At 44.4% G+C, this 72,089-nt stretch overlaps 1 protein-coding gene across 1 annotated transcript; it reads left to right on the top strand.

Annotated features, from left to right (window-relative positions):
• Positions 1 to 34,768: 34,768 nt before the first annotated feature.
• On the top strand, positions 34,769 to 68,744 carry LOC100673538 (kinesin-like protein KIF6). Its single transcript, XM_064294507.1, has 8 exons — positions 34,769 to 34,844; positions 44,753 to 44,837; positions 46,544 to 46,679; positions 53,691 to 53,788; positions 59,117 to 59,120; positions 65,963 to 65,996; positions 66,520 to 66,628; positions 68,258 to 68,744. Exons 1-8 carry the CDS (start codon positions 34,769 to 34,771, stop codon positions 68,742 to 68,744), a joined length of 1,029 nt encoding a protein of 342 aa, XP_064150577.1.
• Positions 68,745 to 72,089: the final 3,345 nt, after the last annotated feature.

The raw sequence follows: 72,089 nt of genomic DNA, 5'->3' as shown, positions 1-72,089 counted from the left end.
CTATGCACAACAGAACGAAACACTGCCCGGTCCTGCACCATCCCCACAATCATTGTTATGCTTGAGCCCATTGTTGCAGCCATTGTGTCAGTCCACCTCATTGTGGGTCTTCCTCTTTTCCCCTGACCCCGTATTTTGCCAAGCATGATGCCCTTCTCCAGAGACTGATCCCTCCTGACAACATGTCCAAACTATGTAAGATGCAGTCTCGCCATCCTTGCTTCTAAGGAGTATTCTGGTTGTACTTCTTCCAAGACAGATTTATTCGTGCTTCTGGCAGCCCATGGTATATTCAATATTCTTTGCCAACACCACAATTCAAAGGCATCAATTCTTCTTCGGTCTTCTTTATTCATTGTCCAGCTTTCATGTGCATATCATGCGATTGAAAATACCATGGCTTGGGTCAGGCGCACCTTAGTCTTCAAGGTGACATCTTTGCTCTTCAACACTTTAAAGAGGTCCTTTGTGGCAGATTTACCCAGTGCAGTGCGTCTTTTGATTTCTTGACTGCTGCTTCCATGGCTGTTGATTGTGGATCCAAGTAAAATGAAATCCTTCGCAACTTCAACCTTTTCTCCATTTATCACGATGTTACTCATTGGTCCAGTTGTGAGGATTTTTGTTTTCTTTATGTTGAGGTGCAATCATACTGAAGGCTGTGGTCTTTAATCTTCATTAGCAAGTGCTTCAAGTCCTCTTCACTTTCAGCAACCAAGGTTGTGTCATCTGCATAACGCAGGTTGTTAATGAGTCTTCCTCCAATCCCGATGCCCCGTTCTTCTTCATATAGTCCAGCTTCTCAGATTATTTGCTCAGCATACAGATTGAATAAGTATGGTGAAAGAATACAATCCTGGTGCACACCTTTCCTGACTTTAAACCAATCAGTATGCCCTTGTTCTGTCTCTGTCCGAACAAGTGCCTCTTGATTTATGTAAAGGTTCCTCATGAGCACAATTAAGTGTTCTGTAATTCCCATTCTAACAAATACTGTAGGAGACCCAAAATCCATTAATCCATTGCCTTCGAGTCAATTCCAACTCATAGTGACCCTATAGGACAGAGTAGAAATGCCTCATAGGGTTTCCACGGTACGGCTGGTGGGTTCGAACTGCTGGCTTTTTGTTAGCAGCTGAGCTCTTAACCACTGCATCACCAGGGCTCCCACTATTATAAAAACATATGAAAATGTTTTCACACAGAAAGAAACAATCTTTGGGCTGAGGGCTGGGGACCATAGTCTCTGGGAACATCTAGCTCAACTGGCATAACATAGTCTATAAAGAAAATGTTCATCATCTGACTGTGCTGAGTAGCGTCCAGGGGCCTGCAGGCGGCCATCTAAGATACATCTACTGGTCCCATTCTGGCTAGAGCAAAGAAGAATGAAGAAAACCAAAGACACAAGGGAAAAGATTACTCCAAAGGGCTAAGGGACTACAACTACTACAACCTCCACCAGACTGAGCCCAGAAAAACTAGATGGTGCCCAGTTACCACCACCAACTGCTCTGGAAGGGATCACAATAGAGGGTCCCAGGCAGAACCAGAGAAAAATGTATGTCATGGATGGAATTGTGTCCCCAAAAAATGCGTGTATCAATTTGGCTAGGCCATGATTCCTGGTGGTGTGTGATTGTCCACCATTTTGTCATCTGTTGTGATTTGCCTATGTGTTGTAAATCCTATCACTATGATGCTGGTTAGATGAATTAGCTGCAGTTATGTTGATGAGATCTGCAAGATTGCTTTGTGTGTCTTAAGACAATCACTTTTGAGATATGGAGGAAAGAAGTGAGCACAGAAACTTGGGGACCTCATACCACAAAGAAACAAGAGCCAGGAGAATAGTGTGTCCTTTGGACCCGGGATCCCTGCTCTGAGAAGCTCCTCAACCAGGGGAAGATTGATGACAAAGACCTTCCTCCGGAGCCGACAGATAGAGAAAGCCTTCCCCTGGAGGTGACACCCTGAATTTGGCCTTGTAGCCTACTAGACTGTGAGAGAATAAATTTCTCTTTGTTAAAGCCATCCACTTGTGGTACTTCAGTTGTAGCATCACTAGATGACTAAGGCAATGTAGAACAAAATTCAAATTCACATACAAAGAAAAAAAGATCAGGCTTGCTGGTTTGACAGATGATGGAGAAACCCTGAGAGTATGGCCCCTGGACATCCTTTTAACTCAGTATTGAAGTCAGTCCTGAGGTTTGCCCTTCAGCCAAAGATCAGATGGGTCTGTAGGGCCAAGAATAACACAAGTGAAGAACATGATTTGTAGTTCAATCATGTACAAGACCAACAGGCACACCAGCCCAAAAGAAAAGACAAGAACACAGGAAGGAACGGGAAAACTGAACTAATGGAAACAGGGAACCCAGGGTAGAGAAAGGGAGAGTGTTGACACATCGTAGGGCTGGCAACCAATGTCACAAAATAAGTCGTGTGTTAACTGCTTGACAAGAAACTAATTTGCTCTGTAAACTTTCACCTAAAGTACAAAAAAAAAGAAAGAAACAGACCTCAAAGGGATTAAGTAGCTTATCTAGATCATAGGTAGTAGTGGTAATGCCAATTCAACTCCTCCCAAAGCCCATGTTCTTTCCGTTATTCCAGGCCCAGATTCCCTCCACAATTCCTTCTGTCATTTTCCACTGCCCCTCCTGCTGCGTTGGCCTGCACTGCTCTTCAGTCGTCTTTGAAGGCCAACACCCTTCTCTGGCTTCCCACTCCCACCACTATTTCCCTGGGTTCCTGCTGGGCTTCCCTCGGGCTCAGCCCTCTTTTGCTCTCTTGGGTGGTCCTAAGTTGCACTCCCACATCCCTACAGTAGGTGACTGCAAGGACAGAGCACAAGAACCCTCACAGAACAAATGGAGAGCCTGGCCCATTGCAGCAGAAACAAGCCACAGGTACATGTGGCACACAAAATTACTTTTGAACCTAGAAGCTGAAACCATTTCCACCTATTCTGTCTTTTATTTACAAACTTGTTGACATGTTTCTTCTAATCTCCAGCCTCTTCAGATGGAAGTCAATACCCACCTCACGAAGCACCCACTCTGAGTAAGGCGATTATTTTACAGGCAAGCTGGCAGTTTCACCTGCCTTGAGCCTTAATTGGAGCATGTTTCTTTCCATTGACTTTTTTATGCACTAGCTGATTTAAAATTAAGTGAGTAGAATCAGATTTTATCTTGGAGTGACAAAGTTTATTATTTATATCAAAGAGCAGTGTAAAACTCACTGTTTTCATGTTTTAATCCAAGTTTTACATACTTTGCGGAATCAAATATCTTAGTGCTTGAGGTTTATTTTATACCCCATAAACGTGACTGATCATGAGGATGGTGCAAGACAGGGCAGTGTTCTGTTCCATTGTGCATGGGGTCGCCATGAGTCTGGGGCCAACTCAACGACAGATAGCAACAACAAAAGGAACCTTGCTTCCTGTCTTCACAGTCAGTGAGGGGTCCCTACTTGGCCCTTGTCTTAGTTATCTAGTGCTGCTGTAACAGAAATACCACAAGTGGATGGCTTTAACAAACAAATTTGTTCTCTCACAGTTTAGGAGGCTCAAAGTCCAAATTCAGGGCCCCAGCTCCAGGGAAAGGCTTTCTCTCTCTGTCGGCTCTGGGGGAAAGTCCTTGTCATCAATCTTCCCCTGGTTTAGGAGCTTCTCAGCACAGGAACCCTGGGTTCAAAGGACACACTCCACTCCTGGCTCTTCTTGCCTGGTGATAACGAGTTCCCTCTCCTCTCTGCTCGCTTTTGTTTTTTATATCTCAAAAGAGGTTGACTCAAGATACAACCTAATCCTGTAGATAGTGTCCTACCTCATTAACGTAACTGCCTGTAATGCTGCCTCATTAACATCATAGAGGTTAAGATTTACAACACATAGGAAAATTATATCAGATAACAATATGGAGGACAACCACACAATATTGGGAATCATGGCCTAGCCAAGTTTACACACATTTTTGAGGGACACAGTTCAATCCATAACCGTCCCCCAGTGCAAGGAGGGAGACGCTGGGGAGAGGTGGTATATACCTGTCCCACACACATCAGAGCAAAGGAGCCTCAAATATACCAACACCCCAGGAGTGTCCCCGGTGCTACCTCTGGGGCTGTATGAATGGAAGTCAGAGGCTACGCTGCCCTCACCCCAGATAACATTCCTGGCAACCAGAGTACATCTTCAAATGGAAAACTGATTGTAATCTACAGCTACTCCTCCAGGGCAGGTCTTGAATGCTGGTTATATTCCTCCCTTGCCGAGATAAGAACTTCCAAGCATCTTAAGTAACATCTTTTGAATGGATGCCAACACAATCATAAGACCTCAGCTCCCTGAGATGTTTAGTATTAAAGAATTCATCCTGGTTCCTGAGCTGAAAATTTTCTTTATACTTACCACTTCCATCTTCACATGTGTTTGGGCTTTTAACAAATGCGCTTATTTACTTAATTCTGTGAATATGCTTATGGAATATTATCACATAGTGGAATAGTGATATCGATAAGCTCCTTAGCTTAATTAAGCGTATACAATAGCCAAATGCCTAAGCTTCAGACAGAATGTGCTAATCTTGTGCGATTATGATGATTACTTTGGTAGCGGGAATGAATATTCCTTTGGAAAAGAAATCAGGTCTCCCAGACGTGGTATAATTTGGTCATTTTTTTAAATAAATGAGAGCATTCCCCAAAATGTGATCATTGTACACTGTACTGGTGATAAGAGAGGAGCTGTCTTGAAAGCCCAGGCTACTGTCTGGTGTTTTCATCCCGAGTTGAAATGCTCATCAATTACTAGGCATATCCTCTTCTAGAAGATAGTACCAAGACAACGGGGAGGTCTTGTAAAACCCCCCACGGGGGAAAATCAAGTGAAGGTGCAATCATGTTTTTCCTTGAAATTATTTTGTTGTTACTGTTTTAGAGTGTGCTGCTAGGATTGAACAGTGTTATCAGAAAAGATGTTTGGCACACTAAAGGGAAAAAAGAATCTTGAATTCTGGAGAACTGAAATGTCATTTTGGAATGAGAGTTTTCAGAACATTTGCCCAGCGTTTAGACCATTCCTGGTCTCCTGCTCTGTGCTCCATCGATGGACCTTTCTTTTTGGGAACGCAGGGAAAGACCTGTCTCTCCCTGATCCAAGAACGAATCATATATATATATATATATATATATATATATATATATATATATATATATATACATATATACATAAATTTCTCAGGGGCCTCTCCCCACCCAGACCCATGGAAATGCCTTAGATTTCTGCTGCTGTCCTGGGCTCCCTGAGTCTCTGTCCTCCACCCTCATCCCTTCCTAAGCAGGCTACTGGGCAATAGCAGAGCTCTGACAAATAACCCGACACTGAAATACTCCTTATCTCCCCACACCTCTCTCTGAGGCATGGGTTATAAATATTTTAGGTCAGTATACATGATACATGAGTGGCCGATACTCAGGCACAATTTTCAGTATGCTACAGGAACATCACATGTTCCTCTCAAGGAAGCATATCACAGTGGGTTTTTCAATTTTAATTTCTACTTATAAATATATACAAATGTACTTTTACATAAACTGTAAGTTATACATGCTTATCAAAGCACAGTTTCTTTCACTTTGTTTTTACATCTTGCTTTGTTTCCTCCTCCCCTACCCAATTCATCCTCCACCCCATTTCCATCCTCAGGTAACTCTTCTTAACAGCTGTGCAGGTAGACTTTTACATCACCTCCAAGCTCATATGATCATATACATACATGTGTGTTCACACACACCACACACGCACATACGCATCCGCACACACTCATACACATGGGGCTTTCGTCATTGAACACAGGACCATTTTGTCCTTTTTTCTCCATTCTTTTCTTTACTTCCTTTTTCTCCCTTCCTGCCTTCTGTTGAATTGTTACAATTTTGATATTCCCTCTCGCCTTCACCCCCTGTCTTTTTTTCTGATCTCCTACTGATTTTACTGCTATAGTATGTATCTTTATTCTTTTAGAGTAAAAAGTAGCTATAATGATGTATGTGTTTATTCCAAATGTCTCCTCTTCCTAACAACATCCAAGGCCACAGCTTGTTTTAACTCCCCATTGAACATCCCTATGCTCCTCCGTCTTGTTGTTGCTTCAAGTTTTACCTTTCACACACACACACAGAATTTTTATAGTCAATTGTAAAATATTTTTACTTAAATATTTTATTCATTTTCATGCTTACCATCATTTCTTTTACTCCACACTTGTCTCTGTGTTTTTTCCTTGCTCATGATTATTGTAATGATTTACTCATATATAAACTCCTTGCCGTCGAGCCTGCTCCAACTCATAGTGACCCTATAAGACAGAGTAGAACTTTTCCATAGGGTTTCCAAGGAGCAGCTGGTAGATTTGAACTGCTGACTTTTTTGTTTAGCAGCCTGAGCTCTTAACCACTGTGCCATCAGGGCTCCTCTTACTCTTATATAAACCAAAAACCAAACCTGTTGCCGTCAAGTCGATTCCAACTCATAGCAACCTTATAGGACAGTGTAGACCTGCCCCATGGAGTTTCCAAGGACTGCTGGTGGATTTAAACTGCTGACCTTTTGTTTAGCAGCCATAGCACTTAACCACTACACTACCAGGGTCTATAGTTCTGACTATATGCCAGGTACTCTTTTAAGGACTTTACATATATGACCTAATTTGATCTTCACAACAGATACTCTTATTATCCACATTTTACAGATAAGGAAACTGAGGCATACTGAAATTCAGTAACTTGCCCAAGGTAGCACAGTTAGTGGCCTAGCTGGAATGCAAACCCAGGCATCCTGGCTCCAGAGTCCATGCACTTAGCTCCATGCTTGGCTGCCTCTTGCTTGAATCCTGTTGGAAAGGGAGGGTCTGTGAGTGGCAAATGCTCTCGGTTCTCTTATGACTGAAAATGCCTTTATTGTGCCCTCATCCATGAATGATAGGTTGACTGTGTATAAAATTCCAGTTGACAGTTATTTCTCCTCGTTGTCTCCTGGCACCCATTGTTGTCTTTGAGGAGTGGGCGGTAGTTGAAATGTTGTACCTCTGGAGGTCTCCTGGAAGCTGTTAATAGTGGCTCTTCGTGGCTGAAGTTCTACACTTTTGCTATGATATGTCAAGGGATGTATTTATTTTTATTTATCCACCTCAGTACTCGGAGTGCACTTTCAACCCAAGGGCTTATGACTTTCTTCAATTCTGGAAAATCTTAGCTACTGTCTCTTCAAATACTGCTTCTTCACCACTGTCTCTCTTCCCTTCTCCTAGAACTCTTATTAGACAAATGATGAAGCCTCTCAGTCTCTTCTCCATGACCTTTAACTGCTCTTTCCCATTTTTTTTCTTTTTTCTTCCTGTTCAGGATGTTTTTCCATGCTATTTCCCAATTCACTAAATCACATTTAAAATGTGCCCAGTCTAGGGTTTTTTCTATTATTTTTTTGTTTTAATGACTCAGTTTTTCATCTCAAAATTTCTTTCCTACCTACCTATTCTTATTTTATTTATACTTATTCATTTCAGAATTTCTTCTTTTTTAAAGTAAACTTATGCCTTTACTAATCTCTTTGAGTATTCTCAGTATATTCATTTTAAAGTCTTTGTCTTGGGAGTATAGACGGGTGCAGCCATCGTGGAGAGCAGCACTCACAGTAAGCATACAGATCTGCTGAGACCCAGCAGAGGGATTTTCTCACAGGCTTATAAGGGGACATGTTCAAGGATGTTCATCGCAGCACAGTTTGTATTCTTGGGAGTGGTAGGCAATTCATTTGTTCACCCCTTCAGGAAATGGAAGTAAAATGTTGAGGTGCACACTATGGAACGTACATAATGTTAAAAACTGTGAACCAGATGCACATACAGCAAAATGGGCCAATGTCAAAAACATAGTACCAATAAGTAAGGAACAGAGTAAGATCTGTAGCACAATACTATTTGCCTAACTTTGCATACAAAACTTTGACACAAAATGCATAAGAACACAGAGAAATAAAAAGATATTCCTCAAACCCATTGGGATGGTTGCCTACTGGGGGAGGAGGGGAATAAGCACAGGGCATGGGCAAAGGGATATTAAAAAATACATACATACATACATACGAGAGAGGCTTTGCAAAGACTGGTGAAGATAGTATGCCCTGAACTGAACTCTAAGGTTAACTCAACCTTCTGCACTTCTGCATCAGTAAATGTCTTTATCTGCCTGTCTGTGAAATTACTTTGACCTATAATGATTTTGTGCTCCTACTGTTGATTTTGTAACTATCTTTTTTAACATAAAATTTTTTCATCTGTCTTGGCATTTTGGTGGGCAGGCCCATTTTTAATGAAACACATCCTCTCTCTCTCTCCCCCCGTGTGTGTGTGTGTGTGTGTGTGTGTGTGTGTGCTGATCTCTGTCTGGCAGACCCTCCAACCCCCAATCCAGAACCAGATCTAGTAAAGACAACTTGGAGTGGGGATGTGGTGGGACCAGTCATAGAGTCAGCGTTCAGCTTGGCTTTGCAACTGCAGAGAGCTGAGTTTGCCCCTTTCTCCTCCTTGCACTTGCTACAGGACAGGGACTGCAGCCCTGGAACAATATATAGCAGTACCTCTTTCTTACTCTCCTTTCATTCTCTGGTTCTGTAGTAGGGAGTTTTCACCCCAACCTGTAGCTTCAAACTAGGAACCTGGCTCTTGTCCTCCATTTTTCATAGTGCACTTTTTGTCACCTTCCTGCTTCTAGACCCAGAGCCCTGCGAGCTGAAGGCTTCAGCTCCGCTAACCATTTTGCATTTCTGTCCCACTTATGATCTTAGAAATATGCCTTGTAATCTAATCCAGCAATGTCTTTTTTTTTCCCCTTGTCTCAGGCTAATGGAGTCTCTGGTTTATGTGGTCCTTTTGTCTCTTGGGCTAATATTTTCCTTGTGTCTTTGCTGTTCTTCATTCTCCTTTGCTCCATGTGGGTTAGTACCAATTGATGCATCTTAAATGGCTGCTCACAAGCTTTTAAGAGCCCAGATGCCACTCACCAAAGTGGGATGAAGAACATTTTTTTAATAAACTTTGTTATGCCAGTTGGCCTAGATGTCCCCCCAAAACCATGGTTCCCAGACCCCAGCCCCAGCTGCTCTGTCCCTTGAAATGTTTGGTTGTGTTCAGGAAGCTCTGTAGCTTTTGGTTTAGTCCACTGCTGTTGACTTCCCCTGTACTGTGTGTTGTTCTTCCCTTCACCTAAGATGTTTCTTGTCTACTATCTAGTTAGTGAATTCATCTCTCCCTCCCTCCCCACCCTCGTAACCATCAAAGAATATTTCTTTCTGTGTTTAAACCTTTTCTTGAGTTCTTATACTAGTGGTCTCATACAATATTTGTCCTTTTGTGACTGACTAATTTCACTCAGCATAATGCCCTGCAGATTCATCCATGTTGTGAGATGTTTCTCAGATTCATCACTGTTCTTCATCATTGCATAGTATTCCATTGTGTGAATATACCATAATTTGTTTATCCATTCGTCTGTTGATGGGCATCTAGGTTGTTTCTATCTTTTTGCTATTGTGAACAGTGTTGCAGTGAACATCAGTGTGCATGTGTCTATTCGTCTGATGGCTCTTATTTCTCTAGGATATATTCCAGGGAGTGGGATTGCTGGATCATATGGTAGTTCTATTTCTAGCTTTTTAAGGAAGTGCCAAGTCTATTTCTAAAGTGTTTGTACCATTTTATGTTCCCACCAGCAGTGTGTAAGTATTCCAGTCTCTCTTCAACCTCTCCAATATTCATTATTTTGTGTTTTTTGGATTAGTGCCAGCCTTGTTGGAGTGAGATGGTATCTCATTGTAGTTTTGATTTGCATTTCTCTAAGCACCAATGTCTTCTTGATATTCTCATTTTTATTTTATCCATCATTGTTACGTTTTTAGATCAATCAATTGGAAGGGATGGCTCCTGCCTCAACAGATTTTCAAAGTGTCCTGAGAAGTTTGGATAAAGCCTGGTAAAATGTGCCTTAGCAAACCCAAACCCATTGCTGTCGAGTTGATTCCAACTCATACCAACCCTATAGGACAGAGTAGAACTGCCTCATAGGATTTCCAAGGCTCTAAATCTTTATGGAAACAGACTGCCGTGTCTTCCTCCCACAGAATGACTTGTGGGTTCAATCTGCCAACCTTTTGGTTAGCAGCCGAGTGCTTTAACCATTGTGCCACCACAGCTCTTCTGCCTTAGCAAGAAGGAGATGAATATGTCTGCTTTTAAGGCTTCGAAGGTTTCACATCTGTTCATTGGAAATTCATCTAAGGATTACACATCTAGTCTATACTAGGCTCACTGGATTTACAAATAGCCTTATAAACATCCTTTAAGTGTTTAACCCACCATTTGTCTGTCACTTTTCATACTGTGGTGGCTTTCATGTTGCTGTGATGCTGGAAGCTATGCCACTGGTATTTCAAGTATCAGCAGGATTGCCCATGGTGGACAGGTTTCAGCAGAGCTTCGAACAGAACAAGGTGATACTGTGTAGTTTAAAAACAGGAAAGGTGTGTGTCAGTGTCATAGTCTTTCACCATACTTACTCAGACTGTATGCTGAGCAGATAGTCCAAGAAGCTTGACTATATGAAGAAGAACGTGGCATCAGGATTGGAGGAAGACTCATTAACACCCTGCTATATGCAGATGCCACAACCTTGCTTGTTGAAAGCCAATAGGACTTGAAGCACTTACTGGTGAAGATCAAAGACTACAGCCTTCAGTATGGATTGCACCTCAACATAAAGAAAACAAAAATCCTCACAACTGGACCGATAAACAATATCATGATAAACAGAGAAAATAGTGAAGTTGTCTTGGATCCACAGTCAATGCCCATGGAAACAGCAGTCAAGAAATCAAACAAAGTATTGCATCGGGCAAATCTGCTGTAGAAGACCTCTTTCAAGTGTTAAAAATCAAAGATGTCAGTTTGAGGACTAAGGTGTGCCTGACCTAAACCATGATATTTTCAGTCACCCCATATGCATGCAAAAACTGGACAATGAATAAGGAAGGCTGAAGAAGAGTTGATGCATTTGAATTATGGTGTTGGTGAAAATATTGAAAATACCATGGACTTCCAGAAGAACATAATGTTACCTGGTCCTGTGCCATCTTCGTGGCTGTTGGTATGTTCGAGTCCAATAACATATAGTTGACATGCAATAAATATTTATTGCTTGATAACAACATAAACATCCCCAATAAGGCACAGCATCAGAGAAATCACACAAGCAGGCTGCAGACAGCCATACTGGGGAGGAGTAGTAAGTGAATAGCTCTTCTCTGGACCACCTATGCAGTTTTGCTTGGTGAACCATCTGAAACTTACATGCACGCAAAATAAATTTTGAAGCTTAAGGAAAATTTTTTATTCAAGAGACCGAACATCAATCTAACAATTAGGTTTTACTACTGCGTGATGATAATACCCTTCACGCGAGCTACCTGTAACAGAGAAGGTATATACCATACAGTGCGCCATCTCCACTTACTTAGCTTCTCTCTACACTCCCCCATCATCCAGCCCCTCACCGCCCCCAGCCTTCTCACCTACCCTGCATATAAGTGTTTTTCAATGTCATGCATGTCCTCTGGGGCTTTCCCACAAGTTGTTGCAGGCTCACCGTACCCAGTCTACCCTCTGCCACCTCCCCCACGCCATCAATTAACAAATCAGAACAGGAGAGAAGGTGTTTCTAGCATGTAGTGTTGTAAATTACTGGAGGAAAAATGACTACCGACATCCTCCTACAAGCAGAGTTTTCCTTTGCTCACCTGCGCTCAGGGTTTTCCACCCTGGTTTGGGCTTCCTGCTTCTCTCTCAGACTGTCTCCTTCCTCAGGCTGGGAGTTCTCTGTTTCCGTTTCATCTCCTTTCCATACCTTTGGACAGGGATGTGTCCAGGAACCCAAGCCAAAACCAGTAAATTTATCACCATGCTAATGACAGCTAGCTGCATGCTGAGTGAATTCTGCAGTCCCCCTCACCGCCATCTTCTGCCAAAACCTGTGGGGCTGCAGATCCAGCAGATTATGGAGATTGTTATCTTCGCATGAAGAATGGCGCTGTAGGAAAACACAGTCAGGTATCAGCCCTAAGGCTATTTTTGGAAGCCTTTTTGGTGAGCTATCAAAACAAAAAAAAATTTTTCTTTTTTTTGGTATACGCTGGGAAATGTTAGCCAATTCACCAAAATTGGGCATCACTAAACACATTTTCGAACTACATTTATCAAGATGTAACACTGTAAAGTTTTTTTTTTTTTTTTTTTTTTTGGTCCTCTAGACATGCCTCATTGTTCTTAGAATAATTATTTATGTTTGTGGAGTTTATAGAACTCTGAGTCCTAGTGGTTGAATCGCCCTCTTTATTTATATGACCAGCTTTTCCCAGGCCAGGGGCTATGGAGAATCCTTAACCTTGTCATTCCAAAAAGGTTCCCAGGATTTGGGGAAAGGGATCCCAGTGATTCCAATGGGAGCAGAGGAAGTTATGGTGTACTGGGTGGAGCACCTACTGTGTGCAAGGTATGTGGGAGGCACATTGTCAGGGAGGCTCACTTTTAGGAAGACACGTTTTCAGGGAGGCACATTGTCAGGGAGCCACGTTGTTGGGGAAACACACTGCTGAGGAGGCATATTGTTGGGGAGGAGTGTTGTTGAGAAGGTATGTTATCAAGGAGACACCTTACTGGAAAGTCTTACAGTTGATGAAGCACATAGTCTGGGAGGTACATTGTTGAAGAGGTTTGCTGTTGAGGAAGCTCATTTTCAAGAAGGCATACTGTTGAGAAGCACTTTTCCAGGGAGGAATACAGCCCCTTTGGTGCTCTAGAGGAGCAAGCCACTGTCCGGTCTCATGAGGAAGGTGGTACTCAGGCATATAAGGGGCCCATTGTGTAAGGCACCTGTGCCAGATACCCAGGAAAAAGGCAGAGCACCAATGCATCATTGGCTGTCCATATTGCAGCGGTGAGAAAGACCTTAACGATTACTGTAATTAGAAATGTTTCTAAATGATGTGTCGTATTTGTCACAGCAGTAGCTCCTTTTATTTGACAAATGTTATATGATATGCTTTTTTTAATGCAAGTTGGCAATGTTTGGTGTACACTGGAGTCTCAGCCCAGCACCACCTCAATGTCCCCCAACTTTTTTACTCCTCAGATAGAGACGCTAAGGGTCATGTCACTCAGAGTGGGAGAAAGGACCCATCTGTGGCTGTGGCTGGCCTAGGTTTCAGATTCTTCTCCTGTTGGCTGCAGGCTCACCCAACTCATTATTGGGGCAGGTTTTCACTTCCCCAAACCTTCTAACCACACTTCCTACTTCTTACCCTCTCCCACATGGAATTAGGGTGCAGTTCATTGCTCTGCCCAATTCTTGCTTCCTCTCTATGCATGGTCTATCCGGCGGGAACACACAGAAGGCAAAGCACAGACCTGCGTGGTGCCCACAGGCCCTCACCCAGGATGATTATGTGCCTAGAGACAGTAGCCTCCAAGAAGATGCTGAAGGAACTGGTGATGTTTAACCCAGAAAGAATAAGTCCAAGAGGGAAATGATAACATCCTCAGATGTGTTAGGGCTTTCACTGCCAATGAGAGAGGCTCCTTTTACTATGCTGTTCCAGAGAACAGACCAGACCCAAAAATTGAAAGTTACAGGGAGGCTGCTTTCAACTCCCTTCAAGTAATTCCTTATGTATAATTTAATGAATGAAACAGCCTAGATCCATACAAGTATGAGCTGAAATAACCATTTCATTCTGTAGAAGGGATTCTTAAAATGGGTGGGAAGTTTAACTGAATGACCTCTGCCATCCCTTCCAGTCATAACATTCTAGAAATATCCTAGAACTTTCTGTAAGGGACAAGGTCTCCTGTGACTGTTCCTTCGTCTATTCATCTTCTGTAGACAGCTCAGCCATAACCTTTGAAAAGTAGAATGTATTTCATGTGAAGGAAGACATATATTAGACAAGGGAGCAATGTTAAGTTCCCAGGATTTCTCAGAATCCCCCAGTGGTTTGATCACATCCCTCAAATAGAACATGAGATACAGACGGCTCTGACATTTTAACAAGTATGCTGAGCCCTTGGACATAAACAAACCCTAAGGCTGCTGTTTCACCCATCCCTCAAGCACGGAATCATGGAATTTTAGAAATGGAAGAAGCTTGGAGGTCAGTTTATCCCAACTCCTACTCAGTAGGAAATCTCACTCTTACAGCCTAACAAACGGTCACCCAGCTTCTGCTTGTGCACTTTCATGAAGGGACTCACAGTTCTGCAAAGAGATTGAGTCCGCATTGAGACAACTTAATCCATTGTGAGCTGTTTCTTCCTCGCATTGAGCTCCAGATTTGCCTTCACTCAGTTTGCCTCCTGTCCTTTGTCAAAAGACAAAAAAACCTGTTCTCTTGTCCATATGAAAATGTTCAGATATTTGAAGACAGCCATTATCTCCATATCTCCTGCTCTCTCTCCAAATCGTTTCTTTTCCATTGAAATATCTTAGATCACCTTAAATATTTCTCAAATAACATGGCCTCAGACCTCTCAGCAACCCAGTCAGCATCTTCTGAATATTTTCTATTTTGCTAATGTTCTTTGTGAAGAGTAGCTCCCAGAACCAAATACCAGTGTGGGCTGACCACTGAAGAGTACAGTGGAGCTATAACCTCCTTTAATCTGCAACTAAACATTTATTAATGCAACTTAGAATTGTAAGAGCTTCATATCAAATGATCAACCTATTGGGTCAGATTAAGGTTATTACCAACTAAAATCACCATCTTTTTTATTTGAAATGGTTTCATATAAAGAAGGAAGTGGATTTAAAAAGGACCCTAAAATCCTCACAGCTAGACCAAAGCAACATCATGATAAACAGAAAATATTGAAGTTGTCAAGTATTTCATTTCATTTGGATCCACAATCAACGCCCATGGAAGCAGCAGTCAAGAAATCAAATGACATATTGTGTTGGGCGAATTTGCTGCAAAACACCTCTTTAAAGTGTTAAAAAGCAAAGATGTCACTTTAAGGACTAAGGTGTGTCTGACCCAAGCCATGGTATTTTCAGTAGCCTAATATGCGTGCAGAAGCTGGACAATGAATAAGGAAGACCCTATGGAAGAAGAATTGATGTCTTTGAATTATGGCATTGGCAAAGAACATTGAATATACCATGCGACTGCCAGAAGAACGAACCAATCTATCTTGAAAGAAGTATTGCCAGAATCCTGCTTAGTAGCAAGGGTGGTGAGACTTTGTCTCATGTACTTTGAACATTTTATCAGGAGGGACCAGTCCCTGGAGAAGAACGTCACGCATGGTAAAGTAGAGGGTCATTGTAAAAGAGGAAGACCCTCAATGAGATAGATTGACACAGTGGCTGCAACAGTGGGCTCAAACATAACAACGATTGTGAGGATGGCACAGGAGCAGGCAGTGTTTCATTCTATTGTACACAGGGTTGCTATGAGTCAGAACTAACTTGACAGCACCTAATAACGACAAATAAATTTGAAAAAGATCAAATCTGCTTCCTCTGCATTAATAAGAAACAGATAGAACGATTTAAGAGACTAAAACCCTAGCAGACATTACGAGTGATTGTTGTCATTGTTGTTGTTAGTTGCCATGGAGTCAATTCCAACTCAGTGACCCCATGTGTGCAGGGTAGAACTGCTCCATAGGGTTTTCAAGACTGACCTTTCAAATCAGATCACCAGGCTTGTCTTTCGAGGCATCTCTAGTTGGATTTGAACCACCAACGTTTTGGCTAGTAGTCAAACACCTAACCGTTGGCATCACCCAGGGACCTACAAGCTTAGGGTGAGTGAAGGACCAAGATAATTTGATCCAAAGATGATTGAAGCCAAAGATGAAATGCGTACTTGCATTGATGTGCCCCTGCTTTTGCAGCCACTTCTTCCACCACAATCCAAAGCCTGGAAGTGCTCTTGGGAGCTATACCCTCTTTTGTCTCCCTTACTCTACCTTTTTTTCTTTTTTTTAGCTTGCCACAAGCATCTGAGGCTGATATTCTCCTCCACCTCATTGGAAACTGATGGGTGGTTTTCCTTTGTGTCTTTGACAGGTCACCTGAAGGAGGAAATCACCCAGCGGCATATGCAGCAAGTAGCTCTAGGTGGGTACAAAGTGCAGCCTGCAGGAAGAAGGTAAAGGTAATACAAACTAATCTGGTCTTGGAAAACCAAGCCCAGCTCAAAGATAATCCATGTAAGACTCTTAAAAAGGTTCAGGAAGGTAAAGTGTGCTGTTAGTGCAGGTTTCTTTAGATGCCCCACCTCTGTGGGACCACTCTCCCCAACCTGTCTCCTCACTACTGGCTGTCAGCACCTGGCACCACACCCTTCCAGCTGTCTCTTCATCCTTCTGACCTTTACCATCCCACATCCAACCTAAATTCACCCCTCCATGTCCCAGTCCCACATGGCCTTACTCTGAGCTTTCTAGAACTCCTATATACTTAATCACAACAATGACAATTAATGGTGACAACGGCTCCCGTTCACTGGTCTACTGAATGATCTCTGTGCATAGCTTTATGTGCACCATCTCCTTTGATCCTCACGACAGCCCGGTGAAAAAAAAACCAGTTGCTGACAAGTCGACTCCAACTCGTGGTGACCCCATGCATGTCGGAGTAGAGCTATGCCCAAGAGGGTTTTCGATCGCTGATTTTTCAGAAATAGATCACCAGGCCTCTGTCCTGAGGCACCCATGGGTGGACTCAAACTTCTAACCTTACCAAAGACATGAGGTAAAGATGACCCCAAGAGATGGAAAGGGCCACATAAACCAAAGACTACATCACACTGAGACTGGAAGAACTAGATGGTGCCCAGCTACAACCGATGACTGCCCTGAAAGGGAACACAACAGTGAATCCCTGGTGGAGCAGAACAGTGGGATGCAGATCTCAAATTCTTGTAAAAAGACCAGACTTAATGGTCTGAATGAGACTAGAGGGACCCTGGCAGTCATGGTCCCTGGACCCTCTGTTAGCCCAAAACTGGAACCATTCCCGAAGCCAATTCTTCAGACAGGGGTTGGACTGGACTATAAGACAGAAAATGATACTGATTATGAGTGAGCTTCTTGGCCCAAGTAGACACATGAGAGTATGTGGGCAGCTCCTGCTTGGAGGCGAGATGAGAAGCCAGAAGGGGACTGAAGCTGGTTGAATGGAAACAGGGAATACAGGGTGGATAGGAGGAGTGTGCTGTCTTATTAGGGGGAGAGCAGCTAGGAGAACATATCAAGGTGTATATAAGTCTTTGTATGACAGGCTGGCTTGATTTGTAAACTTTCACTTAAAGCACAATAAATAATAAAGCTTCTGACCTTTTGGTTAGCAGCCAAGAGTGTTAACTATCTAAACTACCCAGGGACAGCCCTATGAGGTAAGTACATTTACCAGATGAAAAAAGATTCAACGACTTGCCCAAGGTTGCATGAGTATTGATTAAAACTGGGACTTAAACCCAGTTCTGAGTCCAAACTTGGTGCTCCTAGCCCCATGCTATTTACTGTTCACAGCAATGATGGACCCACTTTTATCTTAGGGATACAAACACTAAACCAACGCGGTCACACTTTAAGAGGCCCTTGGCCCCTTTTAAACAGTGGACATCTGCAGAAAAGGCCCCCATTTGATATGTAGTCCAAGAAAGTCTCCTGGGAGAACACAGCTCTTAGGAAGCCTGGTGGAGCAGGCATCCTGGGAGGGACCACCTTGTTTCTTCTCTAGCTGGCCCAGGGCCACTTGTAGAGATTTGATTAAGTAAGAAACTCATGTAATAAATAAATTTGAGATGGCCTGGCTCCTCAAATGACCTGTAATTGGAGAAAGTCAGCACCCAGGGCCAAGGGTGGGGAAATGGAAGAGATTCCCTAATATCCTCAAGATTCCCTAACATCTTGAGAATGACTCATTTGACCCTAGTAATGTGGGTTATTAGGAAAGCTGGTTGTTTGGTTTCAGTAATAATAATGATCATATAAAAATAACCACTAATAACACCAGAAACATGGAATGAGGAATTCTAAAACACACTGACTGGTGCTCTGAGCTTCCCACTGTTGGCCCCAGGAACAAGGGGTGGAGTAAACCCACTAGGCCTGCCCTTTCATTCCCAAAGACTCAGGCGTACATTCAAAGCTGAAACTCTGCTGAGTGCCTTCTCTAACAAAGAACCAGGGCTCCGCCAGGGCCTTAACTCATAGGGCCGGGCTCAGGCGGGGTGAATGATCTCTGTCGGGAAGCTGTGCCAAGGTGACATCCCTTCCAGTGTTCCAAGTCAGCTCCACCAGCTCACTGTGGGCAGGTCACTGGATATGGAGTCATCCGCAAGGGCTGCCGTGTTGCCACCCACCAGGTCCTGAACATCTGGCCTCTTCCCCAGCCGTGAGGATGCTGGTTGAAAGAGAAACAAACACACTGAAAAATACCACTCAAGAAACTCTGGGAACTGGAAGGACCCCGGTGGTCATGGCCCCCAGACCTTCTGTTGGCTCAGGACAGGAACCATTCCCAAAGCCAACTCTTCAGACATGGATTGGACCAGACAGTGGGTTGGAGAGGGATGCTGGTGAGGAGTGAGCTTCTTGGATCAGGTGGACACTTGAGACTATGTTGGCATCTCCTGCCTGGAGGGGAGATGAGAGGGTCGAGGGGGTTAGAAGCTGGCGAAAAGGACATGAAAAGAGAGAGTGGAGGGAGAGAGTGGGCTGTCTCATTAGGGGACGAGTAATTGGAAGTATGTAGCAAGGGGTATATGGGTTTTTGTGTGAGAGACTGACTTGATTTGTAAACTTTCACTTAAAGCACAATAAAAGTTATTTTTTTAAAAAAAGAATGTAAGTTATCTCATCAGTAATTTTTTTATTGATTACATGTTAAAATGGAAGCATTTTAGATATGTCAGGTTAAATAAAATACATTATTAAAATAAAAAAAAAAAAGAAACTCTGGGGCCAGTTTTTATCTAGGGGTTGTGTCTTAGTTATCTAGTGCTGCTAGAACAAAAATACCACAAGTGGATGGCTTTAACAAACAGAAATTTATTCTGTCATAGTTTAGGAGGCTAGAAGTCCAATTTCAGGCTGCCAGCTCCAGGGGAAGTCTTTCTTTCTCTGTCAGCTCTGGAGGAATTTTCTTGGTATCAATCTTCCCCTGGACTAGGAGCTTCTCAGCACAGGGATCTTGGCTCCAAAGGACACACTCACTCCCAGCTGGTTCTTCTTGGTGGTAGGAGGTCCCTGTCTCTCTGCTTGCTTCTCTCTCCTTTTATCTCTTGTAAGATAAAAGATGATACAGGCCATACCCCAGGAAAACTCCCCTTACATTGGATCAGGGCTGTGACCTGAGCAAGGGTGTTGCATCCCACCCTAATCCTCTTTAACATAACCTAATCTTGCCTCATCAACCAAGGTAGAGATTAGAATTTACAACACACAGGAAAATTACATCAGATCACAAAATGGAGGACAGCCACACAATACTGGGAATCATGGCCTAGCCATGTTGACACACATTTTGGGAGGACACAATTCAGTCCCTAACAGGCTAAGAAGCCATTTCCATGGGCTTTCGGGGCAAGAGGCACTCTGTCCTCTCTGCACTCCAGTTCCCCAACCTTTCTGGGGGCTCATCCACCCCCCTGGGGCAGACCTTCACCAGACCTTTGGAAAACTGGCGCTTGTTTTCAATCACAGAATTTGGGCACACAGACATTTTCCAGACACCCGTCACTTCATGAACACGCCACTCTGAAGCAGGCGCTTTTGCCTGCATCCTTTATTCAGTTAGCTGGGCCTCCTGAAGTCCTCTGTGCTTCTCCCTGGGAGCCTTCTTCCAAATTACAGCAGGTGTCAGGTTCAGAGGGGCCCAGCTTTGCCTGAAGTAATCAGCAAACTTCAAACGGAAAGCACTTTGATGGGAAGTCTAATTAAAAGCATTTGAAATACCTATTCATTTTAAAAAGCATACTATCCCAATTAGAGAAGAAGTGTTAACATCTCCCAGCTGCCATTTTGAGATTAAATGCCATGTTGCCATCCAAACTCCTTAGGAGGTTGTCTAATGGAGGTTTGAAACCGCCAGTGCTCTTGTGTCCCAGGTGACCACATTTCAGACAGCGCTCTTCTCACTGAGAGAAATCTCTCAAAGCAACAGATTGTTTATATAGCCATTTCCTGCCTTAACCCTCTCAGCCTTCAGGCTACAGTTTGGGCTGTTGAAGTCTGCAAGACTAAAAGCAACCCATATATTTGGGTTCCTTGATGTTCTGTAATTTTGCCTTCAGATGTGGGAATAGAGCAGAGACTAAATATGGTGTTGCCCCCTTCTATTTCTTTGTCTTTTTGTCCGCCTTGTGTTCCCTCCCCACCTTTTGTTGTTTCCTTTGCTTTTTCTCATCTTTACTTTCCCACCCCCTCCATTTTAAATATTCCATTTGTTTCTTCCTCTGCCTAAGCATTCCTAAGTTTCCATGACAATGTAAGTGTGTTGGGGTACTAGGGGGAGAACGAGCAATTCTGAGGAGAAGAGGTTATCTCATATATTTTGCACGTGAGTGTGTCTCTGTATGGAGTGGACATGTGCCCAGGGAAATTTGTATAAAAAGGCAATCCCTATCCCAAAGGAACAAAGATTCCAGTGATGAAGGGTATCAGTTGAAAGAGATGATGGTGGGAAGCTATGTTCAGGGGTGTGCTGGAGCCAGCTCATTCCAGATAATAAGAGCCAAGTGTTAAGGTTTCAGGAATTTTGTGAGCCAGCTGTTAAACATTAGAGCCCTGGTGGCTCAGTGGTTAAGAGCTTGGCTGCTAACCAAAGGTCAGCAATTCAAATCCACCACCTGCTCCTTGGAAACCCTAGGCAGTTCTACTCTGTCCTACAGGATCGCTATGGTCGGAATCGACTCAACAGCAAGCCGGTATTAAAAATTAAATCATACAAACTTACAAATATATAAATCATATTTAGAAGAAAGATAATAAATACTCAAAAGCATATCACTTCCTAATTACTTTTCTACATTTTACTATTATCTATGCTCTTGAGGTTATTTACATCTATTGATTATAACCATACTATGGAAATACTACAGAATAGTGTGCTACTATGCATCACTTTCCAACTTCACGTTCAGTGACTAAACATTGGTAGGTTGAAACCAGCCATGGTGAGAGTATTTATACCATAGAAATTGGCAAACCTTACAAATCAGGGCCTTTTGTGTGTGTGTGTGTTCCAGCAAGCCAGTAATTAAACATTTACCAGCACACCACTGGCATACACACAAGTGCCTGTGTAAAAGGCCAGCTCCATGCATGTGTGTGCATGTTCTTAGGGAAACTTCTACTCCCCTTCTTGGCCAAAAATCCAGATTATCAGTCTCTCTTCATTTACTGCCCACCCAAGGTACATCAGGAAGCATAAACATCCCTGAACTCTGGTCTTTTTGAAAGTCAGTGGGCAGAAAAACAACCAAAGACAGAAATGAGCCAGGAGAAGCATGGGGCCCAGTGAGCCCAGGACGTTATGGCCAGAGCTCGGGGGTGGAGGAGTCTCCTTTTAAGAGTAACATCAATGACCACAAGGTGACCTGTTCTAGGCTAGCCAACAAGCTTGAGAAAGTTACTGATGGACTTTGAGTAGGACCTACTCCCACACACTGCTTCAGGAAACAATAAAACAATGCAATTTAAAACTAAACGTCATTTGGAAATGATACTAACAGGATTCAGCTAGCTGAGTTGAGAGTGATTTGCTGAGTTCCATTGTGTTTTTACCACTTTACTGTGCTGGCTGCCCTAAATGGTATAATATTTTCTATAATGCAAATGAGACTAATCAGCAAACATCGCTGAGTGTTTGCCATGTGCCAGGCACAATTCTAGTCTCTTTATGTGTGTTTTCTTCTTGAATGCTCACAACAACCCTATGAAGTAGATACTTCCATGATCTCCACTACACAGTGAAGGCCCAGCAGGGCTAAGTAGGCCTGCCTAATTTCTCTCAGCTAAGAATGCAAACCCAGGCTGCCTGACCCCAGAGCTTGTGCTCCAACCACTACACTACACTGTCCTTAACACTTTGCCGGACGCCATAGAGCTCACAAAGGGGCATAGAGCCAGTGCCTACCCTCAAGGAGTTTCCAATGTAGCCAGGATGAGGCGATATGTACATAAAAAGATAACCGCTTTCTTAAAGTTCAGACTTATACACGTTCACGGTCTTCTCCACTGTAGCCTCAAAGTCAGTTCAACCTTGGCCTCCGTGTAGCCTTCCCTGATACTTTGTCCCCGAGTCGGAGCAAGTCTGTTTGGTCCTCCAGCCTCATGCATCTCTGTTAGAGCACTGACCTTGTTCTATAATTGTTTCTTTCCATAGCTATTCTGTCCACTCGAATATGAGCTCCTAGAAAGCTGGGTCCAGGTGAATTCATCTTCGTATCCCTAGCAGCCAACACGGGCAATAAACAGGTGTTAATCAATGGCCAAATGAATGGTTCCCCAGATGACTTCCAGACTCACACATCTTGCAAAAACACAATGAGACATTTGAACATAAAATAAAATAAGTCCATTTAAAAGAAGTAGAAGGAGTAAGTGCTTTTGGGCTTCACAGCTGAGCAAATTACAACACACAGGCAATAAATCTGGCACTCTCTTGTCTAGCCACTAAGCAAAAAGAGAAGCACCCAGAGTTCCATAGTTTTCATTTTCTGACAACAGGAAGCCTACTAACTAATTTATCTGCAGAAATAGAATTTCTTCCTGGAACTAAACACAAGCCAGAATTTATCATGTAGATCCTTGTATAAAGGACACTGAGTGACATAGTGAATGATGTCTTCAACTGCAATTTTTCAAAAGATACCGAAATGTTGTTCAACCAGATGATTCTTGTATCGACCCTCTATAAAAGCGAGAGGCCTGACATTACAGCATAACTCACTGAAAGCATTTATGTGAGCAGGCGACGTAATAGGATCCAGGTACTCTGCTTTCCGATGGTTGCACAGAACAGGAATAAAACAGAAAGTTCCAGCCCTGTGAACATGGGCATGGCCTCTCCATCAAATATCTTTTCTGAAACAATATTTGATCAGGAACTGAATCTCATTCAGTTCACGGTCAAAACTCTAATGAATGCCTGTGGTTACAATTTAAAAGACACATTTCACTACCAAGTAGTATGTGAACTATGTCAGGTGAGAGCGACAGGTCATCAGAGCTTTGGGAATTTACTAGAGGGGGTGACCCTTAGGGGTTGTCACAGATTGCAGGGTCTGGGCTGAGCCTTGAAGAATAAGCAAGAATCAAAAAAGTGAGGTGGTGTTATTATTGTGGTGGTGGTGGTGTGGCATATGTTTGTGTGTGTGGTGTGTGTGTGTGCGTTAGGGGCGGGGGGGTAACTCTCTCAAAGAGTCAATTCAAAGTAGTTAGAGAGAAAGGTTAAAATGGTAGGTTGGGCCAGCTCATTGAGAGTCTTGAATCTGAGTTTTTATCTTACATGCAGTTGAACCATTGAACATTTTTGAGCAAAGAAGTCTTGGTCAAAGAAGCCTTTTAGGAAAGAGAGAGCCCCTGTGCACTGACTCGAGTTTCTGAGTATTTGCTAACTGACTGATGAGTAAATAATATGTATCACCCCCTGCCCTCAAGTCTCCCCAAGCCTTCACTGTACACCTGTACTGGGCTTTTTCTCAGAGTGAGGATCTCACCTTCTTGGGGTGCACACACACCTCCAGCCTGAGCCTGGAACTCCTGCCGTGGAGGGAAGACCCTCTAGTTCTCCTAATCACCTCTGAGTAAACCTATGGGGGCTTTGCTGAGCTAAATCTGATATCACCCTGGGGAGAGTCCCGTACTGATCACACACCGTGCTGACCCAGCCTGGCACTCAGAGGTACACAGTCAGTCAGTTATTTCATTCTATTGTAGGTGGAAAGGGAGCCCTGGTGGCATCGTGGTTAAGAGCTTGGCTCCTAACCCAAAAGTTTGGCAGTTCAAATCTACCAGTCACTCCTTGGGAACCGTATGGGGCAGTTCTACTGTGTCCTATAGGGTCACTATGAGTCAGAATCAATGGCAATGGCTTTGGTGTTTTGTTTTGGGTAGGTGGAAAGAGAGAAAATCACAGCCCTTGAGAAGGTCACAAATATGCCCAACACAGCAGTTGGAAGACAGCACACCTTTCTCTGCATTTATCCCTTGACCCAACTTCTGTGACCACATAACCTGCTTGAAAGTTCTATTTCCTCCATTTGCCAGCATGTTTCTTTTTTTTTTTTTTTATAAATGGGTATAGAAAATAGCTATAATAATAAAGATTAGTAAATAAAAAGAAAATATCCACAAACATGGTATTGGAAATTTCCAAAAGGGTCTGAGATTCCCCCACAAACACTAGCCTCTTAGATCCTAGCCCTCCTTCCCCTTCCCCTCCCCATCCTCTTCACCCCTGGAGCACAGATGCCTTGCAAAAAAGAATAGAATGGTCCATTGTGACCCCAGTGCCACGTGGGGCCCTGGGATGGTGTGCACTGGGAGCCCTGGAAGCCAGGAAGCAACAGCACTGAATCCCCTGCAGGGGTCTGAAGGATGAAGGGAGGCCGCAGCTGACAGCTCCCTATTTTATTGCAGCTCTTTCCTCCCAAACAGAATTCCTGCAGTGACCTCTGGTGGCATCCTTGTTCTCCAAAGAGAGGACTTGGCTGTTGCTATTTTCCCCCATTTGGTGTTAAATTATTTAAGACTGAATCTTCAAATGCTTTTTGGAATTCTGCACCTGGGGACAACAAATTTGAGAGAAAGCAAAAGGCCAGACTGTCACCCACTTACTCAACAGACTTCATGAGCACATAGTATAATCCAGACAGTATGTGAAACTTGGAATTCCAGAATGTGGAGAGGAACCACTTGACTGAGACAGAACTGAAGGGGCTCTCCCAGAAATATCTAGCCCAGTAGTTTGCAAAATGGGCTCTGTGGAAACCTAGGTGTTCCACTCATCCCCTTCAGGAACATGGGATGAGAATGAGGAGCTGGTATCCAAGCAGCACAGCCGAGTTTTTTTAACACACCTTAATTCAACAAAAATCCTCCCCAAACCAAACCAGTTGCCATTGAGTTGATTTCAACCTCATCTGTGTCACGGTAGAACTACGCTTCATAGTGTTTTCTATGTCTGTGGTCTTTCAGAAGTAGATCACCAGGCTTTTCTTCCAAGGTGCCACTAAGCAGGTTTCAACCACCAACGTTTTGGTTAGTAGCCAAGCACTTAACCATTTGTGCCACTCAAAGCAACCTCTATTTCTTTTTTTGCCAGTAAGCTTTTGTTAAAGAAAGGGTTCTACAGCTTCTAACACATCTTCCTCACTTCAGACCTCGTGGCTCTGTTTTAGATATTCCCAAAAAACGTCCAATTTTCCCTTCTTCAGAACTAAGTCAGCTCTATTGGGCTCACACAGAACTCTGTATATACCTTTATGATAGAACTTATCACACTGTATGGCAATTATTTATCCTCTTATTCATCTCTCCACTGGACAGAGTATCTTTATTCCCCAGAACCAAGCTCAGTGGTTGGCACAGAGTAGGTTCTCCATAAATGTTTATTGAGGAAATCGTGAGATCTGTAAGGGATCACATTTTTGCCTTAAAGATGTCCCAGGAGCCAGCTGAGAGGCTTTGTGCCTAGGTTCCAATGTCTGTAAACAGAAGTGGTTGAACCAAGTGATATTTGAAGTGTTTAGCACCGTCTCTGAGACTTAGCTGGTGTTCACTAATTGCTTGTTAAGTGAACAAATGAATCCCTAATACCCCTCAGCTCTCTGGTTTCCTAGGTTTACTTCTTTGTGGGTACAGATTTCCCTAAGACTTTTGGGAAACACAGTCTTGGTAAGGAGACATGTGAGTGCTTTGAGATGATTTTATCCTATCATAAATGAATGATAAAAATGTTGACCTGTTGGAATAAGACAGAATACAAAGGAAATAGTTGCCTCAAAGGCTGGTTCCAAAAGAACTCAGGTGGCTCTGTAAAGCCGCTGATGAAGTCAAACTACTGAGTAGATTACTAATTCACAGTTATTTTTCCCCCTCTTGTAAATATAGGGCTCGCTTCAGTAGCACAAGGTCCTTGGCCAAATTTCCACACTCAAGGTGGAGGCTGGGAGTGAGAAGGAGTATCCACTCCATTTCCTTGCCCAGTTCCCAATTGCCAAGGCTCCAGACTCTGTTCCGTCACCAGCCATGCTGGAGACCAGAAGGAAGCTGTGTATGTCAGCCCTAGTGCCAGTCTAGGACTGCAACTATGGCTTAGTAGAAACAGCACTCACCTTGGAATCAGGAGAGCCCTACTTGAATCTTTTCTCTATTATTTGCTAGCCATGTGACCACAGCCTGTTAACTTTCCCGAACTTCCATTTCCTCATCCATAAAAGAATGCCTACCCCACAGGACTGGTCTGAATGTTGAGTAAAGTATATATGTGACAGAGCCAAGGATAGAGTAGGCGTTCAGCAAATCATCATGGAATCTGAATCTGAGTGCAAGGAGCCAATGAACCAAATGCCTGAGCAGCAGGCACAGCTCCCTCCCCACAGAGCATACCATGGCTCTGAGCTACCAGCACTAATTGGTAGAGCTGGTGGAGGTCAACACAGTCCCACAGCCACCACCAGCAACATCTTTTTAACCACATTTGCTACCTAAAAAACAAAACCAAACCCATTGCCATCGAGCCTATTCCTACTCATAGCAACCCTATAGGACAGAGTAGAACTGCCCCATAAGGTTTCCAAGGAGTGCCTGGTAGATTCGAACTGCCAACCTTTTTATTAGCAACCATAGCTCTTAACCACTATGTCATACAAGCACTGTTAATTGCTCTTCCTAGAAAAAATACAATCAAGCCCCAGAAGGGGCTGTCTGTTCCTTGAGTGAGAGGCACTTGATTGTTGATGATCCTGTTACCAGTTGCCAGAACCATTTTTTTTCATCAGGCAAAGGATGAAACAAAAGTAGCACAGAAATCATTTATACACCTTTGAACGAATTAGGCATTTGATCAAATATACAGAGACAAAAGTCTAGCCTCCTAACTTCATCTGCTAGACTAGAATGTATTATGGCTGGTGAGTGGCGCTCCATCTGCCTTCTCTTTTCCTTATACATGATAAGAATCACCATTTATGCTTGGCAAAATCAACCCAGACAAAGGACTTGATGGTTCCTAAGAGCAGCTATGTTGCATGCATGACAGAGCTGGGTAAGTTCTTCCCATCTCCCCAAAGAAGTTAATAGTGCCAGGGTTGTCTCTGCCCAAATACGCATGATGGGAGTCTGTGTGTTCTAGACAATCAACAAAAATCTTTTAGTGGTGTTTTGAAAATACTGGTGTCTATTTGGGAAACCATGAGGAAGCTGTTACAGGAACTAGGGATCCATTCAAAGGTGTTCCTGACCCAAGCCATGGTGTTTTCAATTGCCTCATACGAATGCGAAATCTAGTCAGTGAGTAAGGAAGACCAAAGAAGTATCCATGCCTTTAAATTATGGTTTCGGCAAAGAATGTTGAATATACCGTGGACTGCCAAAAGAATGAACAAATCTGTCTTGGAAGAAGTACAGCCAGAATGCTCCTTAGAAGCGAAGATGGCGAGACTTTGTCTCACATACTTTGAACATGTTATCAGGAGAGATCAGTCCCTGGAGAAGGACATCATGCTTGGTAAAATAGAGGGTCAACTAAAAAGAGGAAGACCCTCAACAAGATGGATTGACACAGTGGCTGCAACAATGGGCTCAAGCATAACAACGGTTGTGAGGATGCCGCACGCAGGACCGGGCAGTGTTTTGTTCTGTTGTCCATAGGGTCGCTATGAGCCAGAACCAACGCAACAGCACCTAACAACAACAACATGTGTAGCAATATGAATAACTCTCAAAAACACGTCGATTGAAAGAAAATTGCTAAAGGAAATATATGTAAATTACAAAAATTTGATACTATTTATTAGTGGGGAGGAAACCCTGGTGGCGTAGTGGTTAAGACCTACGGCTGTTAACCAAAAGGTCGGCAGTTCGAATCCACCAGGTGCACCTTGGAAACTCTGTGGGGCAGTTCTACTCTGTCCTATAGGGTCGCTATGAGTAGGAATAGGCTCGATGGCACTGGGTTTGGTTTTGATTTATTAGTGGAGATGGGAGCTTTTTACATTTTATTGTGAAAGGTAGCATAAATATAGAAAGATGCATCAGACATATACATATGATATACAGTCCAACAAATATTTACAAAGAGAACACCTATATAATCCCCTTGTAGGTCCAGAAATAGCTAAGTAATGTTTAAGGACATTAAACATATAGAGTGAGAATAGAAAAACATGAAGGGAAGGCCACATACCACACTCAGGGTAGTGTCATCTCCACAGAGAGGGGATAATAGGGTTCGGAAGGCACAAAGGAGGCTGCCACTAAGCCCATCAATGTTTTATTTCCAAAAAATGAAGGAAAAAAAAAAAAACTAAAATGACGATGGCAAACCACTTAGACTTTTCTCCAACTGTGCAGGTGGCAGAGGAGTGGTACTTAGAATTTTTGCTGTACTTTTTGTGTGTGTCTGAAATGCTTATAATAATTTCCAGAACTCTATGAAAGATTCAATTCCAAGAGTTCAGAGATCAAACAAAAATGACTGTCTTAGTGGGGCCATTGTAATGACAGAAGAGGTAGTAAAAAGCAAATCCTGATTCATTTGTGATTAATCTCAACTGTCCTCACTGCTGCTTCTGGTGGGGCCATTTTACTTAAAGGTGAAATCAGAAAATTTACCAATTCCCGTTTTCTTCTGAGGTGCTTTATATCTTCCAGCAGGGACTTAATGGCTATAGATGGTGTGCCTGGCATGTTGAGCAATACCTTGGAAGCGATCAGAAAGGCCTGTTTTTTTGTTGTTCTCCTACTGTCTCTTTAAATCCTCACAGTAGGGGTAGTTCTTCCCCTGCCTCTGAATGGAAATTGGGCACCCAGTTTTCACTGGTTGTTTAGAATGATCAGTTATTCAATTGGTCATTCACGGTTAATTACAAACAAAACAAATAACCACTACAACAAAAATTAGTCATTGTTTATTGTAACTGCAGTCGCAAGACCTGAAATTTCACTCAAAGGTAAGAATTCTCTCCGTTCCCCCAGCTAATGCCAACTGCCAGGAAGAAAATGATATGATACGCTCCTTCTCTCTTTCGAACTCAGTTTATCCTTCAGCTTGCTAAACTCAGTTTCCGAAAGATGGGGTGGAAAGGAAGAAGGAAGGGAAAGGAAAGCAGTTGGTAAAGATTTCACATGTCCTTTTGTAACATGGAAACCCTGGTGGTGTAGTGGTTAAGTGCTACGGCTGTTAACCAAAAGGTCAGCAGTTCAAATCCACCAGGCGCTCCTTGGAAACTCTATGGGGCAGTTCTACTCTGTCTTATAAGGTCGCTATGAGTCAAAATTGACTCGACCGCAATGGTTTTCGGGTTTTTTGTAACATGGTTCTGTGCCCTCTGGGCCTGGCAGGTGTTCAAAGCTGATTCTCATTTGGGCACTTACACAGCTCCCTGGAGGTCTCTCACCAGCGGGTCCCTTGACCTGAGGGAATGCATCTCATTCTGACAGTTGCTTACCCACTTGGAGCCTGTATCAGTCAGGGTCCTGACAGGAAGCAGATGGCACTACACAAATTAGGTATTGTGAAGAGAGTTGAATAATGGGCCTATTTACAAAGGTGCCAGCAGAGTGTAGGGAAGCCACATGGACAGCGTGGTACCCCAGAGCTAGCAACAGGGAGACAGGAAGCATTGCTGCCCCAAGGCCCAGGGGGCAAGAGGAGTGAGCAGTAACTGGAAATTGAAGATGGAAGAGGCTATGTAGAAAGGCTCTGACATTCTGACAGAAGCTGTAGCCTGTAGTCAAGCTATGCATCCAGCTCATAGCACCCTGCAGAGACCCTGGGAAGGTTTATCATCACTCTTCTCTCACCCTCCAGTCCCTAGCTGGTGTTCCCCATTGGCTAAGCCCAGTTAGAAGGCAGAGGTTAAGAAAGCCCAATGATCTACAGGTCAGCTGCCCAGGGCACTCTGTAGAGTGGAGGAGGGTAAAGGAGGGTGGAGGGTGGCTTTGGAGGGGCAAATAGAGTAGTTCCAGCATATATCCCCCAGGCATCCTATGGTACATCTCCAGGTTTCTTTCTGCTACGGTCCTGTTGTGCCTCTAAATGGCCATTTAGAAAGGATCTAAGTCTTAAGTGGTGAAGTTAACAAGTGTGGATGCTAACCAAAAGGTTGGAGGTCCATGTCTATCCAGAAGCACCCTGGAAGAAAGGCCTGGTGATCTCCTTCCAAAAAAGCAACCATTGAAAGCCCTAGGGAACACAGTTCTACCCTGACACATAAGAGGATCTCCATTAGTCAGAACCAATTCAATGGCAACCAGTTGTAGTTGTCTCTTTGTTTATTTTTAAAACTTTTTTATTGTGGTAAAAATATACATAACAAAGTATACACCATCTCAAAGATTTCTACATGTATACTTCGGTGACATTGATTACATTCTTCAAGTTCTGCAACCATCCTCACAATGCTTTTGCAGATCGTTCTACCACCATTAACATAAACTCATTGCTCCCTAAGCAAAAATTCCCCATTCCCCCTCCCTCCCATCTCTGGGAACCACTAATAACCTCTGGTTTCTATATATTTGCTTATTTCACTTCAGCGAAAGCATACAATATTTGTCCTTTTGTGACTGACTTATTTCGCTCAGCATGATGTTTTCAAGGTTCGTCCACATTGTGGCATGCATCAAGATCTCTTTATGGCTGAGTAATATTCCATTGTATGTATATACCACATTTTGCTTATCCATTCATTGAGATTAACTCTTAAGTGGATCGGGGCTTTCTTCCCCCTCCCCCCTCAGAGAGCTGGTTGTTAAACATTTACCAACACACCACTGATCTAACACCACCCTAACCTGACTTTTTTTCGTGCTTATACTCCAGGTCCACAGGAATGCAGCAAACAACTCTTTGTTCTTGCCTCTAGCAGTCCTTCAGCTCATTTCCTACCATCTAGGTTTCCTGCAAGGAGTCCCTGTTGTGCCGTGGTTAAAGCAATTGGCTGCTAACCAAAAGGTCGGCAGTTCTAACCTAGCAGCCACTCTGCGGAAGAAAGATGTGACAGTCTACTTCCGTAAATGTTTACAGCCTTGGAAACTCTAAGGGGCAGTTCTACCGTCCTCTAGGACTACTAAGTCGGAATTGACTCAACAGCAACAGGCTTGGGTTTTGGTTAGATTTCCCGAATGGGAATCAGACATCAGTTCAGTGCGCTCTCTACACTCACACAGATTCCAGAGGATTCCTTTTTTTTTTTTTTTGTACTTTAGATGAAGATTTACAGAGCGAATTAGTTTCTCATTAAACAATTAATACATGTATTGTTTTGTGACATTGGTTTCCAACCCCATGACATGTCACCAGTCTCCCCGTCTCAACCTTGGATTCCCCGTTATCAGCTTTCCTGACCTTGCCTGCCTTCTAATCCTTGCCCCTGGGCTGGTGTGCCCATTTAGTCTCATTTTGTTTTATGGGCCTGTCTGATCTTTGACTGAAGTGTGAACCTCAGGAGTGATTTCAGTACTGAGTTAAAAGTGTGTTGGGGAGCCATACTCTCAGGGTTTTTCCAGTCTCTGTCGGATCAGTAAATGTGGTCTTTTTTTGTGAGTTTGAATTTTGTCCTACATTTTTCTCCAGATCTGTCCAGGACCGTCTATTGTGATCCCTGTCAGAACAGTTGGTGGTTGTAGCCAGGCACCATCTAGTTGTGCTGGACTCGGTCTGGTGAAAGCTGTGGTGGTTGTGGTCCGTTAATCCTTTAGACAAATCTTTCCCTGTGTCTTTGATTTTCTTCGTTTTCCTTTACTTCAGATGGGGTGGGACCACTGGAGTATCTTAGATGGCTGCTTATAAGCTTTTAAGACCCCAGATGCTACTCATCAAAGGAGAATACAGAACATTTTCTTTATGAACTATGTTATGCCAGTTGAGCTAGATGTCCCCCAAGACCATGATCCCTAACCCTCAGCTCAGTAGTTTGGTCCCTCAGGGAGTTTGGATGTGTCTTTGAAGCTTCCACGACCTTGACTTAGTCAAGTTGTGCTGATTTCCCCAGTGTTGTGTACTGTCTTACCCTTCACCAAAGTTACCACTTATCTATTGTCTAGTTAGTGTTTTTCCCTCCTCGCTCCTCCCCTCCCTAGTAGCCATCAAAGATTGTTTCTTTCTCTGTGTAAACTTTTTCATGAGTTTTTATAATAGTGGTTTCATACAGTGTTTGTCCTTTTGTGATTGACTTATTTCACTGAGCATAATGCCCTCCGGATTCATCCATGTTGTGAGATGTTTAGCAGATTCATCATTTCTTCATTGTTGTGTAGTATTCCATTGTGTGTATATACCGTAGTTTGTTTATCCATTCATCTGTTGATGGGCACTTAGGTTGTTTCCATCTTTTTGCTATTGTGAATAATGCTGCAATGAACATGGGTGTGCATTGTCTATTTGTGTGATGGCTCTTATTTCTCTAGGATATATTCCTAGGTGGAATTGCTTGATTGTATGATATTTCTATTTCTAGCTTTTTAAAGAACTTCCATATCATTTTCCAAAATGTTTGTACCATTTTACATTTCCACCAGTTGTGCATAAGAATTCCAGTCTCCCCACATTTCTCCAACATTTGTTATTTTCTGTTTTTTTAATTCATGCCAGTAGTGTTGGGGTGAGATGGTATCTCATTGTAGTTTTGATTTGCATTTCTCTAATGGCTAGTGATCTAGAGCATTTCCTCATGTGTCTGTTAGCCACCTGAATGTCTTCTTTGGTCCAGTGGATTCTTATCAAGGTTTCTGAGTGGTCTCTTTCAAACTCTTTTCACTAGCTCTGAGGGAGGGAGAAGCACCTCCGCACATACCATCCTCCATGAGGGGAATTAGGTAGATTTAAGGCAAACTGCCAGCTCTCTTTAAAGAAATTCTCTTCAAAAATTCCTTTTGACCTTTTTCTAACTTGATTTGAGTATTTTGGTTGTCTAGCCAGGTCTTGCCATCTTACTTTGAAAATGTGCCAATTCTACTTTGTAGTCTGTCTCAGAACTCATTTTTGACTCTGATATCTAATAAATTATTGCCAGAGGGACAGGTTTACAAATTGGTTAGCAGCAGAGAAATTTTACAGAAGTGGAGAGAGAGAGTTTTATTAAGCATCCTCAACTCAGTTCCTAAAAATTCTGAAATCTCTGTTAAAAGCCACACAGAGAGAACTGATCAAACTCCACTAACAATCACCATAAAAGATTTTAAGAGGAAGAAGGCCCATGCTTACCCTTGCAGGTGAGAGAGAAACTGTCCTCCTCAGAAGGTCACATGTGGCCTGAGAACACTCCGGACTGGCTGAGTCCAGGGTTTTGAAGATGTAGTTGGGTTTTGGAGATGCCAACGTTCCTGCTAATGTCTCTCTGAAAAGCCACTGAGACCAAGGCATGTTGTCACCACTGGTCAGTGAGGCCAAAGTGACTGGAGGGTGGAGTTGCGACGTACTTGGAGCTTTGAGGGAAACTTGTAAGTTCAGAAATACGAGCGCACTTGAGGCTGAGGAATGAGAACATCACAACAGGCTGGAAAACAGGCAGGAACAGCATCTGGACAGACCGGCCTCTGCAGGGATGGCATGAGAGGGAGAGGTGCCTGGGAAAGAGGGAGATCATGGGGTCTGAATCCAGAGGTCATTGTGTCAGGCTCCGAATGGCTGTGACAAGAGAAATGTTGAGTGGGAACCTAAAGATGGATCTGGGGTTCTAGCAGAAAGAACTATGGAGAGACATGAGAAAGAAAGAGCTCCCATTTGATTGGGAAGAGGAACAGAAGTGACCATGGAAATGACTAGAAATATCTTTCCTACCTACCAAGTATGCCCCTAGGGCCCCCCTTATATTGCTTGCAGCCATACTGACTCTGACTAACCATGGGGTCAGCATCCTCACAGGAAATGCATTGAGGGTGAAGGAAGAAATGCCAAAGGGGAGAGGCTGCCATCTCAAGGGTATACTTTTGGATGGAGAGGCCTAGTAGTAGCAGGGAAGTTACCCACACAGGAAGAAACGGTGGACACCCGTCTACTAAGGGCCTTTCTGGGCCTGTGCTTTGCTCCCAGCAGGCATACTGAACGTTTCACATTAAACTTAAATGTGGCCTTTTCCCATCTGGAAGAATGCCCCATTATCCCCATGGGGAAGATAGAGGCAGTAAGTGCAGGGCTTGTGATTGTGGGTGTGAGTGTGCCTGAGAAATTATCAGTCCTAGGCCATGAGTCCGCATGGTTATTCGTGACACCCTTAAGTCTGAGCATGCTAGGAGCAGCTAAGGTGTTACACAAAATCAACACCAAGATGGATGGTGGCACTGAGCACCTGTCAGCATATGATTACTCCAGCTGACAATAAATTTGAGCCATTAAACAGGAAATGGTCTGATTGGGAAGCCAGAATCTTTGTCACTGAGCTGCTGACCATTGTAGTAATTGAGCTATGGACACCATCAATCTCCATAAGAACAGACAGTTTGACTTCTCAGACAAGGTGAGGCTGAGTGATCTACGGTTCTGTGAGACAGTTGAGCCCCAAGGAGGCCCAGAGTGGTATTGAGCAAATGAATCATTAGTTGGATAGCTGAGGTGACCAGCTGAAATGCCTCCACCCTCCCAACTCTGATGTCTGCCATGATATAGCCACGAAACTCACTGCCTCCTCCCACACAGGGCACTGGCTGAGCTCCAGCCAAAGCAGAACTTGCAGCCTTTGCTTTATGGAAGCCCATAGGCTTTTGGTTGGATATGTCAATACTGCCTTCCTTAGGACTCCTAGTGCAAGGTCACAGAGGTTGAGCAAACTGGCTCTGGGTATCCATGAGCTTAATCTGGAGAGTGGTGACCCATCAAATCCTGGAGCCTACTCCAAGGGGTAGAAGGTGAGCCCCAAGTGCCAAGTAGGATTAGAGGTGCAGAGTGTGGCTTCAGTTGGTAAAGGGTAGTGAAGCCTTCTCTCAGTCCCCAGCCCCAGATATGAAAGCATTCACAGAAAAGAGCATCACCTTTAAATACCAAGGACAAGTCAATACCGATGTCAGTGATCTGCCTGTGACTTCCTTCATTAGTGGAATCATTTACAAAGCAAAGAAACAGCAGCTCTGAAGTCCAAGAGTTGGGTTCCAACCCTAGCTCTACTTACTAACGGTGTGATCCTGAGCAGATGATTCACCTGCCAGAGCCCTGTTTCCCTATGGGGAGATGTCTTAGGCTAAGTTCTCTAGAGAAGCAAAATCAGTGAAGCATATATATATATATATACACACACACACACACACGCATATATGCCACAAACTCACAGACACGTGGTAGATATATATACAGGAAGATTTATATCAAGGAAGTGGCTCACATGGTTGTAGAGGCTGGAAAGTCCCAAGTCCATGGGTCAGGCTGGAGGCTTCTCCTGACTTAGGTAGCTGCAGGGGCTGATGAGCCCAAGATCGGCAGGTCAGACAGCAGGCCTCTGGCTCACAGGCTGTGGAGGCCAGTGAATTCCAAGATGGGCAGGTAAGCTACTAGCTCAAGTCACAAGAACCAGGGGTCAGATGAGAAACCAGCTGCAGGATCCAGAGGGAGCAAAAGCCAGTGAGCTTTATCAGAAAGTCCACATATATTGGCTTCAGACCACAACCCCAAGGAAACACCCTTTCAACTGATTGGCTGCTCATAGCAGATCTCATCATGGAGGTGATTACATTATATAAGATCTTATTATGGAGGTAATTACATCATTATATAGCTGCCAAACCACTGAGAATCATGGCCCGGCCAAGTTGACACACAACCTTAACCATCACAGGAGATAACATAAAATAATACATGGGAGTACCTGACCCGTGTAGTAGATATCACTTAGATTTTATTGAGTACCTACAGGGGTCAAGTGCTGCTAGCTTCAGCCCTACAGAGAGAGTGTATCTTCCTTGCTCCCAACCCCTGAGGCCCTTTCTCCACCCAGTAACCCTGTTGAACTTTAGATGAAGGCTTACAGAACAAACTAGTTTCTCATCAAATTGTTAGTATACCTATTGTTGTATGACATTGGTTAACATCCCCCATGACACATCAATACTTCTGCTTCTCAACCCTGACTTTCCTGTTACCAACTTTCCTGTTCCTTCCTACTTTCCAGTCCCTGCCCCAGGGCTGGTGTGCCCCTTTAGTCTTGTTTTTTTCCAAGGGCCTGTTCAATCTTTGGCTGAAACATGAACATCGGAAGTGGCCTTGTTACTGAGATGAAAAGAGTGTCCGGGGTACATACTCTCAGGGTTTCTCAGTCTCTGTCAAGCCAGGAATTCTGGTCTTTCTTTTTGAGTTAGAATTTTGTTCTACATTCTTCTCCAGCTCTGTCCAGGATCCTCTATTGTGATCCCCGTCAGAGCAGTCAGTGGTGGTAGCCGGGGACCATCTCGTTTTGCTGGACTCAGTCTGGTGGAGGCCGTGGTAGATGTGGTCCATTAGTTCTTTGGGGTAATCTTTCCCTGTGTCTTTAGTTTTCCTCATTATTCCTTGCTCCCGAAGGGGTGAGACCAATGGAGTGTCCTAGATGGCCGCTCACAGGCTTTTAAGACCGTAAACACTACTCGCCATAGTAGAATGTAGAACATTTTCTTTATAAACTCTGTTATGCCAATTGAGCTAGATGTTCCCTGAGACCATGGTCCCCACAGCCCTCAGCCCAGCAATTCAGTCCCTCAGGGAGTTTGGATGTGTCTATGGAGCTACCATGGCCCTGCCTTGTATGGACTGTGCTGGCTTCCCCAGCATTATGTACTGTCTTACCCTTCACCAAAGTTACCACTTCTCTATTGTCTATTATGCGTTTTTCTATCCCCACCCTCGTAACCATCAAAGATTGTTTCTTTTCTATGTAAACCTTTTCATGAGTTTTTACAGTAATGGTCTTATACAATATTTGTCCTTTTGTGATTGACTTTTTTCACTCAGCATAATGTCCTCCAGATGCATCCATGTTATGTGATGCTTCACAGATTCATCGTTGTTCTTTAGCATTGTGTAATACTCCATTGTGTGTCTATTCCGCAGTTTGTTTATCCGCTCCATAGGGTTTTCAATGGCTGATTTTTCATAAGTAGATTGCCAGGCCTTTCCTTTGAGGTACCTCTAGGTGGATTTAACCTCCAACCTTTTGGTAACAGTCGAGCACATTAACCGTTTGTACCACCCAGGGACTCCCTTTTCCCCATGGTGGCTCCCAGAGATCTGGAATAGGTGGAGAACATGCCAAATTCCAAACACGCACCCTATATAAACCCCTGCAGATCCTGCATTCTCAGTAACTCCTCCATGGAGTACTTGTATTTCAACTTAACTCAAAGCCTTAAGCAGTGTTTCTTAACAAGAAGTGAGGATCAGAATCACCAGGGGACCCTACCTGGCAAATTCTAACTCAGTAAGTCTGGAGTTGGGTCCAATCATCCCGGTGTATTTACAAGGTCCTTAAGTGATTCTGATGTGCACTCCCAGTTGAGAATCATTGAACCAAATAAATGAGATTTTGTACATTTCAGACATCGGATAACTGTGTAGGAAAGTTCTGGCTTGTGTGTGTGTGTGCGTGCGTGTGTGTGTTTGAGAGAAGGGTATGGGGACATGGGAAGAGGGATAATAGCGAGCTCTCCAGTGCCCCTGAAATCATGCCAGGCAGGAGTGGGCCCACATCTTGGCTGGTCTTCCCAGCAAGAGCCCCCTCTTGTCCTTGCAATGCTAGTTCTCAAGCTCCTGAAACTTCAGACACAAGAAGGTCAGCCTGGCACTGTGCTTCCCCTTGGCTTGAAGCTTCAGTTACTGTTGGACTGCTCAGGGCTTCCTCATGTCATGGTGTGGCATTCAGATCTACAGCCACTGAAATGAAACACTCTTTTCTAGCTTTTGTATTCCTTTGGAGAAAGCTGCTTGCCACCCTTACCCCAACCAAATACCAGTGTGACCACATAGGCCACTCAGGGCTGTGACCTTCCATGCTCCTGTCCCAGCCGGAACCTGTCCTTCAAAGCAGGGCTCCTCTGCCTCCTGGCAGGTGATGTAGAGATTCTGTCCCTGGCCAAAGTCCCAGTGGTGACAGAGACCTACAAAGCCCAAATGCCCTTTACTTACTCCCTCTCCCTCTGTTTTTGTTCAGTTGCTTTTGTTTGGCTCCCTTTGAGTTCCCAGCCCCTATTTCTACTGAGGGAGGATTGATAAGCCAAGCCTCAAAAAGCATCAGAAGCTGCCAGCAGCTGTCTCCTGGCCGGGTTACAATGCCTTTCACTAAGCAAACACCACCTTTGGCATCAGGCCTATTAGTTGCCATGACAACATGGATAGCTTGTGTCTTGGGGTATGCAGTGCCCTCATTCTGGCTATCTCAAGGTCCCTTGCCTTAGCTTCCTTTCCCAGGTCCTTTCAACACGCTAGCACCATCCTGGCGCCACCCCACATTAACTATTCTTCAGTTTGGAGTAGCTTTGTTTTGATCAGCAAAAAGACCTCTTGGCATAGCTATTAAAGGAATAGTTCAAGCCATTCCTCTCTTCAAAATCCTCCAGCTTCTCATCTCTCTCAAAACTGAATCTTTACCATGGCCTACAAGGTCCTACGTGATCTGGCCTCAATGTCTTCACCCACCTCAGCTCCCACCGCTCTTTCTCTTACCAGCACAGTTGTTCCAGGCACACTGACTTTCTTGCTGTCCCTAAGGTGTACCAAGCAGACTCAAACCTCAGGCCCTTTGCCCTCATTGTTATACATTCTGCCCCCCTGATTTCTGTATGCTGTCTCTCCCTTCATTCAGGTCTATGCTCAAATGCCCCTTCCTCAGAGAGACCTCCCCAGTCACCCTATCTATCTTGGTTTCCTAGCGCTGCTATGACAGAAATACCACAAGTAGGTGACTATAAAGAACAGAAATTTATTTTCTCACAGTTCTGGTGGCTGAAAGTCCAAACTGGGGCCTTGGTCTTGTCGATTCCTTCCTTGTAGGTAGCCCCAGGCCATCCTTGGTCCTTGGCTATTCTCACACGGCATCTGTCTTCCCACATATGTCCTTACGTCTCTGTGCCTATGCTACTCCTTATACAGCTCAGAGGTGATTAGGCTTAAGACACACCATACACTGGTATGACCTCAATTGATCGATCACTTTCTTTGCATTAGACTGTGTTATGGAAGGTGATTACATTACATTAGATTATATCCACAGGCATAGGGATTAGGATTCCTATACATACGTATTTTGAGAAAACCTGGTGGTGTACTGGTTAAGAGCCACAGCTGCTAACCAAAAGGTTGGTAGTTCGAGTCCACCAGGCACTCCTTGGAAACCCTTTGGGGCAGTTTTACTCTGTCCTTTAGGGCTGCTATGAGTCAGAATCGACTCGACAGCTGCACGTTTGGTTTTGGTTTTTTTATACATATTTTGAGGGGACAAAATTCAATCCATAACACTACCTAATGTGGCAGCTGCTTTCTCCGTCTTTTCATGCAGCTTTCTCTTTCCTCATAGCACCTTTCAATCCCTGGCATTATATTATGTACTCAATTTTTTGTTGGTTTAATATCTGTCTTCTCCACAAGAAAGTTCCTGGAACAGGGGCAGGCACATAGTAGACACTTAATGAACATTTGTTAAATGAGTGAATGCATGACTAGGCCTGGATTCGAAGCCTGGTTCTGCTATATTTGGTAGCTTTGTGGAGATGTGCAAGTCACCTAATTGCCCTGAGCCTCAGCCTCCTTGTCTATAAAATGGACATGATAATACCTGCCAAATAGAGTGGTAAGAATAGATGAAGTGATGCACTGTGACTAGACAGAGAAGGTGCTCCATGAACAGTAGCTGATAATATCTTTCTGTTCTTGCGTCAGCGGCATTCAGAATGTTTTTCCTGCTCTAGGCTCCTGAACACCCTATACATGTCCAGGGCATCTGTAACTCTGTGATCTGCCAGGGGAACCTATAAGATGTCCAAGGAAAAGACAGCCCTGCAATAGGGCAAGAGCCTCTCTCCTATAAAAGGGCTCAACATTCACGTTGGGGAAGCCGCAGCCTTTACAGGGAAAAGAAGTCCACCTCGGTCTTCCTTCCTACCTTCCTTCCATTCATGAAGCCCTTAGAGACCACCTCCACTGGGCAGGCTGAGATGACTGCTGTGTGCAAATCCAGCAGCCTTCCACTGCCAATCTCCAGCAGCCTCCCATGTGGTGTGTGTGGAGCAGGATATCTAGCCACTCACCACAGAGCAGGGATCTCACTGGATTTCTCAGGGCAAAGATGACTTGAAGCACTTACTGATGAAGGTCAAAGACATATGTTTTACACTTGAATGTGAAGAAAATAAAAATCCTCACAACTGGACCAGTAAACAACATCATGATAAATGAAGAAAAATTGAAGTTGTCAGAATTTCATTCTACTTGGATCCACAATCAACACCCACGTAAGCAGCAGTCACGAAATCAAATGATGTATTGCACTGGGAAATTTTGCTGCAAAAGACCTCTTTAAATTGTTAAAGAGCAAAGATGTCACTTTGATGACTGAGGCATGCCTGACCCCAGCCATGGTCTTTTCAGTTGCCTCATATGCATGTGAAAGCTAAAGGAGTATCAAAGGAGAATTGACGCATTTGAAATGTGGTGTTGGTGAAGAATATTGAATATACTGTGGACAGCCAGAAGAACAAATAAATAGGTCTTAGAAGAAATACAACCAGAATGCTCCTTAGAAGCGAGGATAGTGAGACTTAGGCTCACTTACTTTGGACACATCATCGGGAAAGACCAATCCCTAGGAAAGGACATCATGGTTGGTAAAGTGGAGGGTCAGCAAAATCAAGAGGAACCCTCAGTGAGGTGGATTGACACAATAGCCAAAATAATGGAGCTCAAACATACCAACTAGCATGAAGAAGATGGCGCAGGACCAGGAAGGTTGCCATGAGTTGCAGCCAACTGGACGGCAAGTAACAACAACATCCCTGGTGTGGGTCAAAAAGAGTTAAAAGCAGGAAGAAGACTCACAGCCTCATTTTTAACAGGCTAAAATATAATTTGCCCATTTCTGATACTTCAAAGAGGGAAAATATTCTGTACATTTAAAATCATATTGCTATCACTTTGATCTTAAGATACTTCCTCCCGTTTATCGTATCTGACATTTTTCAGGGAGGACAAGGACCAGCAAACATGCACAGCCTTGATTGTAGCTTGTATGTGGAGTCTGAACAAAGCACTGTGGGAAGATACGAAGAGCAGTGGGATCCAGTCCCTGTCCAGAGGGGCTTCCTGTGGGGATTATGGGTAACATGGACAGGCAAGCTGGCTTATTAGGGCCAATAAAATGCACCTGACCAGGCTAGTGTGCTTGTCTTCAGTTGGAAATCTATCTTCTCTATATCTCTTATGTTTAGGTGACAGAGTATGACCCTTGCTCAGTCAGTTTCCAAGTGACACTATTAGGGAGAGAGTGTAACAGATGCCTGGAAGATAAAGAAGTCAGAATCCTGACCTGCTTAACAGTTCAATGCACCAATTCTCCTCCATCTTCCTTTTTCATTGTCCAGCTTTTACACGCACATGACGTGATTGATAAGACCATGGCTGGGGTCAGGCACACCTTAGTCATTAAATTGTTAGCTACTTATCAATAAGTTAGATACCAATTAAAAAAAAAAAAAGGCCCAATTAACAAATTGTCAAGTAAAACAAAAGGAAAAGAATAACAGCATGAAAGAATAAAGACCTCTCAGCAGACTAGACCCCCAATAAATGTGAAGTGTTGCATTTAGGATCAAGAAGACAATCACACTGAAATAGGGTAAGTTTTGATAACCACTCATAAAAAAGTATATAGGTGTTTAAACAGACCACAGCTTAATAGAGGCCCATCATGACAAAGCCACTGAGAAATAGCAGCAGCGTTGGGAATGCTGCCTGCTATAAAAATTTAGCTCTATCAACCAGAAAAATTGGGGTTCAAATCCCATCTCACCCCAACGTTACTGGCACTAATAAAAAAAACAGAAAATAACAAATGTTGGCAAGTTTGTGGGGAGATTGGAACTTTTATGCACTGCTGGTGGGAATGTAAAATACTATAGCCACTATGGAAAATGATATGTCACCTCCTTAAAAAGCTAGAAATAGAAATATCATATGATCCAGCAATCCCACTCTTAGGAATATATCCTAGAGAAATAAGAGCCGTCACAGAAATAGACATATGCACGCCCACGTTCATTACAGCATTATTCACGATACCAAAAAGATGGAAACAGCACTTAGTGCCCGTCAACACATGAATGGATAAACAAGTTTTGGTGCGTACACTCAATGAAATACTACGCAATGATAAAGGACAATGATGAATCTGTGAAACATCTCACAACATGAATGAATCTGGAGGGGATTATGCAGAGTGAAATAAGTCAATCATGGAAGGACAAATATTATGTGAGACCACTATTATAAAAACCCAAGAAAAGGTTTACGCAGAGAAAACAAAAAAATCTTTGGTGGTTACAAGAGGGGAGCAAGTTATCACTAACTAGATAGTAAAAAAAAAAAGTAGGCATGTGTTAATTCTGATGAAGGTAAAGACAACACACAATATTGGGAAAGTCAGTGCAAATCGAACAAGGCAAAGTCATAGAAACTTCCCAGATACATCCAAAAACCTTGAGGGACTGAGTTACTGGGGCTGAGGGCTGGGTACCATGGTTTTGGGGGACATCTAGGTCAATTGGCATAACATAGTTCATAAAGCAAATATTATACATCCTACTTTGGTGAGTAGGGTCTAATGTCTTAAAAGCTTGCAAGCAACCATCTAAGATACATCTATTTGTCCCGTCACGTTCAGAGCAAAGGAGAATGAGGAATACCAAAGACACAAGGGAAATATTAGTCCAAAGGACTAACGGACCACATGAACCACAGCCTTCATCAGCCTGAGCCCAGAAGAACCAGATGGTGCCTGGCTACCACCACCAACCGCTCTAATGGGGATCACAATAGAGGGTCCCAGACAAAGCAGGAGAAAAATGTAAAACAAAATTCAAATTCACACACACAAAAAAAAAAGACCAGACTTACTAGTCTGACAGAGGCTAAATGGAACCCCTGAGACTATGGCCACCGGACACACTGCTAACTCAGAACCAAAGCTACTCCCGAAGTCCACCTTTCAGCCAAAGATTAGACAGACCTATAAAACACACAACTGCACATGTAAGGAACACGTTTCTTAGTTCAATCAAGTATACAAGACCAAATGGGCAACACCTACCCAAAAGCAAAGACAGAAGGCAAGACGGGAGGGGAAATCTGGACAAATGGACACAGGGAACCCAGGGTGGGAAGGGAAGTGGGAGAGTGCTGACATGTTGTGGGGATTGCAACCAACATCACAAAACAATTTATGTATAAATTTTTGAATGAGGAACTAATTTGCACTGTAAACTTTCACCTAAAATACAATAAAATTAAAAAAAAAAAAAAAGAGAGGGAGAGACTGCGAGGAGGATAAGCAGACCCACCCACTGGCTAGTAAAGTCCCGGCTCCAGATAAACACACCAGCCAGAACGGGCAGTCAGACAGCCATAGCAGCAGCATGGTGACCAGACCGGGGCAGGCGTCAGTGGGAATACAGGATGTAGCCACCAGCTGATCCCTCCTGACAGGTTCAGCCCCCTCAAAGCCTCACCGCCTCCTACAGGCAAGTCTTGCCAGCAGGGCATCTGAGCATGGTTCTCAACTCTGGTTGCTTATTAGCATAATTTGAGGGATAATTTCATAAAATACCATTGCTAAACCCTACCCTAGCCCTATTAAACCAAAATCTTTGGCATTGGGGCCAAACATTGGTGTTTTGTTGTCGTTGTTGTTATTGTTGTTTCTTTTAACTCTCCAAGTATGCTAATGTTAAACAAGCTTGAGAACCACTACATTAGAGGCAAGTGAAAAACAGAAGATATGATTTTGAGGCTAGAAAATTCGGCACTTCAACTAATGCAAAGGAAGCTGTGGGACAGTTTAGTGATGGGTTTGTGAAGGGCTCTTTATCAGAGGATGGGAAACGCTGTGTTGCATCTTCCCTGGGGACTCAAAAGGAAACACGTGAATCAATTCTAATAGGATGCGGTAGAGATGTTAAGGAAGACTTCTCTTCCAGTGACAGATACTAGACACTGGGAGGAAAGATAATGATTGAAGCGTTTAGACTCAGGGGCTCTCATCTGAGTAGAGGTTGCCATCCAGAGGAGGAGACTGAAGCAGGTTCTCATCCAAAAGCCCTGAAAGAGAACTTACGGGATCCTCTTTCACCTCGGGGTGCATTTTGACTGTCATCTCCCCTAAATATCACACCTTCCCTTTTACCTTTTTTTCCTCTTTGAAATAACCCATGGCATCTCCCTCCTACAGGTATCTCAGAAAACATGGCTGCACCATCACTGCCAGACCTACTGGAAGAGAAGCTGAGAGCACAACTGGAGGAAGAAAAGAGAAGGTGCCCTTCCTTCTTGGTGCACACACGCTGACCCCAGCCTCGCAGGACTAACCAGGGACCACGTGGACCTGCCCAGGGCGGGGCGGAGTGACCATGTCCTGGCTCAGGGCTAGAGCTACTGGGGGAAGTGGGTCCCACAGCTGGATCCTAAAATAGTAGGAGCAGAAGGTGCTGCCTTTCAACAGGCAGATGTGAAACGCAGGAACCCTGGGCAGGGTGAGGTTGGAATGAAGCAGAAGGCCAAGCCAGGCCCCAAGGAACCTGGATTCACATGTCAGGGAAGGCTTTGGGCTGTTCGTACCCACAACCTGCCCAAGGGCCCAAGAAGCAGCTAGGCTTGTCTACTGCTGCCACCTAGAGGAGTCAAGAAGAATGACCACAGTGCTCTTCCTCATGTCCACACAGCTTTACCCCACTTCCCTCCTGAGTCCCCTCATCTATAAGGAATCATGAAGACATCATACCCTCACGCAGCCATGTAGGGTGCCAAAACAATTTTACTTGCAGAATGAGGAGCATCAAGCATAAACAGGCAGGTAGCTATTACTCATAGACAGAATCTCGCTTAATTCCCCAATCAAGCTTCCTAGTTCATTCGTTCGTTTATGCGTCCAGCAAATGTTTGACATCTCCTTCAGGCCACATGTAGATACTGGAGAAACCAAATAAGTTACCTTCTCTGCCCTCAAGGAGCTAACGATCATTCCAGCACACCCTACGGAGTCTGGCTAGGCATGTACCCTGAGCAAACCACCGCACCCACCCCACTCACACACACCTGCTATCCCAAGACTTGAGGAAACCAAAGGCCCTAACAACTAGTCTCTAGGTCACTCCTGGTGCCTGTGTACTGTGTCGTCTCCTGCCTACATCATCCTCCCAGAATGCCCTGTGGTACCCTCCCAAACACCTGCTGTGGCCCTGCTCTGTGAGTGCACCCACCAGTTGTCTGCTTTCTCCCTCACTCAGTGTATTTTTGTTTCATTCCAACCCATTCTTTTCTGTCCCTTTATTCCAGCTCCATCTTGTCCCTGGGTCCACATTTCCCACCTCAGGAGCATCTCAGAAGCCACATTGTCTCTTCAGCTTGGCTATTTAACTGTTTCCTGTCAGAAAACTTCTGACTCATTGCTGATAGCATTCCCAAAGCCCACATCTGCATTAACAAATATATTGAACTTTTGGTCCTCAGCATGAAGACAAGACTGTTAAAACTGTGGAATTCTAGAGTCAGTCAGCCTGGGTTCAAATTTTGGCTCTTCTGTTTCTTAGCTATCCATGCCTCGGGTTCCAAATCTGTAAAATGGAGATGATAATAATAGCATCTTCTTCACAGGGTTGTGAAGACGATTAAACTAGTTAATATATGTCTAGTATCTAGAACAGTGCCTGCCCCTTAACAAGTGCTCAATAAATGGCAATTATCGTGATCAGGTAAGGGTTTTTATCTCACATGCAGAGCCCCATGGACCTACTGAACAAAAGTGCCTTACTTTGCTTCTCAAACCTAGCAATGTATCCTGGCCTTAGTGAGCTCCTATAGGGCCCCAGACCCCAGAGCACCAGGGCAGCACTGCGAAGTACCTGAGGCACAGGCCATGCAGGCCAGCGGCCAGCTATCCATGAGGCTGACAACCCCTCACTCCCTGGGAGAGACCTTCCTTTCAAAAAAGCAGTATACTAACTTTTCCCCAATTTCACCATAGATATAAAACAATGTTCACTCACCTGAAAGCCCTGAAGGTGGAGATCGAGCACTTGCAGCTGCTCATGGACAAAACCAAGGTGAAGCTGCAGAAAGAGTTTGAAGCCTGGTGGGCAGAGGAGGCCACCAACCTGCAGGTATGGCCAGCTATGCCCCTCACTGCCCCAGCATCCTGGTTAGCACAGCTGGAGAGAGGGCCAGCCATGCAATCCCCATGGTTGTTGGCAGAAGGCAGAAGTGGGGTATTCATCCACAGGCCCACATGCTCTCAACCCTGGCTCCTGAACCAAGTAACAAGGAATAAAACAGGTCAGGAGTTCATTGTTTCCTTGCTCGGATGCCTGAAATAACCACTTACATAGACAAAGGTTAGGAGTTGAAGATGTAGCTCCCCAAACCAATGCATTGCCACTGTGGCTTTGTGCATTATTCTTCCAAAAACAAACCAAGCCCGTTGCTATCGAGTCGATTCTCACTCATAGCAACCATATAGGTCAGAGTAGAACTGCCCGATAGAGTTGCCAAGGAGAGCCTGGTGGATTTGAACTGCCGACCTTTTGGTTAGCAGCCGTATCACTTAACCACTATGCCACCAGGGTTTTTGCAGTATTCTTCATTGGTATCATATTCATAACATTTGTTTTCCTTATCTATGTATATTAATTATAGAAAATTTTTTAAATACAGAAAAATGCAGAGAAGAAAGTAAAAATCACCGTAATACCACCACTTAAGGATAACCAATGTTAGTATGTTGGAATATATTATTTTGTTTTTTTCCTGTGCATATATACCCATTTTTTCTTATAAAAATGGAATCATGCTGGACTTGTTGTGAGGTGCCCTTGCATCAGTTCCAACTCATAGCGACCCTATGCACAACAAAACAAAACACTGCCCGGTCCTGAGCCATCCTTACAATTGTTATGCTTGAGTTCATTGTCGCAGCCATTGTGTCAATCCACCTTGTTCAGGGTCTTCCTCTTTTCCGCTGACCCTGTACTTTGCCAAGCATGATGTCCTTCTCCAGGGGCTGATCCCTCCTGACACCATGTCCAAAGTATGTAAGACACAGTCTCGCCATCCTTGCTTCTAAGGAGCTTTCTGGTTGTACTTCTTCTGAGACAGATTTGTTTGTTCTTTTGGCAGTCCATGGTATATTCAATATTCTTCACCAACACCACAATTCAAAGGCGTCAACTCTTCTTCGGTCTTCCTTATTCATTGTCCAGCTTTCACATGCATGTGATGCGATTGAAAACACCATGGCTTGGGTCAGGCACACCTTAGTCTTCAGGGTGACATCTTTACTCTTCAACACTTTAAAGAGGTTCTTTGCAGCAGATTTACCCAATGCAATGCGTCTTTTGATTTCTTGACCGCTGCTTCCATGGCTGTTGATTGTGGATCCAGGTAAAATGAAATCCTTGCTAACTTCAATCTTTTCTCCGCTTATCATGATGTTGCTCATTGGTCCAGTTGTGAGGATTTTTATTTTCTTTATATTGAGGTGCAATCCATACTGAAGACTGTGGTCTTTGGTCTTCATTAGTAAGTGCTTCAAGTCGTCTTCACTTTCAGCAAGCAATATTGTGTCATCTGCATAACGCAGGTTGTTAATGAGTCTTCCTCCAATCCTGATGCCCCGTTCTTCTTCATATAGTCCAGCTTCTCAGATAATTTGCTCAGCATACAGATTGAATAGGTATGGTGAAAGACTACAACGCTGACGCATACCTTTCCTGACTTTAAAACAAACAGTATCCCCTTGTTCTGTCTCTGTCCAAACAACTGCCTCTTGCTCTATGTAAAAGTTCTTCATGAGCACAATTAAGTATTCCGGAATTCCCATTCTTTGCGAAGTTATCCATAATTTGTTATGATCCACACAGTCAAATGCCTTTGCATAGTCAATAAAACACAGGTAAACATCCTTCTGGTATTCTCTGCTTTCAGCCAGGATCCATCTAACATCAGCAATGATATGCCTGGTTCCACGTCCTCTTCTGAAACCAGCCTGAATTTCTGGCAGTTCCCTCTCAATATACTGCTGCAGCTGCTTTTGAATGATCTTCAGCAAAATTTTGCTTACATGTTATATTAATGACATTGTCCTATAATTTCGACATTCAGCTGGATCACCTTTCTTGGGAATAGGCATAAATATGGATCTTTTCCAGTCAGTTGGCCAGCAAGCTGTCTTCCATATTTCTTGGCATAGATGAGCGAGCGCCTCCAGCACTGCATCTGTTTGTTGAAACAACTCAATTGATATTCCATCAATTCCTGGAGCCTTGTTTTTCACCAAAGCCTTTAGAGCAGCTTGGACTTCTTCCTTCAGTACAATCAATTCCTGATCATATGCCACCTCTTAAAACGGTTAAACATCGACTAATTCTTTTTTGGTATAATGACTCTGTGTATTCCTTCCATCTTCTTTTGGTGCTTCCTGCGTCATTTAATATTTTCCCCATAGAATCCTTCACTATTGCAACTCGAGACTTGAATTTTTTCTTCAGTTCTTTCAGCTTGAGAAACACTGAGTGTGTTCTTCCCTTTTGGTTTTCCATCTCTTTGCACATGTCATTATAATACTTTGTCTTCTCAAGACAACCTTTGAAATCTTCCGATCAGTTCTTTTACTTCATCAATTCTTCCTTTTGCTTTAGCTACTCGACATTCAAGAGCAAGTTTCAGAGTCTCCTCTGACATCCATCTTGGTCTTTTCTTTCTTTCCTGTCTTTTCAATGACCTCTTGCTTTCTTCATGGATGATGTCCTTGATGTCATTCCACAGCTCGTCTGGTCTTCGGTCACTAGTGTTCAATGAGTCAAATCCATTCTGGAGATGGTCTCTAAATTCAGATGGGATATACTCAAGGTCATATTTTGGCTTTTGTGGACTTGCTCTGATTTTCTTCAGTTTCAGCTTGAACTTGCATATGAGCAATTGATGGTCTATTCCACAGTCGGCCCCTGGCCTCGTTCTGACTGATGATATTGAGCTTTTCCATCGTCTCTTTCCACAGATGTAGTCAATTTGATTTCTGTGTGTTCCATCTGGCAAGGTCCATGTGTATAGTTGCCGTTTATGTTGGTGAAAGAAGGTATTTGCAATGAAGAAGTCGTTGGTCTTGCAAAATTCTATCATTTGATCTCCAGCATTGTTCTATCACCAAGGCCATGTTTTCCAACTACTGATCCTTCTTTGTTTCCAACTTTCTCATTCCAATCACCAGTAATTATCAATGCATCTTGATTGCATGTTCAATCAATTTCAGACTGCAGCAGCTGATAAAAATCTTCTATTTCTTCATCTTCAGCCCTAGTGGTTGGTGTGTAAATTTGAATAATAGTCGTATTAACTGGTCTTCCTTGTAGGCGTATGAATATTATCCTGTCACTGACAGCGTTGTACTTCAGGATAGATCTTGAAATGTTCTTTTTGATGATGAATGCAACACCATTCCTCTTCAAGTTGTCATTCCCAGCATAGCAGGCTATATGGTTGTCTGATTCAAAATGGCCAGTGCCAGTCCATTTCAGCTCCCTAAAGCCTAGGATATCAATGTTTATGTGTTCCAATTCATTTTTGACGATATCCAATTTTCCTAGATTCATACTTCATACACTCCAGGTTCCGATTATTAATGGATATTTGCAGCTGTTTCTTCTCATTTTGAGTTGTGCCACATCAGCAAATGAAGGTCCCGAAAGCTTTACTCCACCCACATCATTAAGGCCGATTCTACTTTGAGGAGGCAGCTCTTCCCCAGTCATCTTTTGAGTGCCAACCTGGGGGGCTCATCTTCCAGCACTATATCAGACAATGTTCTGCTGCTATTCATAAGGTTTTCACAGGCTAATGCTTTTCAGAAGTAGACTGCCGGGTCCTTCTTCCTAGTCTGTCTTAGTCTGGAAGCTCAGCTGAAACCTGTCTTCCATGGGTGACCCTGCTGGTATCTGAACACCGGTGGCATATCTTCCAGCATCACAGCGACACGCAAGCCCCCATAGTGCAACAAACTGACAGACACGTGGGGGATGCTGGTCTTAAAGTATCATAAATGGCTTTTTTTTTTAATTGTATAATGTGATTATTTTTCCATTTTATTATTTTACAGCATCATTCTAATGTCTCTTAGTGTTCCATGACATGGATATATTTTAATCTACTTAACCAGTCTCCTATCATTAGATACTTAGGGTGTTTCTAATTTTTCACTCAAAATATATTTATATTTTTTACATATTTCCCAGAAAAAATTCTAGAAGTTTCGTATAATATTTTGAAGGCTAAGATAATCTGTTAAGAAGTGTTAGTGTAGAATACCAGTTTTGATGGTCCTTATGTAACTCCTCAGCTGTATAGTACAATGGAAGGAATGATAGGCACATAATCATATAATTCATATGGCTGGCAGAACCCTTAGCTTATCTAACAAGCTGATCCCTTCATTTGTCGGATAAGGAGACTGAGAGCCAGGGAAGGTATTTGCCCAAGGACACCCAACCAAACAGTAGTAACCAGTATGCTACCAAATGGCCATGTGGCAGGACAAAAGAGGAGGATATTTGGATAAAGTGAAATACATAGAAATACAAAGAAAACCAATTAAATTGAAATTTAGTTTTCAAAATAGTTTAAAGGCAAGTTATGATATAATAATAAGTACACTATTTTAAACACATTAATTAATAATATCTGGGAGTGGTCCAAGGAGCCCTGGTGGAACAACGGTTAAACGCTCGACTGCTAACCAAAAGGTCAGCAGTTCAAACCCACTAGCTGCTCTGTGGGAGAAAGATGTGGCAGTCAGCTTCCATAAAGATTACAACCTAAGAAACCCTATGGGACAGTTCTACTCTGTCCTGTGGGGTCCGGTGAGGCAGAATAGACTCAATGACAACGGATACCCATTTAAGGGGTAGGAGTGGTCGTCCTAATAATTGCCATAATTTCAAAGTAACGATTTCAAGAATTCTGCAACACTGCAGTGTGTTATAAAAATATATGTGATATCTGTTGGTGACAAAGTTACAGGTATTGCCAATACTACTGTGGTTTGTTGCCTACACTTATTGTTGAAAAAATGCTAAATTTCACTGTCCACTAAATTTCAGGTAGAAGTTAAAAATCAAACCCAAACTTCAACTCATAACAACCCTATTTGATAGAGTAGAACTGCCTTATAGGGTTTCCAAGGCTGTAATCTTTACAGAAGCAGACTGCCGCGTCTTTCTTCCGTGGAGCAGCTGGTGGTTTCGAACCATCGACCATTTGGTTAGCACCTCAGCACTTAACCACTGCACCACCAGGGCTCCTAGGTAGAAGTTAGGGAAAATAAATATACAGTTGTTTGCTATCTGAGTTCACAGCGCCCCCTGGATTTTGTCTGTGGACTCCAGGTTAAGAATCCTTCATATGAGTTCATCAGTGAGTGAGTCCTTCAGCCGCAGTAGGTACCCAAAGGAGTTCTGCCACTGCACAGTAGACAAGGGTCACATCCAGGCTAGGCTGACAGAGTCACCTGGTAAAGAAACAACCAGTCCTCATTAGATTCAGACAGCTTATTACTTACACAGACAGTGAAAGCAAGAGTAGCCCAAGGTGCGATTTCTCTGTGTCCCCGCATCACAGGATGACACTGAAATAAAAGGGGCCAGGTGACTGCAACTCAAATGGCAGGACACCCTGTTGCTGAGGAGCCGATTCCATGCTGTAGTGCAGCAACTTTATAGCCTGCAACTATACCCTGAGTGGGGTGGTGCCAAAGCCTCACACCTCATCAGAACACAGGAGGCGATGAGAACTTTTACGACAGCCTCCTAGGAGGATAGGGAAGCAAGTGAGAAATAGCTTTACAGAAGTTTCTCACAAGCCTCCCCTGCTCTCATGTTCTGGGAGGATCACAGAGCATTCTGCCAGGACTTAAAGATCAGCTGTGATGTAAGCAGGGCTTCGAACCAGTTCAAACTGGTTCAGTCATGGCCAGTGAAGCAAAACCGGAATAGACCTGAACTTTTGCAATTTGGGTGATCCGAGATGATAACCAGAATGGGAAAAATTACAGAACAAAACCACAGATGGGAGACTCAAAAGAGGCGTAATGAGCCCTTTCAGGGGCCAGATGCATGAGACTGGATTATTGGCAGGATTGTGGAGAGTGACACAGATTAAAAGCAGTGCAGTCAGCTGCCTTCTTTGAGCAGAGCACCACTGTTTCTGACTCTGCTCAAAATCCAAGGGGCAAGAGATTTGGTTGCTATGCAACTTATATACTACCCTTGTTTTCTAAGAGAATGATTAGGTCTCTAGCAGGGTTTCTACTCATAATTTTTCCCATTCCAGCTATCATTCCAGTTGACCCAAATTTTAAAAATTCAGGTCTGTTCCGGTTTCACTTCCTCCGCTATGACTGAACTGGAAAGAACCAGTTCGAAAAGTTGAATTTAAGGCTTGCCTATGAGACTTATAAGGTCCCAGTGTGATGCAAACAGTTTGTGCTCAGCTACTAGCTAAAAGGTTGGAGGTTCAAACCTACCCAGTGGCACCATGGAAGAAAGGCCTAGAGATCTGCTTCTGTAAAGATTATAGACAAGAAAACTCTATGGAGCTCAATTCTAGCCTATAACACATGGGGTTGCTATGGGTTGGAATTGACTCAGTGGCAATGGACTTAGTAGTTTTTTGTTTGTTTTTAGTATGAGACCTATGTGAAGACATGTAAGGTCACCAGGACCCCCTGGTGGAGCTGTTTCAGAGTCGACAGATTTCTCCTGACTCTGGTAGTGTCTGTTTGGGACAAGGACAAACAAAACCAGAAAGGATTTCTAGAAAACCGTCAGATAACATTTTAAACATTTTTTTCTAACCACAAAGAGTAATGCATACCTAATTTGGAAAACTTGGAAAGCATAGAAAAGCACAAAGACTAAATCAAACATTACCTGTAATTCTACCACCCAAAGATAATATTTTAAAGCCCATGATGATGGTCATTACTATGTCTAGATTTATTTTTTCCCAGATGTATTGTATATACCAACTTTTGTAACTGTATTTTCTCCCTTAAGCAATACATCAAGAACATTTTCCCATGTCATTAGATTTAAGCTAACATCAGAAAACTCCTTCTTGGCCAACAGGCAAACTCTCCAGCAGTGAATTCATTTGATCACATAAAGTCATCTCCCCAGACACCTGAATTCCAGCATGAACGCCCCCGGCTTCTCTCTAATAAAAGGTAAGGAAGATCCATGTTCATGGATTGGAAGGCTTAACATAAGTAAGATATCAGTACTACCCAAAACAATCTATAAAGTCACTGCAATCCCCATCAAATTCCAAAGTGCTGAAATGGGAAATCCTCAAATTTATATGGAAGGGCAAGGGTCCCTGAATAGCCAAAGCAATCTTGAAGAAGAATAAAGTAAGAGAAGTCACACTTCCTGGTTTCAAAACATACTATAAAGCTTCAGTAATCAAAACAGCCTCGTACTGGTATAATGATAGACATATAGACCAATGGAATAGAATTGAGAATCCAGAAATATACCCATACATCCACCTCTGGTCAACTGATTTTCGACAAGTGTACTAAGGCCACTAAAGGGGAAAGAAGAAACTCTTTTAATAAATGGTGCTGGGAAAATTGGATTTCCACATGCAGAAGAATGAAACAGATCTATGTCTCATACCATATACAAAAACCAGTTCAAAATGGATCAAGGACCTAAATGTAAGAACTAAAACCATAAAATTCATAGAACAAAGCAGAGGAGTATGGCTATGAGATCTAGTCTTTAACAATGGACTATCAAATATGATACCAAAAGCATGAGCAGCCAAAAGATAAATGGGACCTCATAAAAAAATTAAATAGTTTTGTTCATCAAAGGACTTTATCAACAAAGTGAAGATACAACCTACAGATTGAGAGAAAACTTTGGGGAATCTTGTATCTGATAAGGGTTAAATATCCAAAATACATTTTAAAACTCTTACAGCTTAACAACAAAAAGACAGACAACCCAATCAAAAAAATAGGCAGAGTACTTGAGCAAACATTTCACCAAACAGGATGTACAAACGGCCAACAGGACATGAAAAGATGCTCAACGTCATTAGCCATTTCCAAAACCAAACCAAACCCATTGTCGTCAACTCGATTCCGACTCATAGCGACCCTATAGGGCAGAGTAGAGCTGCCCCGTAGGGTTTCCAAGGCTGTACACTTTACAGGCAAAGACTGCCACATTTTTCTCCTGTGGAGCAGATGTTGGATTCCAGCCACTGACCTTTTAGTTAGTAGCTCAGCCCTTAACCCCTTAGTCACCAGGGCTCCTTTCATTAGCCATTAGGGAAATGCAAATCAAAACCACAATGAGATACCACCTCACCCCCACTAGAATGGCTAAGACCAAAAAACGGAAAATAACAGGTGTTATTGGAGAAACTGGAACCCTCATCCACTGACGGTGAGAATGTAAAATGGTACAGCTGCTGTGGAAAACATTTTTGCAGTTCCTCAAAAAGTTGAGCATAGAACCATAGGACCCAGCAATCCCAATTCTAGGTATATACCCAAAAGAATTGAAAGCAGAAATGCAAACAGAAACCTATACACCAATGTTCATTGCAGCACTATTCACAATAGCCAAAATGTGGAAACAACCAAGGTGTCCATCGACAGATGAATGGATTAAAAAAATGTGGTAGAGCGATACAATAGAATATTACTCAGCCATAACAAGAAATGAAATCCTGGTACATGCCACAACATGGGTGATCCTTGAAAAAACATTGTGTTGACTGAAATAAGTCAGTTGCAAAAGAATACTGTATGAGCTCACTTATATGAAATAGGCAAATAGAAACTAAAGCTTATTAGTGGTTACCAGGGGCGGAGGGAGAGGGAAAGGGGAGAGATATTGCATAGGGGGCACTAAGTTTATGTTAATGGTGGTGAAATAATTCCGAAAAGGATAGCAATAATGGTTGCACAACATGAAGAGTGTAACCAGTGTCACTAAATAATACATGTAAACATTGCTGAATCAGAAAATGTTTTATGTATATTTGTACCACCAAAAAAAAAAAAAAGGTAAAGGAGGGAACTCCACCAACAGTGTTGGGATGACCAGAAAAGGCTCCCTGCCTCTCTCCTCAACCCATTTTTGCTGCTCTAAATATCTTCTTATAGGCTGGTTGGTCAGGGAGGAGAGATCACTTTGACCGTTTAATTAGTTGTAGATGCTCAGGGCAGTGGCTTTCAATCTTGTCTGAGCACATCCTGCTGCAGTACTCCCCTGTACTGCCATGGTAACAAGGGACTGAATGGTACAAGCCCAGTCCCTGCAAGCCACACCCCTGTGTAGGAAGGAGGGCCTGGCAATGGGCAGGGGAGTTGTGTGGGAGAGAGAGGGGACTGAGGAAGAAGGGAGATGGTGGTGGTGGAGCAGGAGGTAGTCAACCTGCCAGGACCTGGGATATCTTTAGTAAGAGGCCTTTTTGTCCTAGCAAGGGTACAAGCGAGATGAGGGCAGCCTCCCATAACTCCATATGAAAATGGCCCAGAGCCAGTTCCCCTCATAAAGGACTCAGCCTCCTCATACAGCCACTTCAGCAAGCAGGTTCCCCCTCACACCATCCATGGTATTGTCTTTCTAACCATGCAAACCCAGGTGGGTGGCAGAGCCAATGGCGCATGCCTCCCACCGTCCTCCATCCTGAGCCACGGTACTAGTATGCCCAACACCAGGGCAGCCCCAGGGCGCCCAGCCTCCATCACCAAGGAGCACTTCTTTGACTGGGGTGGAAGGGGAGTGGCCCTCTCACATTGGAAATGAGAACTGGAGCTTATTAAAAAAAAAAAAAAAAAGCCAGCTGGTAGGTACCCTTGATATGGTGTGATGAGACTGGCACGTTACCTCTGTGGTCTTCTCCAAAGCCTCTAACCCAAGTCTGATCATGAGAAAAATACCAGGCAAATCCCAACAGAGGAGCATCCTACAAAATTCCCAGCTAGTGCTCCTCCACACTGTAAGGGTCATCCAAAACAAGGAAAGGCTGAGAAACTGTCACAGCCCAGAGGAGCCAAGGGAGACAGGATGACTAAATGTAATGTGGCATCCTGGATGGGATCCTGGAGCAGAAAAAGGACATTAGGGAAAAACTAAGGGAATCTGAAAAAAGTATGATGTTAGTTGATAATAATGTAGCAATAGTGGCTCATCAGTTATAACAAGTATACTCATGTAAGAATGGGAAGCTGGGTGTGGAGTATATGGCAGCTCTCTGTACTCTCTTTGAAACTTTTCCATAAATCTAAACCTATTCTAAAATTAAAAATCTTATTTGACAAAAAACAAGGCCAACATTGAGCCCTCCACCACCTGGTTGCCATTTTCCTGAGTCTACCCACATCACCCAACCCAGTCCTCAATGCCAGCACCCAGCTCGTATTCTGGTTTTAGGACGCATCTCATTCGTGAGCCCCTAAACCGGGAGTCAGCAACTGACAAGGTGTGTTTTGTTTGGTTAACCTGGTGGTTTAAAAGGCAGCGTGACGAGACAGCTATAGCGTTCACGGCAATACAGGCAGCTTAGCATTAGTGCCTTATACCTGGCCCCCTCTGCATTCACTTGGTGTCACGGATTGAATTGTGTTCCCCTAAAAAAGATATTTTAAAAAAGATATGTCCAGTCCTAACTCCCAGTACCTGTGACTGTGACCTTTTTTGGAAAGAGGGGCCTTTGCAGATATAATTAAGATGAAGTCATCCTGGATTTAGGGTGGACCTAAATTTGAGAGAAAGTAGAGGGAGCTTGGACACACAGAGACACCAGGGAGAAAGCCATGTGGAGACAGAGACAGAGATAGAAGAGAGGTGTGCACAAGCCAAGGAAAGCCAAGGCTAGGAAGCAGCATGAAACAGATTCTCCCTCAGAGCCCCTAGAAGGCGCCAACCCTGCCAACACCTTGATTTCAAACTTCTAGCCTCCAGAATTATGGCAGAAATAAATTCCTGTTGTTCTAGGCCACCACTTTATGCTACTTTGTTACAGCAGCCCTAGGAAGTGAATATACTTAGGTACCTGCCAAACATCTATGAGCACCTGAGTTTGCAGTCCCAATACACTCACCTCCTTCCCCACACAGAGTCCCCTCCTGGAAATGCCGAGACTCCATGGAGCATGTGTCTTAGTTACCAAATGCTGCTGTAACAGAAATACCACAAGTGGGTGGCTTTAAAAAACAGAAATTTAGTTTTCTCACAGTTCAAGAGGCTAGAAGTCCAATTCATGGCACCAGCTCTAGGGGAAGGCTTTCTCTCTGTTAGCTCTGGGGGAAGATCCTTGGCCCCTTCAGCTCCTATAGCCCCAGTGTTGCCTGGTTTCTTGGTGATCTTCACGTGGCCTCCATCTTCCCGCGTTTGTGCTTGCCTGTCTCTGTGTCTGCGGTGCTGCTTACACCTCAAATGTGATTAGGTTTAGGATACACCCTACACTGATACAGCCCCATGAACATAACAAAGGAAACACTATTTCCAAACAGTACTGCATCCACAGGTGTAGTAGTCAGCGTTCCAACACATATTCGGGGGGGGACACAATTCAGTTTGTAACAGCACGTTTGCAAACCACTTGTCCAGGCCAGCCGAGAGGAAGAGCTTTCCTCAGGTGTGACTCTCTGAGCCTCTTGTCGGCCACACACATGAGCTCTCCTCCCACTTGTGAGGCTCTGAGCCCGTTACTTCTTCCCCAGCCTCTTTTCTGATCTCTTGAGGAGATCCTACTAGTAGAAATATCTGCCCAGCAAATAGGAAGCGGCATCTCTAGTTTTTCTTTTGCTTCAGAGATAATCGAAACATGTTTGTGTGCGTATATGTTGGCTACAGGTGTCAGCAAAGATTCCAGTATACACAACCACTAGATCCAAATTGTCTGTGCTTGCCAAGAGTTCCTTTACCCTAAAGTGCAGAACCTTGGATGTCAAGGACTGCAGCAGATGGGAAAAGCATAGGAACTGTTTCCCAAACCCTGTTCCCAGAGCTCCACCCCAAGCACCTTCAGTGACTGCTGGAAGGAGGGTCTTTGGGGAGATGGCTGTCAGTGGGCCCTGGAGGGCACCTGTGGGAAGTGGGGGCTCTAGTCAGATGCTGTGACCCTCAGTAGAGATAATTGAGTTCCCTGGACAGTGTTCGTTAAGACACCTCAACTGTGTCTGGTCTGCATCCCAAGCCCCTTCCTACACAGTAGTTTGAGTACCAAGATTTATGGATGGGAAGGTTACAATAGACAGGTGAGAGGAAAAGGGTCCCTACTTGACATTGGAAAGGCAGAGGTCTAGGGACTTCTCTTCTGACAAAGAAGTCATCCACCATTTGCTTTTGAATGCTGATGGTAAAGAGCCTGTAAAGCTCTACCTGGGGTGAGGCAGGGAGAAGACCATTTCCCAGGTCATCATGGCATCCCCAACACTCTTGAACAGCCAGCAGTGGAGGATTAGTTGTTGGCTTAGTAGCACTGGCTTTCTTCTCACAGCAGGAATGTCCCAACAGTTGTTCAGTTCTGTTATGGGCCAGGTGCTGCACACATGTGCTAAGTAGGTACTATTATTATTATCACCTCCATTTTATAGATGAGAAATCTCAGGCTCAGAGAGGTCAAGTAACTTTCCCAGGGTCACATAGCTAATAAGTGGTGAGACCAGGATTTGAACCCAGGCATGTCAGAGTCTTGCCACTACCCCACACTCCTCACACCCAATTTTTTTTTTTTTAAGAATTAATGACCACCCCAGGGACACAGGATGTTTGGCAGTAGTTGGTATTTTCTAGCCCATATCCTGTATTATTTCACACAAACATACTTTCTTTATATTCTTCCAAACATCACATACTCCTGCCTGGGACCTTCACCCTCAATGTGTCCCCACAGTGTGGTTTTTCCAAGGGGCAGGGTTGTCAAAGAGCAAAACTGTATTTCCTTAGAAGGCCAACCTCTGGCTGGAAAACTGAAATTTCCCCTTACGGGCCCTCACCATTTGGGGAAAAAGCCTGGTGATTGATTTGTTTCCTCCAGGGAAGAAATAGGGGAGTATTTGCTCTGAGCCCACCAGCCAGAGGGACCACCTCTATAACCACAGCACCAAGGATTTGTTCAAAATTAGTCAGGGCCCATCATCCTAAAATAGCCTGCAGGTCTGCAGAGCCCTATGTCAGTGCATGCTCTCAGCCTTAGTCATTCTGGCTTTTCTTTCTGGTTGTCACCCCTGAAACCTTGCTGCAGTCACCTGAGGACACACAAGGCCCTGGGCTGCTATGTTCACATGCCCCCAGCTCCCCAGCCCCTCCTGCCCAACCCGGGGAAATAAGGCCTGTGGGGAAGGCGGTCATGCTGGAATCCTAAAGAAGATCTGTGAGCCACAGACCCGCCACCATGCACCTTTGAGTCCAATTTTAGTATCTAGAACCTACTGGCTCCTCCCTGTATTCAATTCCCTGGGAGAAGGCAAAACATCCAGTGTATACTTGTTCACTCAGTGAATAAATGAGGCTGTGTTGAGTGAGGGTCTCAAAAGGGATGGCTTTGGGGGGCTCCAAGTGCTCCAGTGTGTGTTAGGCCTTTTCAGTGACTTTCTTGTCCTCAGTCAGCCACCTGACCCTTGCAGCCTGGAGATCTGTGAGGGCAGAGTTCATTACAGTTTATTTGTAGGCAAGGACTGCTGTGTCCCCTGGCGTCATCTCCTACATCATGAGCAACTGATTACTAACAGAAGCAACAATTGACATTTATTATGTACTTCCTTTGATGCTAGGTGCTTTTCTTTCATTATTTAATCTACACAGTATCATTCTTATTTTGTGGATGAGGAAACTAAGACCTGACCAAGATGACTCAGCACGGCTAAGACTTGAACCCAATCTCCCTGACCGCCCAGCCTGGGTTCTTGCCCACTAGGCTGCAAGCTAGTCATGAATTGTCTAGCCCAGTGTTTTGTCTACTGTCTAGCCTATTGAGATGTTCTTGTTGTTACCTTTTTGTTTATTTATAAATTGTCTTCCGCTTAATATAAGCTCCATGAAGGTGGAGACTATTTCATTTTGTTCTCTTGCATTCCCCGTGATGCCTTGCGGAGTCTCACCTAGAACAGGTAGGTTGGGCTCAAAGACCTCACTATTAACAATTGGCCTCATGCATGCACAAGTTGGCTAAGCCTGAGGAATTAACACTGGCCCTTGGCCCAGGCCAACTGGCTTCCCTGGACTTAAAGAAGTTACTTTACATGTAGTTTTGTGGAGAAGGAGTCTTTGAACCATCAGACAAAGGAGATTTCACTGAAGCACAGGACTGTGTGTGGTAAGGGAACCCTCAGTGTTTAAATCTGAAATGAGAGGCTTCTAGAATCTTCCTCAGTCCAGGGGGCCACATAATTTGGTAGCTCTCTTAACTCAGAGAGAGAGAAAGTAGAATGCTGACTCCAGACCGAGATTTCTCTTACTGAGCAACACTGCAGGGACCATTTGACTCCAGTCCGAATGTGTATGGGGAATTGGAAAACCGAATCTCTCAACCTCCCCTGAGTCCCGGCGCCATGCAGAGGCTGGGCTAAGCGCTGTGCCCTTACCCATCCGAGGCGCTCCTCCTCAGTTGTCTTCGCCCACTGCCCGTGAAGTCACTAAAGCTACACAGTACTTAGAGGTCATCCAGGAGGGTATTTCAGTAGAGAACCTGCCACCCCCTAGGAGGTACTTAGAAATGTGGGGGAGGGGTAAACACCAAATCATTTCCTGGTATAAGTGAGTCCCAAATATTGCATGGGACATACCTATGCTCAAAAAAAGATTCATTGTTTATCTGAAATTTGAATTTAATTGGGCTTATGTATTTTTGGTTGCTAAATCTAACAACCATGGTGTGCAGTTCTTTGGGGTGAGAGTGACTGTTGGGGCCAGAGAGGTGGCATTACTGGCATTTGTGGTTGGGGCCAGGGTCACTAGACTACCCCCAATGTGTGAGACAGCCCCATACAATAATGGATTGTTCTGCTCCAAATGCCAGTATAACTCCTGTTGAAAAAGCCTGAGTTCAAACCCCTCATTTTATAAATGAGTAAACTGAGGCCCAGAAAGGGAATGAAACTTTGTTTAGCTTCACATAGTTAATAAGGGGACAAGTTACAGCTTAAACCCAAATCTAAGTCTATGCTACCAAGTTTTTGTATGGTTTTCTTCCTTTCTCCCTACCTCTCTCTGCTCCCCAGCCTTGTCCTTCTCTCTGTTTTTCTCCTTCACTCCCTTCTTTTCCTATCCCTTTCTTCCACATTCTTGCTCTCCCTGCATTTATCCGTACCTCACATTCCCTGTCTCCGTTTTTTTTTTTTTTTTTTTTTGTCTTCCCCCCTATACAGTGGGGCCCTAGTGGTGCAGTGCCTAAGTGTTTGGCTGCTAACCAAAAGGTCATCAGTTCAAATCCACCAGTTGCTCCTTAGAAACCTTATGAGGCAGTTCTACTCTGTCCTGTAGGGTGGCTATGAGTTGGAATTGACACAATGACAATGGATTCTTTGGGTTTTCCCTATACAGTACTTCTTTCCCTTTCTCTCACACTTCCTACCAGCCAGAGCTGGCACTCATTATTGCTTGTCTATTTGTACATTCTGCTGCCAGTCATTCCCCCGAGACTCTCTGAGTGTCCACCATGGAACAGTCTAAGAACTAGCCACTGGCATGGCCTCCCAGGGTCTCCTTGGGAAATCAGTGGTCATAACTGAGCTCCTCCACTGGTATCCTCCTTGTCTGAGAATTAGAGCCTGCCCCAGCCTTGGGCATTCCTGGATACTCCTTAGGCATTCCAGTTGAAGATGATCCCTGAATCTTAAATGGCTTGCTCCCAAGATTAGACTTTCACAAAGGACCTATCAAATGAATTCCAGTCATAGCTCTTGCAAGCAATGTGCCCTTGGGCAAGGCAGTGCCCCCTTTGAGGTTCCCCATCCTCATCTGTACCAAGGCCTCTCTGACATGCTCATTCTTGAGCAGACCAAGGTTCCAGTGCCATTGAAGGGCTGCTCGAATGCGAAGGCCAGCTGGCTGCTGGGGCCTGATCTCTAGGATGCCACTCTCGATGGAATCTCTGTGGGCCGGAGGGCTGGCCCTCTGCTCCTTGGCTTCTGAAAGGAACCTGATTTCATCATTTCCCCAGGGATGCTCAGGTCCTCATGGCTGATTACACTAAATTCACAATCCTCTGATTGGTTACCCCGGGTCCCTGATTATTATTAATATTGGTTATTAATCCTTATTAAGAAACAGATCATTCATTCTGATGGCTGAGGTGTTCTCTCTCCAGGAAGAATGTCTTGTGAAAAATGAATTCAGGGTCACCAAAAATATCCCCTGAAGTCTCTTAAAACCGAACAGTAGTTTAGCTTAACTAGTAAAAAAAAATGTCTGCCTTGAGCATTGTGCTCTTTTAAGAACTATCTTTATGGAATCAAACTGACAACAGCAACTTGAAAGATTAAGTAGGAGACTTGGGAGGCAGTGAATTTATGTTAATGGGGAACAACTCAGAAAAGGAGTGTGAGAATGGTTACACAACTCAAAGAATGTAATCCTTCTAAATCCCACTTTGAAATGTGGTGCCTGGGGTCTTAAATGCTAACAAGCGGCCATCTAAGATGCATCAATTGGCCTCAACCCACCTGGAGCAAAGGAGAAGGAAGAACACCAAGGTCACACGATAACTAAGAGCCTAAGAGACAGAAAGGGCCACATGAACTAGAGACTTACATCATCCTGAGACCAGAAGAACTAGATGGTGCCTGGCTACAACCGATGACTGCCCTGGCAGGGAGTATAACAGAGAACCCCTGAGGGAGCAGGAGATCAGTGGGATGCAGACCCCAAATTCTCACAAAAAGACCATACTTAATGGTCTGACTGAGACTAGAGGAATCCCGGCGGTCATGGTCCCCAAACCTTCTGTTGGCCCAGGACAGGAACCATTCCCGAAGACAACTCAGCAGACATGAAAGGGACTGGACAGTGGGTAGGAGAGAGATGCTGATGAAGAGTGAGCTAATTACATCAGGTGGACACTTGAGACTGTGTTGGCATCTCCTGTCTGGAGGGGGGATGGGAGGATAGAGAGAGTTCGAAGCTGGCAAAATCGTCACGAAAGGAGAGACTGGAAGGGCTGACTCATTAGGGGGAGAGCAAGTGGGAGAACGGAGTAAGGTGTATATAAACTTATATGTGACAGTCTGACTTGATTTGTAAACGTTCACTTGAAGCTCAATAAAAGTTAATAAAAAAAAAAATGTAATCCATGTCACTGAATGGTACATGTAGAAACTGCTAAATTCATGTATGTTTTGCTGTGTATGTTCTCAACAACAAAATAAATGAAATTTTTAAAAATAAGTAAATAACGAATTCAGGGTCAAAAGAGGGCAGAGGTCATTCGTGGCATGCCCCTGAGGGTTTGAGAAGCTGAACTATGGCATCCAGGGACACTCTAGCAACCTAGGGACCAGAAGAGTCATTTCCTTTGGGAGCCCCAAAAACTTCACAAGGGGCCATCCTCCTGCATAGGTGGGTTTAGGCAACAGGCTGGGCAGCTGGTCTCTGCTGAAGGTGCTAGATACCATTCAGCCATGGTGTGATCACACCACTCTATGGTCTTTTCCTCCTCTGTCTCCCCTAGGGCTGGGACTTGCTTATCTCTAATGCCTAGCACAGTGCCTGCCACACTGCAGAAGACGAGCTCAGTGAGCAGTTGATGAGCTGAATGAATGAGTCGAGGGTTTGTTCAGGGAACAGCATAGATGTGATAGCACACATGAGGGTCAGTCATTTCCATGAACAGCACTGATAGCTCTCTTCTGACCCAGTGAGTTGGGGAAAGGAACCCTTCTGCCCTGCCCACAGCCCATTTCTGCCCCTCTTCCACCCACTCCCACCTCTCAACAGTTTGGTGCCTGTGAATTATCCCTGAAATCCGAGAAAGCACTCTCCTGGGAAACCACTGAGCTCCACTGAGTTAACAAGCCATTTGTGTGCGGGTGACTCTCTACAGCTTCCAACCCGACCTTGGCACCGGTATACTCAAATCACCTGCAAGATGGGCAGCCCTTTCTCCTTCGCTCTGGAGGCGTGAACCAGGAACCACTCAGCAGGAGCCCTGAGAATTAGCCACGGTTGTCCCAAGAAAAACATGCAGGGCCTGCCACCTTGCGGCCAACTCTGGTCCTACAGCAGCCCTCACCAGACACAGGCCCAGCAATCTTTAACCCTCCCAAGAGCACGGTGGCCGGTCTCTGTACTGATAGGAGATGGGCATTGGGGGGGGGGGGGGGAGAAGTCCCAGGTTCTGATTCCCTTCCTGTTTGTTTGTCCCAAAGTTCTGACCCTGTGGAGTCAGCCCCAGGGTAAGAGGTCCTACCACTTCTTAAGGGTATGAGAGGGCAGGAGGCTGGAGCCTTGGAAGGGTCTGCACTCATGGGCGGGACAAGCAGTACCTGTGGAGGACCTTAGACTACGCCAAGCCAGCTTGGCAAAGCCAGTTCACCTGTCTCCAGCCCTAGCCCACCTCTCAGCCTGAAGGCCCCCATCTCCATAAGGAGGGTTCTGTGACTTTTTAGGCCTCTTCCAGATCCAACGTTGTCTCCATGCAGGGTCATCCCAAAGCAAGGGAGAAATCCCATCACTGAGTCCGTAACTTAGTGTAGGGACCCTTGCCATCGGAGATATGTGGACTATACTGGATCCTGGGCCAGCTTTGTCCTTTGACCTCTTCACCTCCAGAATGGCTCTGCTGGGTTCCACTGTCTACAACCAGGAAACCAAAGCAAGATGGATGCATCAGGCAGCCTAATTCAATGATTAAGTTGCACCTATGTGAGTTGTTGGGTCTGCCTTCTCACTCAGGGAGCCAGAGCTGGTCATCAGTGCCACCTGGGGGCAGCTAGTATGGTCAGGGTTCAGCCTTGTGGTCTCCAGTGTCTGTTTCCTCATAAAAGGCCACAGAGTCAAGAGACAGAAAGGGCCACATGAACCAGAGACCTACATTATCCTGAGACCGGAAGAACTAGTTGGTGCCCGGCCACAATCGATGTCTGCCCTGTCAGGGAGCACAACAGACAACTCCTGAGGGAGCAGGAAATCAATGGGATACAGACCCCAAATTCTCATAAAAAGACCATACTTAATGGTATGACTGCAACTAGAGGAATCCCGGAGGCAATGCTCCCCAGACCTTCTGATGGCACAGGACAGGAACCATCCCCGAAGACAACCCATCAGGCATGAAAAGGACTGGTCAGCGGGGGGGAGAGAGATGCTGATGAAGAGTGAGCTAATTAAATCAGGTGGACACTGGAGAGTGTATTGGCAACTCTTGACTGGAGGGGGGATGGGAAGATAGAGAGAGAGGGAAGACGGCAAAATTGGCACGAAACGAGAGACTGAAAGGGCTGACTCAATAGGGGGAGAGCAAGTGGGAGAAGGGAGTAAGATGTATGTAAACTTACATGTGACAGACTGATTGGAATGGTAAATGTTCACTTGAAGCTTAATAAAAATTAATTAAAAAAAAAAAAAAGGCCACAGAGTCAAGCATCATGGCTGAGAGCACAGGCTCTGAAGCCTCACAGACTTGGAGCTCAGTCTACTCTGCCACATACCAGCTGGGTGACTTTCAGAATTTCCTTAATCTAAGCCTCAGCTTTCTCATCTATACCATGGGGATAATAACACACCCTCTTAGGCTGTTGAGAGACTGAATGGCTTGGTATTTTCAGAGCACTCACAGGGCCTAGTGTGTTCTTCTGCTTCCACAGCCAACATATGCAATGCTTCAAAAGTGAAAATTAATGTGTAAACCATTCAAGACAAAGGATTCTTAGCTTTAAATACAACTCCTGAGTTTTGCTTCTGGAAGCCTCCTCCCTTACCTTTTGCTTTTGCCGGTTTGCTTTTTGCAGTGATGTGAATGCCAGGAAAATCCTGCCTTCGCCACCTTACCCTGCACCATTCAACCAGAAGAGCAGCACCAGAGCCTCCCTGGAAGACAGGTCTGTGGTTCCTCTCCTCCCCGGCCCCCGGAACAGGTCCCTGCAAGTGTGGAATGGGCCTAAATCACCAGTCCGGTCCCCCACAACCTGAGGAACCTCTTGTCCAATGGCCACACAGATGGAGTGGCAGAGCTGGCCTCCACCTTGATTCCCTGGGGATTCCCTGGACTCTCTCAGATGTCTGACTCCCAAAACAGGGGAATTTTCTCCCAGGCTCACTGGAGCCCTGTGTGGGCAGTGTTGCTGTACAGCTCCTTGTGAATGGATGTGCCTGGTGCTGTACGGGGAAAGAACTGCCCCAGAGGCAGTCCCTCATAGTCTACTAGCCCCACCACAGAATATCCAGGTGGGTCGTGGGGCATGGAGTTGGCAGCCTGGCCAAAAGGCTTCTGAGCCATGCTACTTGGCATGCCTGGACCTTGGCGTGGCCCCTGCCCTCTGATGAGAATCTCTGCCTGCCCCCTCTCACCCAGCAGACCCCACTTTGCTCAAGGAGGAATGCCAGCACTAGCCCCTTCCTAGCCCACCGGGCAGAATGAATGACCCAAGGCAGCCCCCTCTCCTCTGCTTTAGTACTTCTCATTGTGTTGCAGCCAGAATGCCCAGAAACTAGAAATTACTGTGACAGTGAAAGCCCTTTGTTACATACAATCCCCACTGCCTTCTAAGGAAGTGAGTTCCATCACCTGTTGTGTTGAGTGATGGGTGCGATACCAGGAATGTGCCCTGCAAGGAACTTTTTCTAAAGTAGGTGGAGTTAGACAGAGAAAGAGGAGGGAGAAGGGCACAAACATCCCTCTCTTTTAAAAGGATTCCCTTAAAAGTGTTCCACCCAGCACTTCTGCTTACAAATCTCATTGGCCAGAACCTGGTCACCCGGCCACACGTAGCCACGAAGGAGGCTGGGAAATATAGTTTTTTAGCTGTGTGGCAACTTGCCCTGCTAAATTTGATGGTTCTGTTTTTAAGGAGAGAGGGGAGAATAGTCATCTCTCTCTCAAGGGCAAAGCCAGGGTGGGGGATGGCAATGCACTGGGAAGATTTCCTAAAGGATGTGATATCTAAGCTGGGTGCTGCAGGAGACAGGCCTCAGGCAAAATTGGCTTGGGTTGGGAAAGCTGGGAACGTGGAGGGCAGTTGGAATGGTGGTGAGAGGACAGAAAAGGCAGTGAGAGAAAGTACCTTCAGCCTGTAAAAGTCTGGGGGAGCGGAGTCCAGGGAGAGGAAACAGCAAAAGCAAAGACCCTGAAGCCAGAAAGGGTTTGGTGTATCAGAGTAAGAAGGTCAGGGTGGCCATAGTGTGTGAATACTTCGGGGGGAGGCATGTGACAAGGTCAAAGGTTAGTTCGTACAGGGCCTGGGAGGTCATGGGACAGAGTTTGAATTTCACAGCAAGAGAAACAAGAAGCCACTACAGGGTTTTAAGCTACCAAGTGATGTGACCCGATTTGCATTGTAAGACGATCCTTTTGGCTGTAGTGCGCAGGGTGAGAGAATGAGGAGGCACACTGCCCAGTCGCATTGCTTCCTGGGTGCAATCAAGTTATCAAAGACAGGAAAGCACTCCAGAGAGGTAAGCGTTGAGTCCAAACGTAAAGTGTACTAAATGCGGCATGTGCTTGCCCTCAGCATCTCCGAGAGGCCGACGTCGTCCATCCCTCTCACTGGGGACAGCCAGACGGATTCCGACATCTTGGCATTCATTAAGGCCAGGCAGAACATTCTACAGAAGAAATGTAAGTCACCTCCCTTGGTAGCCCCTCCAGAGCCGTATGTCACCCTGCTCTGCTCACCAACACTTGGGGGAGGCAAGGGAGAAGCTGGGGCAAGTGAGATGGATGGAACTAAGAAGCTTCCTGCATGTTCCCAAAGCCACAGGCCTGACCTTCCAGTCCCTTCACCAGTGCCTGGTTTCTGCCTCCTCCTGAAAATCCCAGAGGGGCAGCATCAGAGATGCCATGACAGGGCCAAGAGGTGGCTGTCCCAGTGTTCCTACCCTACCTGGCAAAGCTTTCTCTCCCTCTTCCAGATTCTTTTGTTCTCCTGTTTGTTCTCTGACCTTAAAGGCAGCGTTCCCCTTTGCCCAGTCCTCTCTGGACAGGAAGGGGCTGCATGATGGTTGGTAACTTGTTGAATTTCTGGCTAGAAATCTCACCCTTGTGTCTGAATGTAGTTCTGCCAATGAGCTATGGGTGTAAACACTACTTGAACCCTCAGGCCTGAGGACATTTTAAGTGAGAGAGGAAATGTATATGGATGTCAAAAAGGAAGAAAAGGAGAGGGCCCTTGCAGCCTTCCTCACAGACCTTCCTACCTCTTCCCCTTTGCAACTGCCCATCTGCTGGATAGGCTTTTTCTTCTCCTGCCTTCTGTGCCCCCAGAGACCAAGCCCTTACTCCAGCCCTGCCTTTGGTTTTAGCCTCTTTCCAATAATCCAAAGGCTACTAGACAGGTTTAGCATTGCTTTCACAAGACAAAAGTGTACCCTTGATGATATGTGTCATGGATTGAATTGTGTCCCCCAAAATATCTGTCAACTTGGCTAGGTCCTGATTCCCAGTATTGTATGATTGTCTACCATTTTATCATCTGATGTGATTTCCCTATGTGTTGTAAATCCCATCACGATGATGTAATGAGATGGATTAGTGGCAGTTATATTGATGAGATCTACAAGATTAGATAGTGTCTTAAGCCAATTTCTTTTGAGATATGAAAGAAAAAGTGAGCAGGTAACCTAGGGACCTCATACCACCAAGAAAGCAGTGCCAGGAGCAGAGCACATCTTTTGGACTTGAGATTCCTGCACTGAGATGCTCCCAGACCAAGGGAAGACTGATGACAAGGACCTTCTTCCAAGCCGACAGAGAGAGAAAGTCTTCCCCTGGAGCCAGTACCCTGAATTTGGGTTACAGCCTACTGGACTGTGAGAGAATAAACTTCTCTTTGTTAAAGCTGTCCCCTTGTGGTATTTCTGTTATAGCAGCACTAGATGACCAAGACAGTATGCAATGGCAGACTTGGATCATCTGATGACTGGCAACCCCTGCCCTGAGGGGTCTGCCCTCAGTTTCACAACTAACTTTCTGCAAGTGAGATAGCTGGGGGTTTGCACAAGGATGGAGCACCCCAACTAAATGATGGCCTTTAACATGTCATCCTAGCCAATAGCAAGCAGACTCTTTCACCAGGATGCCAGCCTGCTAACTGTTCTCTCCTTGCCACAGGATCAGCAACATCAAACCAGCGTCAGGTCTTTTCTGAGGGCTGAGACACCTCAGCTCTGCCATCAACTTGCTGTGACGCCTTGACCTCAAATTTGCCTTCTTTCCTCCACAGTTTCCCCAGCTGGAAAAAAAGGAAAGTGTCTTAGTTATCTAGTGCTGCTATAACAGAAATACCACAAGTGGATGGATTTGGCAAACAGAAATATTTACTCTCACAGTTTAGGAGGCTAGAAGTCCAAAATCAGGGTGCCAGCTCTAGGTGAAGGCCTTTTTCTCTCTGTCAGCTCTGGAGGAAGGTCTTTTTCATCAATCTTCCCCTGGTCTAGGAGCTTCTCAGCGCAGAGACCCTGGGTTCAAAGGACAAGCTCTGCTCCTGGCTCTTGTCTCTTGGTGGTATGAGGTCCTCCATCTCTCTGCTCACTTCTCTCTTTTATATCTCAAAAGAGATTAACTTTAGACACAACCTAGTTCTATAGATTTTGTCCTGCCTCATTAACATAGCTGCTTCTAATCCTGCCCCATTAACATCACAGAGGTTAGGACTTATAACACATGGTATAATCACATCAGATTACAAAATGGAGGACATCCACACAATACTGGGTATCATGGCCTAGCCAAGTTAACATGCATTTTGGGGAGACACAATTCAATCCACAACAGAAAGAAAGAGAAAATTGGATTCAATGATCTCAAAGGCCCCATCTATCCCCGAAATACTAATGATGTGTATCGGGCACTGAGCAGTAGTGAGCAGCCAGTCAGTGAACAAACACTGTATCAGGTATCTTCTCTGTGCCAGGCACTGCACCCAGTCCTAGGACTACAGCAGTGAGAAGACAGAGTCAAGCCCTCAAGAAACCGGCATTCTGGGTGGAGGGGGAGACAAATAAAGAACAAGTCAACCAATAAATGAGACTATCTGAGGTGCTAACAAGTGCTGTGTTGCAGCTAACGTACATAGTGTTATAGGCAGCAATTGGGAAGGCTGATTTTGGCTGGGGTGGGTGAGGATGGCCTCTCTGGAGAAAAGAACTTCTAACTGATAGCTGAGTAGGGAGGGCGGAGCAGCCATGTGAAGTCCTGGGAGCAAGTTTTCTCAGCAGAAAGTAAAGAGCCCTGAATGGGAAGGGGCTCTGCTTGGTTACAGGGTGGGAAGGAGGCCATCGTGACTTGAGTGCAGTGATCCAGGAAGCAGGGCCAGATTACATGGGCCTTAGAGGCCAGGGCAAGGAGTTTGGATTTTATTCCAGGTATAGTGGGAACCACCCAACTGACACTTTATAAAGCTCACTCTGGCTGTCCTATGTAGTGTAGTCATAGGGCACCAAGAAAAGACCGTTCCTCAGGCTACTGTGAAGGTCCAGGCAAGGGATAAGAGTGGCCTGGACTTGCCAATGGGTTGGATGTGAGGCAGGAGAGAAAGCATGGCTCCTGGGCTTTTGATCTGAGCAGCTAAGGGCATGGTGGTGCCACTCACATGGCGGAGGCTATCCTTTGGCTGGGGTGCTCCATCCTTGCGCAAACCTCCAACTATCTCACTTGCAGACCATTGGTCATGAAGGTGATTATAAGCCCCTGGGAGCATTGGTGGTCAGTCAATATATGATCTCACTGAACCAAGAAAGACAGGGAGGAGGGGGTTTCAGAGAGAAGGAGCTGGAGTTGTCAAGAGTTCTGGGTGGCCCATGTGAAACTTGAGTTGCATTTGCCATCCAAGCGGAGGTATTGAGTAGGCAGATGAACATATGATTCTGGAGTCCAGAGGAGAGGTCTGGGCTAGAAAAATAAATGTGGGAGTCACCATGTGTGGGTAATGTTTAAAGCTATGGCACTGGGTAAAGTCTCCTTCAAACAGTATAGAGTTATTTGGATTGCTGAGAACAGATCCCTGGGGCACTCTGACACTGAGAAGCAGAGAAGGAAGATCCAGTCAAAGAAGCTGAGACAGGCTCAGGCAGATAAGGGAGAGCAGGCAAGTGAGTGTGGTCTCAGGCAGGTCTGTAGAGGAACAGATCCAAAGAGAGAGTGGTCAGCTCTGTCCAGTGCTGCTGAGAGTTTGAGTAAGCAAGGATAGAACATGGACCACTGGCCACTTTGCACATCACAGAGGTCCTGGACAAGTGCCATTTCAGGCCGTAGTCAGGGGATAGAAGCCCCTGTTGGAGTGGTTGAGGAAATAATGGGAGAGGAAGAAGCAGAGACAGTGAGTAGGGACAACACTCCTCTGAGGG

This window comes from Loxodonta africana, chromosome 1 (genome assembly GCF_030014295.1).
Source record: "Loxodonta africana isolate mLoxAfr1 chromosome 1, mLoxAfr1.hap2, whole genome shotgun sequence".
NCBI lineage: Eukaryota > Metazoa > Chordata > Mammalia > Proboscidea > Elephantidae > Loxodonta > Loxodonta africana.
This window is presented reverse-complemented; position numbering and strand designations above follow the sequence as displayed.

Bases quoted from the DNA above. Each gene is read 5' to 3' on its own strand.
- LOC100673538 (XM_064294507.1), top strand. From the start codon at position 34,769: ATGGACACCATCAATCTCCATAAGAACAGACAGTTTGACTTCTCAGAC. The intron at 46,680-53,690 runs GTATGGCCAGCT...CTTGGCCAACAG, and splicing joins AGGAGGCCACCAACCTGCAG to GCAAACTCTCCAGCAGTGAA. The intron at 66,629-68,257 runs GTCTGTGGTTCC...GCTTGCCCTCAG, and splicing joins AGAGCCTCCCTGGAAGACAG to CATCTCCGAGAGGCCGACGT.